The sequence below is a fragment of the Theropithecus gelada genome, chromosome 11 (genome assembly GCF_003255815.1).
Source record: "Theropithecus gelada isolate Dixy chromosome 11, Tgel_1.0, whole genome shotgun sequence".
Lineage (NCBI taxonomy): Eukaryota > Metazoa > Chordata > Mammalia > Primates > Cercopithecidae > Theropithecus > Theropithecus gelada.
The window spans coordinates 94208521-94260338 of record NC_037679.1 but is presented as its reverse complement, the minus strand read 5'-3'; the positions used below and the strand labels follow the sequence as shown (position 1 = coordinate 94260338).

The following is a 51818-nucleotide window of genomic DNA, read 5'->3' as shown; positions in this document are numbered from 1 at the left end:
TAGACCAATAAGCAAAATATTTCAGTAAATGACTGGTCAAGCAACTGATTTTTAGTAAGTTTGGAACCTGTTTGTTTTTCCCACGATAATTAACCCACGCTGCAGGCCATGAAGTCTCCTCTTAAACTTCTTTTGTTATAAAAATAAAACATCTTAAATTATCATTTTTCACATAGGTTTGGATTTTTATAACCTAATATCTCCATCATAACTGATACATGTTTTAAGTCTCAACCAACATTTCATTATGTATTATCCTATCTCTATTATGTACTGATATTTTATGTTAGCACTATTATAAAGTATGTATGATTTATTGCATTATTTAAATTTAACGGCCACTTAGAAATTCTATATCCCAGGAAAAGGGAAAAGAAAGTTTGCAGTAAGCTCCCTTTTTATTATTATTATTATTTTTGAATTATACCTTAAGTTCTGAGATACATGTGCAGAACGTGCAGGTTTCTTACATAGGTATACACGTGCCATGGTGGTTTGCTGCACCCATCAACCCATCATCTACATTAGGTATTTCTCCCAATGCTATCCCTCCCCCACCCTCTGTCGGGCCCTGATGTGTGATGTTCCCCTCCCTGTGTCCGTGTGTTCTCATTGTTCAACTCCCACTTATGAGTGAGAACATGAGGTGTTTGGTTTTCTGTTCCTGTGTTAGTTTGCTGAGAGTGATGGTTTCCAGCTTCATCCATGTCCCTGCAAAGGACATGAACTCATCCTTCTTTATGGCTACATAGTATTTCATGGTGTATATGTACCACATTTTCTTTATCCAGTCTATTATTGATAGACATATGGGTTGGTTTCTGCTATCGTGAACCGTGCTGCCATAAACATACATGTGCATGTGCCTTTATAGTAGAATGATTTATAATCCTTTGGGTATATACCCAATAATGGGATTGCTAAGTCCAGTGGTATTTCTGGTTCTAGATCCTTGAGGAATCGCCACACTGTCTTCCAGAATGGTTGAACTAATTTACACTCCCACCAACAGTGTCAAAGCGTTCCTACTTCTCCACATCCTCTCCAGCATGTTTCCTGACTTTTTAATGATCGTCACTCTAACTGGTGTGCGATGGTATCTCACTGTGGTTTTGATTTGCATTTCTCTAATGACCAGTGATGATGAGCTTTTTCTCATATGTCTGTTGGCCACATAAACGTGTTCTTTTGAGGAGTCTCTGTTCATATCCTTCCCCCACTTTTTGATGAGGTTTTTTTTTCTTATAAATTTGTTTAAGTTCCTTGTAGATTCTGGATATTAGCCATTTGTCAAATGGATAGATTGCAAAAATTTTCTCCCATTTTGTAGGTTGCCTGTTCACTGTGATGATAGTTTTGGGTTTTTTGTTTGTTTGTTTGTTTGTTTGTTTTTTGTGCTGTGCAGAAGCTCTTTTGTTTGATTGGATCCAATTTGTCAATTTTGGCTTTTATTGCCATTGCTTTTGGTGTTTTAGTCACGAAGTCTTTGCCCATGTCTATGTCCTGAATGGTATTACCTAGGTTTTCTTCTAGGGTTTTTATGGTTTTTGGTCTTTAATCTATATTTAAGTCTTTAATCCATCTTGAGTTAATTTTTGTATAAGGTATAAGGGGGTGTCCAGTTTCAGTTTTCTGCATTTGGCTAGCCAGTTTCCCCAACACCGTTTTTTAAATAGGGAATCCTTTCCCCATTGCTTGTTTTTGTCGGGTTTGTCAAAGATCAGATGGTTGCAGATGTGTGGCATTGTTTCTGAGGCCTCTGTTCTGTTCCATTGGTCTATGTACCTGTTTTGGTACCAGTACTGTGCTATTTTGGTTACTGCAGCCTTATAGTATAGTTCGAAGTGAGGTAGCGTGATGCCTCTAGCTTTTTTCTTTTTGCTTAGGATTGTCTTGGTTATATAGGCTCCTTTTGGTTCCATATGAAATTTAAACTTTTTTTTTTCCTCCAATTCTGTAAAGAAAGAGAATGGTAGATTGATGGGGATAGCATTGAATCTATAAATTACTTTGGGCAGTATGGCCATTTTCAGGATATTGATTCTTCCTATCCATGAGCATGGAATGGTTTTCCATTTGTTTGTGTCCTCTCTTATTTCCTTGAGCAGTGGTTTGTTTTCTCCTTGAAGAGGTCCTTCAAGTCCCTTGGAAGCTGTATTCCTAGGTATTCAATTTTCTTTGTAGCAACTGTGAATGGGGGTTCACTCAGGATTTGGCTGTTTGTCTATTACTGGTGTATAGGAATCTTGTGATTTTTGCACATTGATTTTGTATCCTGACACTTTGCTGAAGTTGCTTATCAGCTTAAGGAGATTTTGGGCTGAGACGATGGGGTTTTCTAAACATGCAATCATGTCATCTGCAAAGAGAGACAATTTGACTTCCTCTCTTCCTATTTGAATATCCTTTATTTCTTTCTCTTGCCTGATTGCTCAGGCCAGAACTTCCAATACTATGTTGAATAGGAGTGGTGAGAGAGGCATCCTTGTCTCGTGCCAGTTTTCAAAGGGAATGTTTCCAGCTTTTGCCCATTCAGTATGATATTGGCTGTGGGTTTGTCATAAACAGCTCTTACTACTTTGAGATACGTTCCATCAATGCAGAAAAGGCCTTTGATAAAATTCGACACCCCTCCATGCTAAAAACTCTCAATAAAGTAAGCTCCCTTTTTAAGACATTTGGCTAAGTCATCAATTTATAACAAAATATTCAACTCCCCTTTCTCTCTCCTTTCTTATTGTACATGATCATCCTGTGTCTAGTTCTGCTTTTTCTAGACTGCTTGACTCACAATTCCCAATATTTTTTATCCTTTACTTATACAGTTTTTTAAAATGCTCCTGTATAAACACATATATTTAAAAGAGGAAATAGAATGATTTAGATATATTAACATACAACTTACTAAAATTTTTATTACTTTATTGAAATACAGTTTTAAAATATAATCTATTATATTCCTTCTCTTAGATTACAACTACCAATAGTAAAACACAATATCTTTTTAGTATCACTGGCAGCTAGCACAGCACTTGGACAGGTGACCTGCAAGTAAACAATTCATGATTATATTGCAGCAAGAACATATTGGCATGATAAATCAGATGAAAGAAATTAACATATAAATTAAAAGTATTATTGCAACAGTGTTTGAAACAAAATAAATATTAATTATCCAGATCAAAACAAAATTACAGAAGCATAAAATTATTGAGGAGGTAACAGCATAATGTGGAACACTGCCCAATAAAAGACATCAAAAAAGATGAATGTAAGAAAATCTTTTCGGCCAGGCGCGGTGGCTCATGCCTGTAATCCCAGCACTTTGGGAGGCTGAGAAGGGCGAGGTCAGGAGATGGAGACAATCCTGGCTAACATGGTGAAACCCCGTCTCTACTAAAAATACAAAAAATTAGCTGGGCGTGGTAGTGGGCGCCTGTAGTCCCAGCTACTCAGGAGCCTGAGGCAGGAGAATGGCGTGAACCCTGGAGGCGGCGCTTGCAGGGAGTCGAGATTGTGCCACTGCACTCCAGCCTCAGCGACAGAGCAAGACTGTCTCAATCAATCAATCAATCAATCAATAAAACATTTTCATCAAAACATGCTATGCACATGCTGCAGTCTCTGCCTCAAGTTGATTAATGGGTGTGTCTATGTGTATGCAAACACACATTTACACATACAAATAATGACTTTCTACATTGAGAATAAAAGGTTAATGTGTAGAATTTTAACATTTAATAAATTACTAGAGTGGATTGATAGGACTCACATTTGTCCTAAACCCACCTTCCTAAGGTCACTCACAACAAATTATAGCATGTGCTTTTATTTTCTTTGATTTTTTTTTACAACTGCTATAACTACAAGAGCAAGGATAATTGCAAATCAGACTTTTATATGCCAGGCATGTTCTGAAGGTTTCTAAAGCCATTAAAGACGTGATAGTTTCCTTCAGTTCTTCCGCTGGCATGACTATCTGTGGATGGAGAAAACAAGGCCCAGCATTAAATATTCACTTGGATTACTGAGAAGGATCGTCAAAAAAGAACTAATAGAGAATTAGAAGAATGGTGATAAGGGCCTAAACTTTACTGTATAATGCATCGTACACATTTGCCTGGCATTCATGTTATTTCCTTAAATAACAAGAGAGTCTTACATTGCAAACATACATTGACTGTATTAGAAATAAAACCAAACAACGTCTCCTGCATTTTCTGCACTGTAATTAATGCACAGATCCTGGAAGAGATGATGAAGTATTGCTCTGAGCTCTTGGGCTCATCCTCAGAAGCCATTAGGGATGTTATTTCAAAGAGATTACTTTTTCTTTGCTATTAAAAGGCTTATAAACAGGTCGTTTATTATTTATATACAAGTTTATAAATAAAAGGCTTATAAACTTGTGTATATCAAATGCAGAAAGAAATATTTTGATTTAGAATAAAGAAAAATAGTCTAGGAGCAGGTAAAGTCTAGGAGCAGGTAAAGTCTAGGAGCAGGTAAAGTCCATGACTGCTACCTTGGGAAGAAATGAGTTACATTTCCCTGGAGGTATTCAACCAGAAAGACAAGTACTTGGCAGGGAAATTGTAAAAAGAAATTCACAAACTCATTGAATCGTTGGATATAAGATCCTACTCAAAATTTAAGATTATGTGAGAATAGGTGTTTACCATAACTATATTGACTGCCAGTAGTTCTGGATAGTACTTTTTCTTTTGTCATGAGATTTCACCTCTGTGTAAATATTCTCCTCAGTCATTTCTGAAGAGTAGAGAAACATAACGAGATAAAATATGGGGAAAAAAGAACTTTCTCCATAATCATTCAAGATGTAAACCAAAAACAAAATTCTAAGCCCCCCAACCATCTGAATGGACTCTGCCTCTCAGTCAAGAGCATTTAAAAGTCAACCTGAGGCCGGGCACGGTGGCTCACGCCTGTAATCCCAGCACTTTGGGAGGCCGAGGCGGGCGGATCACAAGGTCAGGAGATCGAGACCATGGTGAAACCCCGTCTCTACTAAAAATAGAAAAAATTAGCCGGGCGCAGTGGCGGACGCCTGTAGTCCCAGCTACTCGGGAGGCTGAGGCAGGAGAATGGCGTGAACCCGGGAGGCGGAGCTTGCAGTGAGCCGAGATTGCGCCAGTGCACTCCAGCCTGGGCGACAGAGCAAGACTCCGTCTCAAAAAAAAAAAAAAAAAAAAAAAAAGTCAACCTGAAAAACGAGTTGAGGCCATGATGGGAAGGAGGAGTCAGACATGCCTCATTATACCCTCCTCCCTTTTGGAATTACTGATGGAACAGACGCTTTCAGTTCCCTAAGAGACATTTACAGCCTATTCTCTCTGAGGCCTGCTATCTGGATACTTCATCTGCATGATAAAACCTTGGTCTCCACAGCCCCTTATCATAACCCAAACATTTCTTTTTATTGACTCCAGGTCTTTAGACAATAACTCTTTCAACCAATTGCCAATCAGAAAATCTCTGAATCAGCCTATAACCTGGAAGCCCCTGCTTCCATTTGTCCCACCTTTCTGGACCAAACTAATGTACATCTTTCATGTATTGATTGATGTCTTATGTCTCCCTGAAATGTATAAAACCAAATTGTACCCAACCAGCTTGGGCACATGTTCTCAGGTTCTCTTGAGGGCTGTGTCATGGGCCATCAGTCATTCAAATTTGGCTCAGAATAAATATCTTCAAATATTTTACAGAGTTTGACTCTTCTTCAACAAAGAAAACAATCATTATAATTCATACATCTCATGCAACATATTGGAAGTAGTTGCTAATAAAAATTATAATTGAGTAGGTTTTCTTCATTTACAAGAATTTCTTTACAGGCCTTCCTGAGTAAAGTGTATATTGGAGTTCTCCACCATTTATGGTCTTCCATAGGGTTGAGGATGCTGTTGCATCAGTGATGGGAGAAAAAGAGTTGATTAGAAAGAGACAAAACTGTAAGATGTTATCATTTCAAAGAGGCTCTCCTCCTACTATAATCAGAAGAAAAAATAACAAGTCAGAATACATAAACGCAGAGCTGTCAGGAAAAGGGCAAGCTGAGAAGCTGCAGCTTTGGTTTCCTGAGAGATTTAAGACCCTGTTAATTTTTAAACAACAAACCATAAGGGTTTCCTGTTTTGTTTGGTCTTGTTTTGTTTGTGTTTCATCTGAAACCAACTTGTTTTGTAGTATGGCACCAATTGTACACTGTAATGCCAAATTGTAAGAACATAATTTATAGCTACAGCAATAATAAATCCAGAATTCTGGTTTATTCATTCTGCTTATCCTACAAGTCCATTTCTACTTGTCAGATAATCTGCATCTGCATGGACTTCTAATTCAGTGTGAGACCTCTTTTTTGTGTGACAAGGAGCCCGTTGAAATCTATAACAGTCGCACGTAGGTAGATCTTATAAATTTGGACATGTGTAATAAAAAGTCTAGAGGTCAAGAGACAGAGGGCTGTTAGCAGCTCAACAGCATCATCAATGCCATTTGCTTTCTAAATCCTTCTAATCTTCTGCGCTTGGACATGTGGACAACTTTGTGACCACACATAGCTGCCATAGCCCCAGATTAGTATTCATGGCAAGAAGAGAATAGAGGCAAAGCAGGACACTCCAGAAGTCCTCTAGCCAGATTTGTCTTTAGTTTGATGGCCAGAGGTGGGTCATAAATGGACACTCTATAGCTGCAAGTGTGCTGGGAAAGTGAGTAACTAGTGAGAATGGCAGGAGATTGGGAATGATTCATGGGTTGGCCAACAGTCTCTGCTACTTGATTCTAGCACTTACACAAGATTTAACCTTTAACCAGATATCAACAAAAATTTTAGGGCCTATTATTCATACTCCAAAATAAATACAAAAGTTAGGGATCCAAGAAGGCTCTTTCAGTTCCCAGAAAGGGGATAACATATATGCTCTATTCCATAGTACATAGTAGATCAAGAAAACAATATACTATGTTTTTGGTGGTATTTTGATCCTCTGCTCGGTTACCTGCAGCAATTATCAGTAAAAATAAAAATAAAAATAAAAAAATACTTTTAAGAAAAGGAACTTGAGCAAATGCCTTTGAGGAAATAAAAACAGTAGAGTTAGAAACAGTTCACCTGAGGTGTGTGTCAGGGTTAATGGTGATTCCAAAGATGCCATAGGCAGTAATGACTTTAAATGGAAAAGGAAAGAGGGGTGAGTTTCTGGAATCTACACCAAAGAAGAAAGGAATAGTTCGGCCCTGAGCAGAAATAGTTGGATATTTTTTAAATTCCTATACAGTATTCATTCTTACATCTATTATGGAAACCTTTTTTTTTTTTTTTTTTTTTTTTTTTTTTGCCTACTCCAGCTAAACACTGTGCTGGTTATCTCCATCCATAACTCCTCCCAAAGGGCCCAATAGCCTACCTTCCAGCAGAACTAATAGTCCATGGTTTAAGTTATGCATTCGGACTACAATAAATCTGAATAAAACGTCATTCTCCCTTTTATCCAACTGGCAAAATACATACTCTTCCTCTAAACTCAATTGAATGGAGTTCTTTGAGAAGACTTCCCTGATAACGTGCTGTGAGTTCTTTGAACACCTTAATTATGGCCCAATGACTTATGTCTTGACATTGCATTTCAATTACCTGTATTTCTGTTCTCTGAAGTTTGAGCTTCCTGAGGGAAAGATCTAATTTATTTACCTTTACAATTTCAGTACTAAGTATATCTTGCGCATAGAATTGAATAAGCAACTGTTGGACAAATGAGAAAAGGAACAAATAAATGTTCTGTTAAGGGAAACAATTATAAGCAAAGGAGTCTTAAAAAAGGAGCAATTAATTCTGTATCAAGGCATCTAAAAAGATCAATTTGATTTACTTGAATGGCTTTGTTTCTAAACTAAAATACAAAGTTTATGTTTTGAAAGTTTTCAACTTATAAAGAAAAAAGTCATATAATTATATAACTCCAAATACTAAAAAATCCCTGTCTAGATGATTATAGTTTATAAGCTAAGAATAAAGGCTAACTAAAAAGGCTGATACAAAGTGTTCAACAAAAAATATTATCATTTCTAAAGAAAGGGAAAGATAAACTTACCTCTTCTCTACCTTCTTAGTCTGTTTAATTCACATTATTCAGTTCCAAAAGAAAGAAGTTTTGGAAGACCCAGAATTATTCCACTATCAGAACAGAAATTCTTTTACTCAATTACCTGCTTTTTTTTTTTTTTTTTCCTTTGAGACAGAGTCTTGCTCTGTCACCCAGGCTGGAGTGCAGTGGCATAATCTTGGCTCACTGCAATCTCTGCCTTCCAGGTTCAAGCAATTCTCCTGCCTCAGCTTCCTGAGTAGCTAGGATTACAGGCTCATGCCGCCACGCCTGGCTAATTTTTGTATTTTTAGTAGAGACATGGTTCACCACATGTTGTCCAGGCTGGTCTTGAACTTCTAACTTCAGGTGATCCATCTGCCTGGGCCTTCCAAAGTGCTGGGATGACAGATGTGAGCCATCAATTAACTGCTTTTAACTCACTTCAACTTGGCAATATTCTAATCCAGGGAATTCATTCCCCTTTCCTAATGTTTTAATATTCTGAATTCACTGTCTCTGAATTTCAAATATCAGTCACCATCAGATAGAATTAAAGGTATTAACAAAATCTTTAGAAACAATAGCTGATGACACTCTTGTCCTTTACCTAAAAGCTCCACAAACAATTTGATCAGAAATAGAGTTGAGAGTCTCTCATTTTCCCTGATAAATGCTGAACAGGAAGAAAATATCACATGTCCAGAACAACTACAAATATTGTCAGCAGCACAATAGGAGATGCTGACATTTCAGTGGCATTCTGACAGTTTCTGTTCTGGTCAGAATTCTCATAGATGTTTACATTGACACTTTTCACTTAGGGAATAGAGCTAAAAACAAGTGCCTATGAAATAAATATCTTTAACTGGTAAATGGAGAGAAAAAAATACCACAGATAACTAGACAAGGAAGGATGGAAACAACAAAGGAGAGAAGAAAAAAGGGAAACGAGGAAAGAGAAAGGGAGTGAAATGAGAAATAATCTAGTCAAAACTGTAAATGAATTAGATAATCTCTGTAATCACTTTACATGTGGTTTCCATATTGAGATCTTGTCTTTCCTTGATTTTTGTATGATGGCAGAGGAAATCCAAGCCAAAAGCTCCAAAAAGCTCCTTTTGGGGACAAGAATGTTCTGACAGCACCTCCTACGATATGACAGAGTCAAAGACGAAAATATACAAGAGAACTCTGCTATAGAAAATTACAAATTCAAACCATGGGAAAATGGGATATAGAAAAATTCTCTCTTAATTTAGACAGAGAAAGGATTATAAATACTGAAAATTATCATTTCTACAAATGTCACTGCTCTTATGTTTCACATTGTGTAAATATTTGGAAGAAAATGGCACAATTTTCTTTCGAAAAAGGGAAAACATTCAAAATATTTAAATTATATATATTATATATGCAACATGATCCGCAAGTCTGGAAATATAACGAAGTTTTATAGTCGTGATTTATTCCTATCACTCTGAGATACGGTGACATTACATGGTATGTTCAACATGTTGTTCCTCATTAGCAATGTGTTATGCATAATGGGGACCAACATGGGACATTAATGCAACATTTCTATCAATGCCTGCACATGTTTCTGTGATATGTTGCCTCCAATGATTTTTGTCTCTAATTTTCAGAATATAAACCTGCTCCATTAGCATTTTCTGGAAGAAGCAATCAAATGGGTTAATCTGTGAAAGTAAATGTTACCTATATTTCCCAACATTATGGCCATCCTATATTAATGTATATTATGTATATTCTGAACTGCTCCATAATTGGAATAGTCATTCCTTATCAATAATTTACTTGCTATCATGGATATGTGTCTTTTAGTTAATGATCCCTTTGCCAACTAGCCCGGGTTATAGGCCGTGACTATATCATACTCATTTTGAATTCCCAGTGCTTACCACAGCTTCCTATACATGGTAGTTGTTTAGTAAATAATTCTCGAAAAAAATAAACTTTAAATATTTCCTTTTTATTTAGCTTTGGAGTACATCTTGGATATATGACACTTAAGCACATACCACCCAGATCCTTATTTCCTCTGATGGTTTTATCATAATAATTGCTCTGAGAGACTTTTCCAATGAAGTCTTAGAGTTACCACATCTCCGCTTTTACTTTTCACCACTGAAAGATAGCTTTCTCCATATTCAATTTTAAAAACTCTTCTTTTTTTTAAATGCTCACTTCGCTTCTAAGAGATCTGGACCTAATGGCTTTCATTTTGTATTGCTTTAATGACAAAAGCCAAACTTCTAAGTGAGGAAATAAACTGTTTAAAGTTTATACAAATTGTGAACAAGTGTATGAAAAAAAATTTTCAGTGGAATTCGAATGACAGACATTTACTAAATGCAATCCAAAGTGACATGATAAAAGACAAAGAGTTTCATAGAGCAGGAAAATGGGCAGTTAATTCTGGCTGGGATGAAACGTGAGAAATTAACATGCCACTTCAGCTGATTCTTGATAGAAAAATTTTAGCTGTCGAAATGGGAGGGATACAGCACTTCAGGTCAAATGAAACACAACTAGAACACATAACAGGTGAAACAAGCAGCGTCTAGCATAGAGACTTCAAAGCACGTAACAATCACTTCTAACATAGAATTATGGAATTTTGTGTAAAAAAACTGGATTCTACTTTGAGACTTTGACAAAGATAGGCAGATAAAAGCAAAGAAAAAAAACTGAAAACAACCCTATTCCACATTATTGATTCCCAATATTCTTCTCTTTGCATCATGAGTCAGAATCTACCATTAAGGATAAACTCATTTTCAGGCTCAACCTTTTTTCTTTTATTTAGTTTAATTTGTATCACCATTTGGTCTTCTTACTGCTGTAACAGACCAAAAGACCTCTTTTACATAACTGCCATAATAACTTGCATGAAAATATGGCACCTGCCATTTTCAAATGCCTATGATAACATATATATCTGCCTTCATACCTGGGAAAATGTCCATTATTCTCAGCCTAGTAAGATAATGGAAGATATCATAAAAAAGCCTCAGATGGATTTGAATATTCCCAACATCGTGGCAGAAAAATACTATGTGAAATTTAATATGATTTTAATGTCCAAATAAGGAAAATCCCACTTTGTATACATTAGGTAAATTATAAGAAATTTTATTTGCCAAGTAGATTATGGCAAAAATGCTAAATAAATTAACAGAATGTAAAAGACAAGCCACTGATTGGGAGAAAATATTTGCAAAACCGTATTTTTAATCAGCAAAAGATTACCTATTGAGGAATATTTTGGTTGTTTCTGGATTTTTTTTTCTCTTATAAAGCTAGTATAAACAGGTATAGAGAGACACCTCACAGATAGCAAATAAGCATATGAAAAGATATTAAGCATCATATACCATTAGGATATTGCAAATTGAAAGAATGAGATACCACTACACACCCATTAGCATAGTAAACACTTAAAATACTGACAACCCAAATTCTGACAAAGACGTAGAGCAACAGCTCCATTCTCATTCGTGACTGGTGGGAATGCAAAATAGTACAACCTCTGAAAGATAGTCTGGCAGATGCTAAAAAAAAAAAAAACTAAACATACACTATGAGCCAGCAATCATACTCTTTGGTATTTATTTAAATGAGCTGATAGCTTAAGTCCACAAAACAACCTGCACATGAATGTTTATAGAAGCTTCATTCGTAATTGCCAAAACTTGGAAGCAACCAAGAGTCCTTGTCCAGGTGCGATCACCTGTGGTGGTACTTCCTGACAATGAAATATTATTCAGTAAAAAAACGAATGAGGTATCAAGTTATAGAGTCATGGAAGAAACTTAAGTGCATGCTGCTAAGTAAAAGAAGCCAATCTGAAAATTCTGTATAAGGTATGAGTCCAACTATATGACATTCTGGAAAAGGCAAAACTATGGAGATGGTAGAAAAAAAAAAAAAGTGTTTGCCAGGGCCTCAGAGAGAGGAAGGAGGTGAGGAATAGATGGAGCATAGGATTTTTAGAGCAATGAACCTATTCTTTATAACACTGTAATGGTAGATATATGTCATGCATTTGTCAAAACCCATAGAATGTAAAATACAAAGAGAGAAACTAATATAAACCATGAACTTTACTTAGTAATATATCAATATTAGCTCATCAATTATAACAAATATACCACACTAATGCTAGATATTAATAGGAGAAACTGGGAGGAGGGTGAGTGAGTATATGGAAACTCTCTGTACTTTCCACTCAATTTTTCTGTAAAACTAAAACTCAAAATTGTAGTCTACTATTTAAAAAAATTCTGACATCACTATATACATATCAGGAGGGATAAAATTTAAAAATAATGACATCACCAAATAATGGCCAGTATGCAAAGAAAAATGAATCACTCATGGGTATATAAAATGTTACAGCCTCTTTGGAAAACAGTTTGGCAGTGTTCTATAAATCTAAACATGAACTACCATAGGACTCAGTAATTGCATTCTTGGGCATTTATCTCAGAGAAATTAAACATGTTATGTTCACACAAAAATGTCTATCCCTGTTCATAGCAGCTTTATTTGCAATAGCGAAAAACAAAAACAAAAAACCCTATTTCCTCAAATATTCCTCAATAGGTAAATGGTTAATCAAATTGTGATACATCCATACCTACTTGGCAATAAAAGGAACAAACTATTGATACCTACAAAAACTTGTATAAATTTTCAGGAAATTACGTTTAGGTCACAGACTATATGATTTCATTTACTTAACAGTCTTGAAATGATAAAATTACAGAAACAGAAGGAGTCAGGAACAAGGAATGGAGAAAAGGAAGCAGGTGTGGCTATAAAAGGGCAATAATAGGGAGCCTTGTAATAGAATCACTCTGTATCTGTATCAATGTCAATAACTAAGTTGTGATATTATACTATGATTTTACAAGATGTTACCGTTAGAGGTGCTTTGGTTTGAATGTTCCTTCCAAAACTCAGTGTTGAAATGTAATAGTCACTGTGACAGTATTGGGAGGTAAGACCTTGAAGAGCTGATTAAAGTCATAAGGACCCCACTCTTAAGAATAGATTAATCTCCTCATGAGAGTAAGATCATTATCCCAGGAGTGGCTCTGTTGTAAAAACAGGCTCTCTCTCTCTCTCTCTCTCTCTCTCTCTGTCTCTTGCTGTCTCTCCATGTAATGCCTTCACCATGGGATGACCCTTGCCAGATGCCAGCGCCATGCTCTTGTACTGTCTTGGTTTGTAGATGCATACCTATCCTTTCCTCTGTCTTCACATGGCATTCTCCTCTGTGTCTCTGTGTCTTTTCTTATCTCTTCAAAGAACATCCATCATTAGATTTAAGGCCACCTTAAGGCCCACCATAATCTAGCATGATCTCAAGATCTTTACCTTAATTACATATGCAAATATGCTTTTCCCAAATAAGGTCATAAATAAGGTCATGTTCACATTCTTCAAGGGAGGACTGGAGCCTACCTTTTGGGGGACACAATTTAACATGCTGTACTACTGAATTAGAAACTCTGGAAGTGAGACTCATCAGGCTGTGTTTTCCAGGTGAATCAAATATCAGATTTTGATTTTGAGAAACTAGAAACTAGTAGTAAGATCCACTGACACTGACCAGTACATACCCTTCAACTCTTCACTGGCTTGCCTGATTACACACCAGAACCAGCTTTGGCCACAGGCCAGCATCCCAACAGCATTTCACACTACTGTATAAGTTTTTTCAGTTTTATTTTATTTTTTATGGACACATAATAATTGTACATATTTATGGGATACAGTGTGATGTTTCAATACATGTATACATTGTGTAATTATCAAATCAGGAATCAGGGTAATCAGCTTATCGATATCCTCAAACATTTATCATTGCTTTGTGGCGAGGACATTCAAAATTCTCTCTTCTACTTATTTTAAAATAGACTCTACAATATCATCAACGATAGTCATCCTACTTTGCAATAGAACACCAGAACTTATTCCTTCTATCTGTGATTTTGTACCTGTTGACAAATCTCTCTCCATTCCTTCCTCCTTCTGCCCTCCCCAGACTCTGATAACCACTATTATACTCTCTACTCCCATGATACCAGCTTTTAAAAATTCCACAAAACAGTGAAACCATGTAGTATTTGTTTCTGTGCCTGGTTCATTTCACTTAACATAATATTCTCCAGGTTCATCCAAATTAATGCAAATGACAGGATTTTATTTTTTTTTAATGAATGAATGCTATTTCATTGTCTATATAGACTAAGTTTTCTTTTTCTTTTTTTTAAAGGCGGAGTTTCACTCTGTCACCCAGGCTAGAGTGCAGTGATGCAATCTCAGCTCACTGCAACCTCTGCCTCCCAGGTTCAAGTGATTCTCCAGCCTCAGTCTCCTAAGTAGCTGGGATTACAGGCATGCACCACCGTGTCCAGCTAATTTTTGTATTTTTAGTAGAGATGGGGTTTTGCTATATTGGTCAGGTTGGTCTTGAACTCCTGACCTCAAATTATCTGCCTACCTCAGCATCCCAAAGTGCTGGGATTCCAGGCGTGAGCCACCGCACCAGGCCTATATACCACATTTTTTAATCCATTAATTCATTGATGAGCACTTAGGTTAATCCCATATTTTGGCTATTGTTAATAGTGCTGCAGGTATCTCTTCGACATACTGATTTTATTTCCTTTGGATAAATACCCAGTAGTGGGATTGTTGGATCATTTTTAATTTTTTGAGGCACCTCCATATTGTTTTTCATAGTGACTGAACTAATTTACATCTCCACCAACAGTGTTTAAGTGTTTCCACTTTCCTACATCCATGCCAAGGCAGCATTTTTTTTCTCTTTTTCATAATAATCATTCTAATAGGCATGAAGTGATAACTCATTGTGGTTTTGATTTGCACTTCCCTGATGATTAGTGATGTTGAGCATTTATGCATATACCTATTCCCATTTGTATGTCTTCTTTTGAGAGATGCCTATTCAGATCTTTTGTCCATTTTTTAATTGAGTTGAGTTTCTTATGTATTTTGGATATTAACCCCTTCTCAGTTGCATAGTTTGTAAGTATTTTCTCCCATTCTGCATGTTGTCTCTTCACTCTTGATTATTTGATTTGCTGTGCAAAAGCTTTTCTGATGTATTCCCATTTGTCTACTTTTGCTTTCGTTGCCTGTGCTTTCAAAGTCTTAACCAAAAAATCATTGCCCAGACCAATATTATGATGCATTTCCACTATGTTTTCTTCTAATAGTTTTGGTCTTCCTTTTAGACTTTAATCCTTTTAGAGATGATTTAAGTATATGGTGAAAGATGAGGATCTAGTTTCATTGTGCATGTGGATATCAAATTTTCCCAGCACCATTTATTGAGGAGACAGTCCCTTTTCCAATGTGTGTTCTCAGTGCCTTTGTTGAATATCAGTTGGCTGTAAGTTTGTGGATTTATTTCTGTGTTCTTCATTCTGTTCCATTGGTCTGTGTGTCTGTTTTTATGCTACCATGCTGTTTTGGTTACTATAACTTTGTGGTATACTTTGAAGTTAGGTAATGTCTTTTTGCTTAAGATGTCTACTATGAGCAGGTGGCCAATGGGCACATAGAGGGAGGCTCAGCATCACTGATAATTAGGGAGACGGGAATCAGAGTCACCACAGAAAACTGTCTAATCACAAGGTAAACAAGAGACAAAGAAAGGACCAAATAATCTATAAAACAACCAGAAAGGAATAATAGAATGCCAATGCATGGTGGGCTTAATATCTAGGTCATGAGTAGATAGGTGCAGCAAACCACCATGGCACACGTTTACCTATGTAACAAAGCTGCACATCTTGCACATGTACCCCAGAACTTAGAAAATAAAATAAAATAAAAAGAATAATAGAATGTCAGGACTAAATCCTCATCTATCAATAATAACCCTGAATGTAAATATATTAAGTTCTCCAATTAAAAGATGTAGAGTGCTAAATTGATTTTTTAAAGAATGATCTAACTTTATGCTTCCTGCAAGAGAAGTACTTCACCTGTAAGAGAAGCACTTCACCTGTAGGGACATAATAGGCTGAAAGTAAAAGGATGAAAATGATATCCCAAATGGAGACCAAATGAAGACAGGAGCAGCTATATTTATATCCGTTAACTAGGCTATAATTGAAAAACTATAAAAAGAGACAAAAATGGTCGTTATGTAATTATAAAGAGGTCAATTCAGCAAGAAGATATAACAATTATATAAATACAGCTGGCCCTCTGTATTCATGAGTTCTACATCCATAGACTCAACCAACTACAGAATGAAAATATTTTTTTAAAAAATCCAATCTGTACTATATATAATTTTTATTATTGTCATTATTCCCTAAACAATAAAGTAAACCAAATATTTTACATTGTATTATGTTTATAAGTAATCTAGAGATTATTTAATGCATACAGAAGGATGTACAAAAGTTTATACAAATTCTATGTCATTTTATATCAGGTACTTGAGCATCAATGAATTTTGGTAGATGCAAGTGAGAAGTGAAGCCAGCTGGACTTCCTGGGTCTAGTGGGGACTTGGAGAACTTTTCTGTGTAGCTAAAGGTTTGTAAACACACCAATCAGTGCTCTGTGTCTAGCTAAAGGTTTGTAAATGCACCAATCAGCACTCTAAAAACGCACCAATCAGCGCTCTGTGTGTAGCTAAAGGTTTGTAAATGCACCAATCAGCACTCTGTAAAAACTGACCAATCAGCACTCTGTAGAATGGACCAATCGGCACTCTGTAAAATAGACCAGTCAGCAGGAGGTGGGCAGGGCCAAATAAGGGAATAAAAGCTGGCCACCTAAGCCAGCAGTGGCAACCCTTTAGGGTCCCCTACCATGCTGTGGGAACTTTGTTCTTTCACTCTTCACAATAAATCTTGCTGCTGCTCACTCTTTGGGTCTGCACTACCTTTATGAGCTGTTAACACTCACTGTGAAGGTCTGCAGCTTCACTGCTGAAGTCAGTGAGACCACAAACCCACAGGGAGGAACAAACAACTCCAGATGGGCCACCTTTAAAGGCTGCAACACTCACTGCGAAGGTCTGAGGCTTCACTCCTGAAGTCAAGTGAGACTGGAAGGAAGAAACTCCAGACACATCTGAACATCTGAAGGAACAAACTCCAGACACACTATCTTTAAGAACTGTTACACGCATCGTGAGGGTCTGTGGCTTCATTCTTGAAGTCAGCCAGACCAAGAACCCACTGGAAAGAACCAATTCTGGACACACAAGGATTTCTGGAAACAATTCCCCAGGGATACTGAGAAACTACTATGCATATGCACTCAACAATGGAACACCTAAATATACAAAGCAAATATTATGAGATCTAAAAGGACAGACTGCAATACAATAATAGTACCAGACTTCAACATCCCAGTTCCTAAAACAGACAGATTATCCATGTGGAAAATCAACCAAAAAAACCCCATCAGGTTTAAACTGTACTCTAGATCAAATGGACCTAACTGATATTTACAAAACAGTCCAACCAACAGCTGCAGAATACACATTCTTCTCATTGGCACTTGGAACTTTCTCCAGGATGTATTATATGTTAGAACACAAAACAGGTCTCAACAATTTCTTTTAAATATCAAAATCATATCGAATGTCTTTTCTGACCACAATGGAATAAAAGTAGAAATTAATAACAGGAGGAACTTGAAGAATAAATAGGTCAATAAATATATTTAAAAGGAATTAAAAATATCTTGGGACAAACAAAAATGGAAACACAATATATCAAAACCTATGGGATACAACAAAAGGAGTTCTAAGAAGGAAATTTGTAGCCTACATCAAAAAATTAGATCTCAAATAAACAACCAAACATTGCACTTCAAGGAATCAGAAAAAACAAGAACTAAATCCGAAATTAAAAGGAAAGACATATAAAGATTTTTAAAAAGTGGCAAATACACACCATGGAATACTATACAGTTGTAAAATAGAATGAGTTCATGTCCTTCACGGGCTCATGATGAAGCTGGAAACCATCATTCTCAGCAAACTAACATAGAAACAGAAAACCAAACATTCCATGTTCTCACTTATAAGTGGGAGTTGAACAATGAGAATACATGGACACAGGGAGGGGAACATCACACACTGGGGCCTGTCAGGGGGTGGAGGGTAAGGGGAGGGAGAGCATTAGGACAAATACCTAATGCACACAGGGCTTAAAACCTAGATGATGGGTTGATGGGTGCAGCAAACCACCACGGCACATGTATACCTACATAACAAACCTGCACGTTCTGTACATGTATCCCAGAACTTAATAATTTTTTTTTAAAAAAAGAAATAAAAACATTAAAGCAGAAATGAAAAAACAGAGACTAAGACAATACAAAAGATCAACAAAACAAAGTGTTAGTTTTCTGAAAAGATAAAATGAACAAACCTTTTGCTAGACTAAGAAAAAAGAGAAGATTGAAATGAATAAAATCAGAAAGATGAAAATGAAACATTACCACTGTGTATTTTTTAATCATTTTTGATGCTTCAACCTTTCCTGTTTCATGCTGAGATGAGATCATCACCACATCCTACTCACTCTATTCAAATAAGAAAATCTAATCTTGAGTTATAAATTTATTAAAATTCTTTAATGATAGAATTTCATTTCTATGGACACTGAAAAACTCTCCTCTACTGCTATATACCGAATATTTATGCCCCCCAAAAATTCATTTGTTGAAACTTTATCCACAGTGTGATGCTATTTGGAGATAGAGACTTTGGGAGGTGATTAGGTCATGAGGGTCGTGCCCTCATGAATGGGATTAATGTCCTTATAAAAGATATCCTAGAGAGCTTCCTTGCCTCTTCCTCCACCAGAAAACACAGCAAAGATGGCCATATGTGAAGCACGAAGCAGGCCTTCACCAAGTACTGAATTTGTTAGCACTTTGGTCTTGGAATTCCCAGTCTCCAGAACTGTAAGAAATAAATTTCTGTTGTTCATAAGCTATCCAGTTTATGGTATTTTGTTATAGCATCCCAAACAGACTAAAACAACGAGGTACCAAGAAATGGATATTTTAGTTCCCAGGACCTGCCATGGGTATAATTCATTAATTCATCACATATTTATTTAGTAACTACTGAAGAGAAGAACCTTTAATGCACTGTGGATACAACTATAAAAAACAAAGATTAATTTTAAGGTAGAACATATAGACTAGTGGATGAGACAGAACAAAACTTTAAAATATGTGAAGCAAAACATAACAGATAAGTAGACAAGTAAAAATCATATTTAAACATTTAAAAACCATTCTTTCAATAATTGATAATTAGACCAAAAAATCATTAGGACAATGGAAGATCTGAACAAAGCTACCAATCACCTTCACCCAATTGATATTTATAGAACACTCCATTTCAATAGAGCAAAATGCACATTGTTTCCAAGTATACATGGAACATTTATCATGATGGACCATATACTAGGACATATAACAAGTATTGACATATTTTAAAGTATTAAAATCATATAGTATATTTTCTGGACACACAGAAATTAAATTAGAAATCGGTAACAAAATTGTATCTGGAAAATCCTGAAATATTTGGAAATTAAACAACTTTTTTTCTTTTTTTTTGAGACAGAGTCTCACTCTGTTGTCCAGCTATGTTTTTGTACTTTAGTAGAGATGGGGTTTCACCATGTTGGTCAGGCTGGTCTCCAACTCCTGGCCTCAAGTGATCCACCCACCTCAGCCTCTCAAAGTGCTGGGATTACAAGTGTAAGCCACTGCACCCCGCCTAAACAACATACTTTTAAGACATGAGCTAAAAACAACGACCTAACAAAATTTGTGGTATGCAGGAAAATAGCACTTGAAGGGAAATTTATAGCTTCAAGTAGTTATATGTGAAAAGAGACTTTCACTTATGAAGTCAAGATTATAAAAGCAGTTAAACTCAAAATAAGTAGAAGAAAGGAAATAATAAAAGACATATAAGAAACTGAACCAAAAACAAGAAATAAAAAGAATGTTCATTGAAAAGATTAATAAAGTGGATATAAATCTCTAGACTGATCAAGGAAGACAAATAAATACAATATCAGAAAAGAAAGAATATAACTACAGGCCTTACAGACAGTAAATACATAGATTATAAAGGAGTATTATTGCTATGGGTTGAACTATGTCCTCCAAAAGTATATGTTAAATCATAACCCCCATACTTGTGAACATGACCTTACTTGGTAACAGGGTTGTTTCGCAGATGTAATCATGTTAACATGAGATCATTAGGGTGGGCCCTAATCCAGTATGACTAGTGTCCTTAGAAAAAGAGAAAACCACATGTGAAGGCAGACATACACCGGGAGAAATTTATGTGATGACAGAGTCAGAAATTGAGGAATAAGCTGAAAGTGCAGTAACACCAGGTACTGACAGCCACCACCGGATACTAGGAAGAGGCAAGGAAAATTCCATCCAGAGTCTCAGAGAGAGTGTGGTCCCGTTAACACTTTAATTTTGGACTCCTGGCCTCCATAACAGTGAGAGAATAAATCTTTGTTGTTTTAAGCCACCAAATATCTGGTACTTTGTTACAGTAGCCCTAGGAAACTAACAGGACTATGAAAAGCAATATGCCAATAAATTTGACAATTTAGACAAATGAAACAATTTTCTTAAAAGACAAAGATTAACAAAATTGACAGAAGAGACAGAATGTCTAAATGGCCCTGTCTATTAAAGAAATGGTATTCCTAATTAAATACATTCTCCCAGAGAAAATCTCAGGCCTAGATTATTTCACTGGTAAATTAGATCAAACATGAAAGAAAAATACAAATTCTGAAAAAAAACTTTCAAAAATAGAAGCATATTTAAAAATATCCCAAATGAATATATAAGACCAGTGTCTTCCCTATACTGTAAACATTAAAAATTTTTTAAATAGATCAATATCTCTTATGAATATAAACACAAAAGTCCTTTAAAAATTACCCAGTTAAGTCCAGCAACATATAAGGAATATAATATATTGCAACCACATGAGATTTATTCGAGAAGTACAAGTTTTGTTTAACATGCAGAAATCAATCAATGCAATTCACCATATTAAGTGATGAAATGAGAAAGGCTATGTAATTATCTCAATAGACACAGAAAAATGTATAAAAAATCAACTCCCATTAATGATAAAAACTCTTAACACACTAAGAATAGAAGAAAACTGCCTCAAAATGATCTAGAGAATCTATGAAAAGCCAACAGCTGACTTCATATATCATAGTGAGAAACTAAATACTTTTCTCTGTAAGATTGGGAACGAGGAACAAATGCCTATTAGAATCACTTCTCTTTAACATGGTCCTGGAGGTCCTAGCCAGTACAATAAGACAAGAGAAAGAAAAGGAAAGGAAAAGTAAAACTTTCCATATTCTCATAGGACATGATTGTGAACATAGAAAACTCTTAAGGAATCTACAAAAAAAATTGCTAGAAACAAGAAGTACACTTAGCAAAGTGATAGGATATGAGGCTAATTTACAAACTCAATTTTATTTCTATAAACGAACAACAAATACTTTGAAAACTATTTTAAATTCCATTTAAAATACGATCAAAAAATAAATTTCACAAAATATGTGTAATGTATTCTAGCCAGGTGTGGTAGCTAACGCCTGTAATCCCAGCACTTTGAGAGGCCAAGGCAGGTGGATCACAGGAGGTCAGGAGTTCAAGACCAGCCTGGCCAACATGGTGAAACCCTGTCTCTACTGAAAATATATACACACACAAAATTAGCTGGGCATGGTGGTGCATGCCTGTAATCTCAACTACTCAGGAGGCTGAGGCAGGAGAATTGCTTGAACCTGAGAGGTGGAGGTTGCAGTGAGATGAGATGGTGCCACTCTACTCCAGCCTGGGTGACAGAGTAAGACTCCGTCTCAAAAAGAAAAAAAAAAAGTGTAATATATTCCAAAAGGTATCACATTGCTCGGAGAAATTTAAAAGACCTAACTAAATGAGAGATAAATCATGTTCATTAATTCTAAGAATATTATTAAGATGTCAGTTCTCTCAGATTAATCTAAAGAGTCAAAGCAATCCTGACCAAAATCCCATTAGGCATTTTTGAAGATATTTTGAGAAAATGCAAGAACCTGGAATAGCCAGTATACTTTTGAAAGAGAATGGATTTGGAGAATTGGCACATTTGATTTCAAGGGCTACTATAAAGCTACAGTAATTGAGACATTATGGTACCATTACAAGAATAGGCATATAAAATGCTGTCAGAATAGAGAATCCAGAAATTGACTGACACAGGTAGGTCAATTAATTTTGTACAAAGGCACCAAAGTACCTCAATGAAGAAAAGGAAAGTCTTTTTAACAGCTAGTGCAAAAACACCTGGATATCCATGTGGAATAATAGTGAACCTCAACTTTTTTCTCACTTATATAGGAAAATTAACTTGAAATGGATATAAGCTAAACATAAAACTATCAAGCTTCTAGAAGCAATTATGTGAGAAAATCTCTGTGCTCTTAACATAGGCAAAGATTTCTTAGCTAGAACATCAAAAAGTATGAATAAGGAAAAAATGATGTTAGGCTTCAGTAAATTTTTATTTATTTATTTATTTTTCCATAGGTTATTGGTGAACAGGTGGTGTTTGGTTACATGAGTAAGTTCTTTAGTGATGATTTGTGAGGTTCTGGTGCACCCATCTCCTGGCTAAAATTTTAACACTTTTGCTTCTTGAAAGACACCATTAAGAAAATGGAAAGGCAAGACACAGCCTGGGAGAAAATATTCATATTATCTATATCTAACGAAGGATTTGTATCCAAATTATATAAGGAACTCTTACAACTCCATTATCAGAAAACAGATGAACTCAATTTTTTCAGTGGGCATATGAATGTTTTACAAATATACACATGGCTAATACACCCATCAAAAGAGGTTCAGTATCATTAGTCCTCAAGGAAATGCAAATTAAAAATGACAATGAGATACCACTATACAGCTCCTATAATGGCTACAATTAAGAAGACACAATATCAAGTGTTGAAAACGATGAGGAGTAAATGTAATTTTCATATGTTGCAACTGGGAAAGTAAAATTATGCCACTGCATTGGAAAATAGTTTAGAAGTTTTTTATAAAAGTAGGTCAGGTACGGTGGCTCATGCCTGTAATGACAACACTTTGGGAGGCCAAGGCTAGAGTATTGCTTGAGGCCAGGAGTTTGAGACCAGCCTGGGCAACATAGAGAGACCCCATTTATTAAAAAGTAGATAAATAAAAGTAAACATACACTTACCAGAGGGCCCAGCAATCGGACTCCCAGGTATTTACTAAAAAGAAATTAAAATATGTCCACACAGATACTTGCACACAAATGTTCATGGCACCTTTATTCACAATAGCCAATAAATGGAAACACATCACATGTCCACAGGTGGATGAAGAAACAAATTGTGGTATATCTGTACAATAGAATACTACCTAGTAAGAAAAAGAATGAAATACTGATACACAAAAGCATAGATAAAACTCAAAAACATGCTGAGTAAAAATAACCAGATACAGAAGAGTACATGATGCATTAAATTCTAGACTAAGGTAAACTAATTTGTAGTGATAGAAAGCATATCACTAGTTGCCTGGGGCAAAGTGGGTGGGGAAGTACAGAAAGGAACTTTTAGAGATGATGAAAATATTATATATCTTGATTTCATACTGTGTAAGATATATATAGAGAGAGAGATGTTAAAAGTCATATTCTTCATGACTTAAAGTGAGTGCATTTTATTGCATGAAAAGTAAAACTCAATAAAGTTAATTTTTAAAATGTCAAGGTCAAGAGAAAGAAAGCCTAAAGAACTGTTTCAGATTAAAGGAGACTAAAGAGACATTACAATCAAATGCACTGCATTATCCTGAACATGGAGTTTTTAAAAATACATATAAATGACATTATTGGGACAATTGACAAAATTTGAACATGGATTACAGATTAGATCATCGTACTGTAATAATGCTAAATTTTCTGAGTTTGATAATTGCACTGTGATTATATAAAACAAAGTCCTTGATCTTGGAAAATATTTAGACAAAGGGGCATGAAGGCCTCAACTTATTATTAAGTGGAGGATAGAAAGAGAGACAAATATAAAGCAGAGAAAAATATAAACAACTAGTAAGTATGAGTAAAGATTATATAGAAGTTCCTTGTACTATTCTTGCAACTTTCAGTAAGTTTCAAGTTATATTTTATAGCAAAACAAACATTTTAAAAGATGAGGTAACTTCTAGATGGGAAGAAAAAAATAACTATATTGTAGCTCACAACTGCTTATGAAAACCAGAAGATGCTGAAATAATTTATCCTATTGATAAGAAAAAGACCCAGGATATAATATCAGAGTTCTCTAACTGGTTCTATAGGTAGTTCCAAGAATTTAGAAAGAATGAATAATTCCTCAGGGACATTAAAGGAAGGAATAACCACTCTCAAAAGAGAAAATCTCCTCTTTTCCAGGAAGAAAGACGGCATCTGATCGTTAAAGTCATAGTCCAAAAGAATTTTCTTTTTCTTCCTGTTCATCTTTATTTTTTCAAGAATTAACTAAGTCCTGTAGTTAAAAGCAATGATTTATAATCACAAATTATTATAGGAAACAAAAAAAGAAAACATTCCATTTTCACCTTTTCTTCTTAGCGCACACTGAATCAGAGAAAATAGAGTCAGTTCTCTTCTCACAGATACAATTGTACTTTTGAATGCAATCAATAGTTGCCATTCTTGTTGAGGTCAAAAATGCACATTCTCCTCTCCCAGAAGAAGAACGCATTATTGTAGAATTACTGTAGAACAGAAAACATATGTAGCCAGCTGTTTAATTCCAAAGCTTACAGTTACATAAATCATGATTTTTTTAAATTCTGTTGCCTAAATGTCTAGAATATGGAAATGTTTATCATAACTTCATCACTAAAATATTTTCTTTTGTTCTTAGTCCATTAAATAGAATCATGACCTCTTAATCACACCCACAATCTCCCATTTTATTCCACACTGACAATTTTTGGTCAGAAGGCAAAAGTACCTTGCAGTATTGCAATGAAATTATGATATATTGCTTTCCTGTGCTAATTTTTTTTCAATAAAAGTGAGAGATTAAAAAGAAGGTGGCCAGGCCGGGCGCGGTGGCTCAAGCCTGTAATCCCAGCACTTTGGGAGGCCGAGACGGGCGGATCACGAGGTCAGGAGATCGAGACCATCCTGGCTAACACGGTGAAACCCTGTCTCTACTAAAAAATACAAAAAACTAGCCGGGCGAGGTGGCGGGCGCCTGTAGTCCCAGCTACTCGGGAGGCTGAGGCAGGAGAATGGCGGGAACCCGGGAGGCGGAGCTTGCAGTGAGCTGAGACCCGGCCACAGCACTCCAGCCTGGGTGACAGAGCAAGACTCCGTCTCAAAAAAAAAAAAAAAAAAAAAAAAAAAAGAAGGTGGCCAGGTACAGTGGCTCACACCTGTAGCCCCAGCACTTTGGAAGGGCGAAGTGGGCTCATCACTGGAGCCCAGGAGTTCAAGACCAGCCTGGACAACATAGTGAGATCCCATCTCTACAAAAAATACAGAAATTACCAGATTATCAGGGTGTGGTGGCACATGCCTGCAGTCCTAGCTACTCAGGAGACTGAGCGGGAGGTCGGGGCTACAGTGAGCTGAGATCATGCCACTGCACTCCAGCCTGGTGACAAAGTGAAATCCTGCCTCTAAAAACAATAAAAAAGAGAGAGAGAGAGAGGAATTGAATATGTGTAACATAGATAACCAGGGCTCATGTATATATATTGTAAGAAGAAAAGGGAAGAATTGGAATATAGTCAGAGACGAGATTGATTGTTTGTGTTCGGTCTCCTTTCTTCCCCCACCCTATAGCTAGGAGTTATTAGCTAATGACAATTCTTTGAAAAATATCTAAAGCATGACTTCTATTTTAGTAAAATGGTTGATTAAGTGAGTTCTTTAAAAACAATTTAAAATACTGAATAAAAAATGTTAAGCCTTCTTGAATAACTTCATAAACTGATAAGAAGCAGATTCAGACTCAGGCTGAATATGAAGTAAAGTAAACCCACTGCAGAGAACAAGTGAAGCACTGAAGATAGTTTTTCCCTTAATGGATGTAGTAGGCTGAAATGAATTCCACTCAAGATGGAGATTCTAAGTAGAAGATAAGCTACATAGGACTGAGAACCCAAAGGGATATACGTTCAGTATAAACCACCTAGAATTATCCTGAACCTTGGATCTAAGCAGAAAAGAAAACTGATAATCCAACTTAAGAACTCAAAATCAAAAAGCATCCCTCATATGTTTGCATTTGCTGTATTACTTAAGAAAGTTCAAATCTGCTACAGGAAAATAAAGAAACAGGTAAGGAAGATAAATGAAGCCAAGTAGCTTGTAAGGCACAGGTAGAACTCACAAGATGTGTTAGGTGTGAACAGGTAAAATTAGTAACATATGAGGTGTTAGATATAGATACCGTAAATAAAGTATGTGTGCATTAAACATAGACAAAAAAAGAAGGGATCAAATAGACACTAAACATACACAAAATATACATGAGGCTCATACGCACTCAACATTCATGAGGTCTTAAATTCACCACCCATTGGTGATTCCCATTCTGGTCTCTGCCCAAGAAACACAGATTGAATCCACAGCTGCTCATCAGGTTAACTGGAAACGTACAGCTGTGGCCAGGCTTACACATTCCTGTAAGACAGAATCTTCCCTGCAGAAAAACATGTGTGCTGGCCACAAAAACTTTGTCTGTTGGGTCCCCTTACTCACACCACAAGATGGCCCCATATCATCATCAGGGGAGGATGATGTCGTATGAAGACTGCATAACCCAAGATTCAGGTGATCCTTTCACCCTGCACCTTATCTCGAGTGCAACAACTTATCCTCTCTTTCCCTTTGCACTGTGCTATGGGTTTTACACTGGTTTAACCAACTGTGATTTGATGATCTTAATTGGGCCTGTAAGCCCTTCTGTTCTGTGACCTCTGGAATAGTGTGCCTGGGAGTGTGCTTGAAGAATATGATTACATCAAGGTAATTCCCTCTGCATGACATCTTTTGCAGGTTTGCAGTCCAGAATTACAATACTTGCAGAACCCACACTTAAAATTATAATAATTAAGATTTTTTAAAAGTCAGTGAATAGTTTAACCAGATTAGAACTAAATGTAAACCCAAGAGTTTACTAATAATGTCCTTCAAAATAGAAGGTCTATAGTGAAGGTGTATATACATATATATTACATGTTTTATATGCTATGTGTGTATAAACTAATCATATAAAGTAACTCGAAATAAATTTTTTGGATACTCAGGATACTCATTTGTGGTTGTGGGAGGGATCATTATGGCTGACTTACAGGATGGCCCAATCAGTTCGTACCACCCACCTTCCTTTATGATTTTGTTTCATTTTATGTACCTCATAATACATATTTTGGGCATGTGTTTAGCATGATACTTTTAAAATTATTATTAATAACTCTTTATGGCCTTCTCTTCCTTTTCTACCTATACTTCCTAAAACACTCTTACTCATTGTTCTAATTGTTACTAAAGACTGCTGCTTAAAAATGAGTTAAACTGTGTGAAATGAGAAGAGATTCTCTTTAGACACAATCCTTTCACCCCCCCACACCAGTGTTATAGTTTGACTGCATTCCAGACACTTACATTCCAGGAGATGTGCCATTATCAATCCACTTCCACTTACTTTCCCTTTTATCATACGATAATCCAATCCAGTAATTATTTTCATAAATCTGAGATTGAATGAAGGCCTATAATAGAAACAAAACACATTAAGTGACTAAATTCCCATCTGTGTGATGAGTGAGAACAAGCACAGGTCAAGGGGCTGGCTGTTTCTATGGTCAGTACTCTGCTACTCTCCACATCATCCTTCATCCGTTCTCGCTAGAAAAACCTCTCTTCCCTAGATCCCTGCCTTTCCATTTCCCAAAGTCATTTCCCCCTCATATTAATATATTATTCATTTATGTTAAAAAAAAATGGCTGTCAGTATCACAGATTATTTAAAACATGGAAAGTTTCAAATCCAAATATCTACCAACAGGAAAGTTGTTAAATATTTTTATAATGCTTTATGAAACTATCCAAAATCACACTCCAGGAGAATACTTAGGATGTAGAAAATTGATCATCACTTAATCTTAAGTGAAAAAAGGAGTCCTCAGAACAAATCTAGTAAAATAAAAAGGTGTGTGTATGATAGGGGTGCAGTAAAATCTTAAGCCCCATAAGAGGAAGCCTTGCTATAGTTCCACAGCTGGAATGGGTGAAGTATTTGAAAGTATTTACTATGTCTAAAATGTAATATATCCAAGTGACATATTACATAATGTCTGACTAAATGACCAAATATATTTTAAAATATAAGTTTAAATGTAACTGTTTTACATTTGATATGAAATTATTATATGAAATTATTTCATAAATTGATATCATGAATTCTTTTATGCTATGATTTTAAACATTCATTAGATTTGCATATATATTTTCTGTTGTTTTCCTAAACAATAAATAAAGGTTTCAGGTTAATCTTTGCAAACATATCTCTATAAAAACATATTCTGAGTATTTGGATAACTTTTATTAGTAACACTTTTTTAAAATTTTAAACACAATTTTTTAAAAATTCAATATTGTTATATTCAATATTGTTATCACTATCATTCAGTATTGTTACAATATGTCACTATATTTTCTCTTTTTACAATTCTGTTTTAAAGATACACATCTTGAGATAATATATAACAATGTTAAGTGAGTGTTACCTACGAATGCAATGAAAATCACTATTGAGGCAAATTGGTAAAGCTGTTATCACTTTTATGTTCCTCATTATTATCTCCATTTTGAAGATAGGCTCAGAGAGGTTAAATAAATACTAGAGGTCATCCATCTCCCTTTCTAAGGAGTCTGCAGTATAACCACTCATAGGGAGATGATTTGCAAAGACGCAAACAGCATCCTTAATAATAATGGTCATCACGATAGATAACATGTATTGAATATTTAGTAAGTAGCAGAATTATATGACCACTAGCAGGGAGTGTTTCCTGGGAGCCTCTTAACTATACCATTTTGCTCACACAACAGACACACAAAGACTAGCTAAGGTCTCTCATTCTGGACTCCAGTCTGTCTTCAATATCTTAAGTCCAACATTGAGAGACAGAGTCCAAGAGAATAAAAGTGAATGTAAAATACCAGTTCATCTTTGTTATCTATCTTCAAAAGAGATGATCTACAATGTTGACAAGTTTGTTTACATCCCTTCCAGTCTTTCTTCTGCATGGTAAAATAATAACAGTTTACTCCACAACAGGACCAGTGGTCTTCAGAGAATTTGCCTACAATATATTAGGTGAATCATCAAACTTCTTGTCATCTGGTATTCTGCTAACCAGAGCAATATGTTTCTCAGCCCTCCATAACTAAATAAAATCCCAATAGCAATCAATAATGATAATACGAGGTTCATCAAGATTCTGGAATACAAGAGATACCTTCACTCCCATGTCCAATGCAGCATTATTCACAATAGCCAAGCTATGGAAACAACCTAAATGTCCATTGATGGACGAATGGCTAAGGAAAATGTGTTATATACAAAAAATAGAATATTATTCAGCTTTTAAAAGAAGTAAGTCCTTCTGTATATGACAACATGGATGAACCTTGAGGACATAATGCTAAGTGAAATAAGCCAGTCACAGAAGAACTAATACTTTATTATTCCAATTATACGAGGGATCTAAAATAGTTAAACTCACAGAAGCATATAATGGTGGTTGCCCAGGGTTGGAGGGAAGTGGAAATGAAGAGTTGTTCAATGGTATAAAGTTTCAGTCATGCAAGATGCCTAGGTTCTAGAGATCTGCTGTACAGCGTAGTGCCAATAGTTAATGATACTGTATCGTACACTTAAAAACTTATTAAGAGGGTAAATCTCATGTTGTGACCGTAAATACATAAATAAATAAAAAGATATGAGGAAACTTTTGGAGATGATGGATATATCTATTACTCTGATTGTGGTGATGGTTTCATTTCTGTCCAAATTCATCAAATTGAAAACATTAAAAATATGCATTTTTGTATATCAATAATAATAAAATTGTCTAAAAATAATAAAACTGAATTAAGTTTTAAAAAAGATTTTAGAATGTTTTCTAAATAAAAGAAAAAAATTTTCAAACTTTTTCTTTTCCTCATATATTTTATACCATACTAAATTTTTAAAATATTACTCAACCATTAAAAATAGAGATACTAATTACCATGCCTAAATGAAATTAAATATACAAAAGTTTCTTTGTAAACTCTAAATCCTAAACAAATATTTAGTAATTGTTGATTAACCAGGTCAATTAATTCCATCATTATGCAAGATAATAGAGTTTACTGTATGAGATTTAATAGTTTTATACCTTAGGTGCTTTTAATGGTATCATCGCACAGAGTCGCACAAACATTAACACTATGGCAAATCTTGTAGATGTGCAGGAGGGAGTACATATTGATCACAAATAGACCAAATATGTGAAATCAAGGCAGAATGGAAACACACATACGTGCATGACACACACAATTATCTTTATAACAGCATCCAAATAAAAGTCCTTGTGCCCATTTTAGTGCAAATATATTTTAACTGAAAACCTCCATATTCTATGTCAGCAAAAAGTGGAAGTCTTTAATTTTCTCACAGGACCGAAATGATCAGAATTTTCAGGGGAGTTTACATACTAGTTCACCTCTTGGGAGCAGTAATAATGTAAGACGTGCCAATGAGTTTTGGGAACTATAGGTTTTTACTAATCCAAACATGGATCCTGGAGTCCCAATCCCGTATTCGAAACAAGCAAACCTCCAAGATACCCACACTACATCTATAAGGCACAGACTAAAAGTTGCCCAGTGGACCTCAGAGATCACTAATACATATCATAAGCCTGTTTGTTAGGCTTCAAGGATTATGGAGGGGAAGAAATAATGTAAAATTATGCAATCTTTCTTTCAAGATTTCCTTCGTACCTGTATTTTGCAAAAATTTTAAAACGATCTCATTTTCTCTATGACATCTGTTCTTTAGCATGAGGAGTGAATCCAGTTCCTTTTTCTGCAGAAAGCTGTCTTTTTTGAGAATGTCATATTTTAAAGTCTTATTTGTCAAAAGCTGCTCTTTTAAGTAGTTATCATTTTGCATGATGTACTTTTCACTACAGTTTCTTAGAATTTCCTGCTGTTCATGTTTTTCTTGAACACACTGAAAGACTAAAATTAATAGCATACATATAATACAAATAAGTACTCATAATAGTTAAATATTGAAATTTAAGACAAAGGAAAAAATTTTACTCTGACAACCATTAATCATTACTTTAATTAGTTATTACTTTAATTACTCATTTGACATTTAGAAAGTAATACCTCAACAAACTGACCATAAAAAGGGAAACATAAATTTCTCACCATTAGCAACTTAAGTGTAGGATAAATAAAATAAAATATCTGAATAAAATTATGAAGGTGACACCTTATTTCTCAGTTTAGTTCATTTTTAATAACACATCATTTATAAATAAGCACGAAAGTAAAAGTCAATTTGCCAACATTTAACCACATATCTTCTGCATATGAAAATCTGAACTAAGAAACATGAAGGGATAGCACGATTATTATTGGAGCAGATAGAATATCTGCAGCAGAAAAGAGAGTAAGATCCAGACATGTAATTTTATCTGAATATAAAATATCAGTGATTTTTCTCTAAAGATATGAGGAATTCAAACAAAAGATAAAGTTTAAATTTAATATTATATAACAGCATGTGCAGATTGTTTTACTAAACCATTTCGTCATTACATACTTTGAGAAATGTCAAGAGAAAGCCATAATTTCTTTTGAACAGTTGTCCCTCAAAGAATGTTTATCTCAGATTCACAATAATCAAACCCAAATGGCAGAATACATGTATTACTAAATCTTCTATGAGAAGGAATATTACCATGTATTATACACAGTGAGACAGCTCATCACAGATTCAGGGTCAAGGTTAAGTACATTAAAAATGACACTGTGATATGCCCAGAAAAAAATCACCAACAAAGGCCAAAGCCACCTGGGACACTCTCTGATTACAGACGGGGAACAATGGATGGAGCATGGTTAATATCTGCACAATCAGGGGTTACTGCTGCTACTCAGACAAGAAAGCTGTATTTTACTACTCACTCTTTGTCACCAACACTGTGACTATCATCAGAAGAAATAAACAGAGGATCCCAAGAGTCACTGCAATGAGATGCCAGGGCACTGAAAACTCTTTAAATACAAAAATAAGGAAAATAATCACCAGGGGAAGAGTTCGGCTCACTACTAACCTTGACCTGAGAAACCATTTGAAACAAAGAGACAATCTTCTCTAAAACTTTGACAAAAATATATCACATAAGTATATTTAAATGTGTAATCTGGAAGTTACATGCATGCATTGTAGAAATCCCACACACAGGAATAGTTCTATAGGATTTAAAAAGTCCATCCCGCATAAAAGCACCAATAGCAGTAGACACAAAACATGTAGTAAAATCTAAGCTAACATGCATGCTCCTTCCTGTGATCACAACTAATCATGAAGAGAAAGGAAAAAGCAGTCAATAATGCTAAGAAATTAGTAGTCAAATAGTGGATATTCTGAAGCTGCAAATACGGATGGCTCCATCTTTGAGGGAGTTTCTAGAAATCAACTTTTCTTTCTTTTTCATCAATTCTGTTTTTCTCTAAACAATACTATAGCCTTTTGCTTTTGATATCCTCAGTGTCTGAAAGTTCTATCTCTGATTATATTAAAGCAGTAAAAGTTATTCTCATTGTAGAGTTTAACAATGATCATATTTGAAGGGAGAGAGAGAGCAATAGAAAAATTAGAATGCCCTTTTGATTCAAACATTGTTTCTGCATCATTGCCATTAAGATTTGGTAAATACTTAAGGCATATAAAATATCTTCTATCTGCATAAAAATGTTGTTTTAACATTGATTTTTCATTTCTTACACACTCTTTTATACTTTTACGTCTCTAAGAAAACGTAAGGTTTTCTTCAGACTCTAGTCTGTCCTTTATTATCAAGGCCTCACAAATTCTTCTTGACTAGATTTAAATAAAAACATTCTAATAGCTTCTCAAATTTAAAAGAATTCACTCATTTCTCCATCCTCATAACTTAAAAAAAATACTTCTACTACTCTACCCCATTATAGTTTCTTATTACCAGCCAAAAACCAGAAGTACAGATAGGAATCTTTTTTCAAATGTCAAAAGTTTGACAATCCATAAGAAACAGGTGAATGTAGATGCTTAAAATGCATACCTTTGTCATCAGTTTTCCCAGGCCTTTGAGTATCATCATGCCTTAATCTATTCTGTGACTCTGAAGGAGACTGCAAAAATCTCAGGGTTGAATAAACCTCTCCCTGATCATTCATCTTTAGAGTAAGAAGATAAGTTTTGCATTCAAATCCTGCAACAGGATGGCTTCTGTTGAAAGAAAAATTAAAATGTCAGCCAATAGGAACACACCAGGATTTGATGCTGAGAGATGTGTGTGTGTCTGTCTGTGTCTGTTGGTGTGTGTTTATTAACTAAGTGCCTAAAGCATGTAGAGTGAGCCTCATTTATAGAAGAAATGAAAAATCTTTCAACATTTTTGTTAAAGTCATTTATACTTCTAGTGATCACAGTCATAATAATTAGAAAATAGAGAAATGATGAGAAAAAAAATCTACCAATAGATTATTGTTCTATTCATCCAGCCAATTTTGCTCAAAATATTCAAAATACATATACAGATGTTGGGCAAAATTGATACCACCGTAAATCACTGAAACACTTTAAAACTATCAGTTCAACAAGAAATCTAAATTCTGAAAAAATAAAAATAGCTTGGCTTTTTAAAACTTACATGTATTCTAAGATACATATAAATATAACAAAGTTCTTGCATTCTTTTCAACCATACTTGACTCTACCAGAGTGTTTCCCAAAATGTATCACATATACCCTCTACAAAAGAATTATTTGAGGGTTAATATTGCAAATTGGTTAACATTCCAGATTCAGTGCCTTTTGCAAGATGTACTAAATAAAAATCACTTCGGTTGGAGCCCAGACAAATGTATTTTTAATCTCAAATGATTCCATGTACATTAAAATTTTAGAAATAATCTTCCAGTATATTATATTGCCAGAGAAGCCTAAATGAAAATAAAAGTTGTCAACAGGCAGTCATTAATGTCCATAAAAGATTCAATTTATTAATAAATGTCAATACAGAAAAGAATAATTAAATAGCAAATACCTAAAATTTACTTCTTATGTTAGTCAATATAAAAAGATGATACCCAAGAAACGAGAAATATGAAAAAACAAATTGCACATGTAACCATATTCTTTTCTAAATTTTTTTAATTTACAAAATTTTCTAACCCAGTCACATTTTTGCTAATTTCCTAAGAAAAATAAGTATTTTCCACTATCGAGTCATTCAAGATGGATAAAATATATAAATCGTTAGACTTAAGTAAAAAGTAATTAACCCCTCAAATCTCTATTCTTTATTTTGATAACACAAAGCAAAAGTCATAGCATATTGAGAAAGAGAAAATAACTTTTTGTTAATACTGAACTACAATTTCCTTCAGAGTAATGCAGCTCTAATAGAATCAGTAGCGAATGCTTTCCTGTCATTCCTGTTATAATGCTAAGTCATTTGTAATTAAATGCCATATTTCTAGAATTAGTAAGACTAAGGATAATCTGGTAGAAAGATCTGAGAAAATAAAAGCGGATATTACCTGTATCTGTGCTATGCAGTGGTGCAGGTGGAGAAAGCTGATTTCAAAATGAGGGAGAAGCTGGCCTTTCCGGTCCTGGATCCCTAAGGGGTTATAACATGAAAGGCAGAAATAAATTGTCTTCGAATGTTATTCTAACTCAAAATTTTCTGCCCCACCTCTTGACCAAAGTGGTAAGAGGAAATTGTATGATGAAAGCTGATACTGATGGGAAAGGAAAGATGGTCAAGAGCTGTAGATTCTCTATCTCAACTAACAACCACTTAGTACTCTTTGCAAAATAAAGTTCAAAATCAGTATTTGAGGGCTGAAAAGATAAAATTTTGTACACATCTTTGGAGAAAATAAAACTAATATCATTAACAAAAAACTAACATAGAGAAACTGCTGGTAAAAGAGATGACTAAAATGTCTACGTATAAAAATATAGACATATATAAAAGAAGTGTAATGATTAAAATATTTAGCTCTTAGTGTAAATAATAGTCTCTCTGTTAGAAATGTTCTCCTATATGTCACTATTTTTTTAAAAGTTCCTTTTTCTATCTATGTTTATTTCAGGTAAATGTATTTTTTAAAGTTACTTTAAAACATCCATAATTCCACTATAAAATTGTGGCATATATTCTTCCAGTTTTTTCTCTGTATGTTACATTTACTATCAAGGTTGGTATCATTCCTTACACAGTATTTTTGATTTATTATTTTCTAATAAATAATATGTATTCCATTATTTTAAAGAAATTAATCTGAAATGTTATTTTTAAAATATTACTCACAGGGACAAACCACCATTTATTTAGGCAATCCACTACTGTTGGATACTTAAATTGTTTTCAATTTTTTGCTATTGTAAAATCTATTTGGTCTGTACTTTTGAATATTTTGTTAGGGAAACTTTTTAAGCATAAAATTAGATGTCAAAGGGTATATGTATTTAAAGAACTTTAATATATGTCACCAAATGCCCTCCAGAAAAGATGTTCCCATTGATATTCCATCAGTTGTGTGTGAAAATGTTCACATTTGATTTTTTCAGAAAAAGATACTGGCAAATTATTTCTCTACTTGAAGTCTACGAAATCTCACTTCATAAATCTGTCCCTAAAACCTTCCCGCAAGGCCTCACATTTTCACCTATATTGAAAACTTTAAAAAATTCATTTTTATCACTCTACCATGAGGTGGACCCTGTCAGAATGTACTGAGATCTCTCATTGACTTTCACTTTTACTGGATTCAGTTTTTTTCAATCTTCTGATTACAGTTCTAGGAAACCAATTGAAATTGTTCTTCAAATCAGGTGATAGTGGTTAATAAGGAGCGTGGGATGGAGAGGCACAGAGCAGCAGGGGAAATTGCTGATACAGGGACATGTAGCCCCTGAAGTCGGCCACATCATCATGTGCAGGCCGTCAGATGAAACATCTCCCAGAGGCTAATTTTACTCGATAATGAAGGTAAAGTTTCATGTGTGGAGTTTGGGCGCTTCAGGAATACTTGCTGCTGGGCATTTTCTTCTTTCCCTCCATCCTGGATTGGTTTTGTCAATCCCAAATCAGAGTAAAGATGGTCCGTATTCCTTTATCTCAATGCCAAAATAATAAATAAAAAAGTTAGTTCTGTGAGAAAAGATAGGAAGTGGGTGACGGGGGCAGGGGCTGGGGTGTAGTAATAGCGGATGTTGAAAAGGTGACAGAGATACTGTCATGTATTGGAGTACCTCTTGTAAATATAACCATATTAAAACCTCCCAACATTTACAAGTATTTATTATTGTCCCCATTTCACAAATGAAGAAACTAAAGTGAAGAAGTTCATTGCCTTGCATAAGGAAACGTTATTGCTAATTCTTCATTCCTGTTTAAAATCAGGCCTGACTGAAGACAGAGCACAATGGACCATGAATTCAGAAGGACCTAGGCTTCCAACAAGGTCTTGCCACAAAGTATGAATCCTGGAACCAGGAAAATCTGGCTTGAAATGCTGGCCCCTAGCTCCCACATGTGACTTCAGGGAAGGTACTTCATTTCTCTAAGTCCTGTATTCACCATAGTAAAATAGTGAATTTTTTGGCCATCCAAGGTTGCTGTGAGGGTTAAATGAGATAAGATCCATCTCAAAGTGTCTAACTACAACCTGGCATGTATACGGTAGGCTCTCATAAAAGTTAAAAATTGTTACTTGAAGTCCAAGATTCAAGTCGTTCTTATCTATAAAATTTGAATAAGTCAACCAAATTCTCAAGCCTCACTTTTCTCATAGGTTCAATAAAAGTATCACATGCTTCATAGGCTAGGACTAATAAACGTTAGCACTACAGACAGGATTTCTTACACTTCAAAATAAGTAACTGTTTTCTTGTTTTTCTTCCCCTAAGGTTGTAATAGGGGAAACACCAGGACTGCAGTCGAGAAATCCTGACATATCATACTGAGCCAGGTTCTCCATCCTGCCATGAGGCTTGGAGTACCAGTGCCACCATTGCTCTAGAGAAACCATTCTGTGGCTGCATATCTTACTGCCCCATGCAGATAGATACTGGTGATGTTGAGGCATTTTTCTGTTTTGATTTACATCCATATAGCCGGAGAGAAGGTGAATAGTTCTCAGGATGGAGACTAGACAAGTGCAGAGCACCCTTTTTTATACTTTTTACGTATTGTCTCTCTAACATAATATAAAGTCCATAAGTCTGTCTTTTTCATTATTGAAACTGCAGCACATGTAAGAGGTATGATGCCTACAAGTGCACTTCATGAACAAAGTGGATCAAGTTAAAAGGAATTGACTATAAAATCTAGATTTGTTCATAGTTTTGAAAAGAGGCAGAATGAAACTGATGATGGGAAAGTCAAATTTGCTAGCTGCTCCTTCTGTATTCTCTTCATTACCAAGCTCCGAATTGCTGGAAAAGGCAAATTTCTCCTTTAAAGGAAAACACAATCAGCACCAGAAGATAACAGTAACTTCAAATGGGATTGGAACTCCATACTTGGCCTTTTGATTAAAGAGGCACAAAATTGGAAGTATTAAACCTTATCACAACCAGTTAATAAAAGAGAAAGAAGAGAAATGTGAGAGTTTTGAATGTTCTGGTACTTTGTCTTCCAAATTCACTTTTGTGCAAAACATGCACGTAACACACAAATATGAATATATGAAGCATTAATTTGCTTATTTTCTGGCTCCTTTCCTGCAAAAGCCTTTTTTATTTGGGAAACCACACATTTTACTCACTCCTTTCTGACCATACTGTTAGCTAGAAGCTTAGCACACAGCTTCTAGTCACACCTTCAAACCTTCAGGTCACACTGTCAAACCTCAGTGGTTTATCATTTCACAGCAGCACCCTGTTCTTCCTGCCCCAGACTAAAATGAAGGATGTCTGGAAAAACCCCTAGCATGCAGGGAAGATGGTCTGAATCACTTCATTGGGAGGACTAACCTCACCCAGACAAGTTCTCATCTCCTTTTTTTATTTGTTCTAATGCCTAACTTTTATCCCACTGCATGACACTGAATTTCCTGGCTCTTACAGTAAAGAAAAAGATAAAAAGAGGCCGAAGCAGGTGGATCATGAGGTCAGGAGATTGAGACCATCCTGGCTAACATGGTGAAACTCCATCTCTACTAAAAAAAATACAAAAAATTAGCCAAGCGTGGTGGCAGGCGCCTGTAGTCCTAGCTACTCGGGAGGCTGAGGCAGGAGAATGGCATGAACCCAGGAGGTGGAGCTTGCAGTGAGCTGAGATCACGCCACTGCACTCCAGCCTGGGCGACAGAGCGAGACTCCGTCTCAAAAAAAAAAAAAAAAAAATCTCTAGCTTGAGATTTTCTGTTTCCCTAATCACCCTTTTTGTCCTTCTTGTCTTTACAGTAAAATATATTCAAATGCTCTAAGTTTAAAATACATTGTCCCAACAGGACCTCTAGTAACCGATCAAACAGTAACCATCCTTCCTCTTATTTCTGAGAAACCAAACAAGAGGACCACCTCAGGAACTAAGTTAACCATGATGACATAAGGGCAAAAAAAGGATTCCCAATGGCAATTTAAGGGAAAATAGTTAAGCTGATCTGTAATTAAGACTTCTGATTCTTAAATCAGTATTCTCTCCACCACATCACACAGTTCAAATTAGGACAATGTAGATACCAGAGATTTTGAGTGGTAGTTATCCAGCTTTACTGTTCATCATATGGAAGTCAGCCAAGGCAGATTCTGAACTCACCCTCAAATCCTTCATTTATCTTTGTTATCTTTATTAAATTTTTAAAATTTTCTATTCTACTTCATTATCCATTCATGCTAGGAATCCAGTTATTAATTAAAGGATTCAGTGGTTAAACTTGCAGCACAGTCCATGCTCACAGGTTCACACATTTCGAATCAAAACAAAGTAGTCTAACAACAGAATATATAAATCATTTCAGTTACATTTATGTTTACATTAAAAATATCCATACAAATAGACTCAGCCTGATACCAATTCCTGATACCAATATCTATACCCAAGATAAATAATCTAAAGACAAATAATCTAAAGACAGAGCAAGACAGCAACCAATTCAACAAACCTAAAAACACCTACTATATGGAAAAGACTGTGCTAGGGTTCTGCACCATCTCATGAATGGGGAAGAGGTGGGATGAGGTGCAGAAACAGTACTTGCATTATTTCAAGTGGTCTCTTTATTAAGGAAGGAGGTAAAAGGAACATAATCTGAGTGCAATAAAAATCTAGTTTCATATAAAACTAGTACTACACAAAATTCAGTTTATACTGATCACTGTCCATCAGCAGCTTACGATCAAATAAAAGATCAAAGTATAAGAAAATTGTAGACAATAATATTTTCCTAATGACCTAGTCTCCCATCTTGGTTTAAATATGAGAAATTCTAGTAGATAGTAGGGATAGAGCTAAATAACCAAAACATAAGAAAGTTAGAGAATGGGGACAAAGACTTAAAGATTTTTTAATATAAGCACGATTTCTCCTCAACCTTGCTCAGTTTTGAATGGATCAGCTTATTCAACAGGAGCCAGAGAATGAAGGTTATTTTGAGGAACAACCAAACACTGCGGGCCCACTGGAAGTTCAAAAGGCGATTGTTCCTCTTTCTTCTTGAGGTTGACATCTAAATGCAAGAAAATTATAATACGATTTCATACTGCACAATCATCATGGTCTACAACTGGAACAGAAATATTTCACTTACAAAAGACCTGAAGATGATGGTGTACTTGCATAATGAAGTGGAAATCATTTGACTTCCCACGGCAAACCTGAAGACAATGGGCATGCATTTTGAGGAGTGAAAAGGACCATCGAGTGCTCCATGGCAAACAGGTTACCAAGCCATGCTCTAGAGTTATACTGTCCAAAGGGTAGCCACTAGACACATGTGGCTATCTAAATTTAATCAAAATTAAGTAGCACTACAAAAAAAATAAAATAAAATAGCTTACTGGCACCAATTACACCAGTTAAGTGAAAAACTAAGATTTATTATAAGAGATATTACAGTAAAAAAGATGTTAAGTATAGAATCTAGGTTGGCATATAGGTGTTCACTTTACAATTGTCAAGAGTTTTGTTTTATCCTTTTCACGTTAGAAAAAAAAAATTGTTTAAATAACACGGTAAGTTCAGTTATACGAGGCACACCTCAAGTAATCAGTAGCCTCGTTTGGCCAGTGGCTACCCTACCGGACTGCACATAGAACATTTCCATTATTGCAAAAAAGTTATTAGACAGCCCAACTCTAGAGCCTAGCTGCTCAGGAGTCCTGGCAAGCCTTCAGAAACTAATTATTCCACCCAAAAGTCAGTGCTAACTTGTTCCTAGGGCAAGTGGATTATAACTACTGAAACAGTATAACTTTTAAAGAGTGGAGGTTCAGATGGAAGAATAAAAGGAAACAAGGGACATGGTTACTAAAAGTAACGAAAGAGGAAATCTATTAGAAAGAGGTTGAAAGGAACTGGGAAACTTAAGTGAGACCCCTGGTCAATAGGAGTTAAAATATTTCTGTCCATTCATACGCACATGTACGTTTGTCTAAATGTTTAACAATTTATAAAGCTGAAAACTCATTTAGTTCCTCTCCTCCCCTACACACCAAATACATTGTGAAATAAGGAACAAGGACATAATCGAAGATATGCCTAACATGGGGTAGACTTTACTTTTGTAACACCTTAGGACATCACTGCTTATAATTGAAAATATTTAAATGTGAATAATTCCTGAGGGGTTTGTGATAACTGTAAAAAAAAAAAAAAAACAAAAAAAAACCACAAAAAAACAGACCTTCTGTAAGCCCCCCAAAATTAAAACCAATCATATGTGAAGGAAATAAGGGAAGATCTACAATTGCCTTTCATGGATGGGAATATGGCTACATATTTCCACCTAAAGTATCTTCTGTCACAGGATATACCTACCAGAACAATTTCTTATTATCTCTAAAGTGAATTAGAGACATAGCCTCCTAGAGAAAACAAAAAACTACTCTGCAACCAGGATTTGGTATGTTTTATTAGAGCAAATTTTTAACAAAAGGTGGCTTTTATTTACAGAATTTAATATGTGTGGGGACTGTCCAACCCATGTGGACTCAAGTAAAGATAACCATTAAGCTGGCTAATGTATTTTCTTATTTTCAGTTTACATACAAATTTTTTTTTGTTTGCTTCACATTCATAAAAACCCCAATATTGTAAATGACAAATAACCCCTCCCATCCCTTAATTAAATATACAAACAGCTTGAAAACATACAATTTAAATTGGTTTAATCTTGAAGTGTAATCCAATAAGACTGAAAACTAAACATTTCAAGTCTTGTACCAAATAGTAAAATACTCGAAGACCTTCAGGATCCCTAAAATTTAAAAAGGTAAAAGTTACTTTTTCTTCCTAGGATAAAACAATTCTTTAAATTCCTAAAACAAAACAAAATTAAAATCTTTTAACAATTAAGTTAACAATATTTAGGAGAAGGGAAGGATTTTGCCAACAACTAGAGCATAAAATGAATATCTTTTCTATAAGAAAAAAATAGTTTCTTCACCAGTATTCATTTTAGTATTTAAAGATTCATCTCCTTATGAATGTCATAACCGCATCAAAAAAATGTCTAATAAAGCAGAAAAAATAATACCGTAATGCCACCATTTCATAGAATAACTGTGAACATTTTGATGTTTCTCTATTTTATAATAACTAAAATCATTCCCTGTGCCCCTTTTTACATTGCTTTCCCCACAGCATTAAAAAAAAAATTCCCTAGTAATTTTTAATTAATTTAATAATTCTCTCCCTGTTAGACAATGGGGTTAATTTCCTATTATTAATAATACTTCAATAAGCAACTTCATGCATAATAAAGCTTTTCCAATATTTAGGAGTAGTTCCATAGAAGAGATGCTCAGAAATGAAATTACTAGGCCACAGGTGAATGAAAAATGTCAACGGTTTTTGATGCATATTACCAAACTGCTTTCCAAAAACCACTACCAATTTATAATCCCAGTAGGGTATCAATGCCACATCCTCACCAAATGTAGGAAAAGAAATTTCATAGTTTCAAAGCATCCAGTTGGTCTCTGTGAACACAGACTTTTGTGTCCAATAGTCATTATGCATTCATTCCTTTCTCCTTTCCTCTAATAAATATTTATTGAAAGCATCTATTATGTGCAGGGCACTATGCTAACTTTGTGGATACAGCAAGGTTCTCATGGAGCTTACTTAAAGCAGACAAATAGGTTATTACAATTTAGAGTGACAGAAAAAGGGAAGAGCACTATGGGACACTTTGAGGGGAATGGGCACAAATAAGTGGCTTGGATCAGACCAAGAAAATGGGATGTACTACAAAACCCTGGGGCGGAGGAGAGATCGATCTTGGGAAGACATTGGTAGTAAAGGATACTTAGGCTAGACTGCATTTTTTCCATCTTTTTCCCAAGTATTGAGCCCAAGGAGGAAAGTGAGATGACATGGACCTAATGAGGCTGATATAATCCAATAAGGACTTCTTTTCTTCGGATTTTCTGATACTATATCCACATTTTTATACAAAATAGCTAATACAATTTGAGCATTATTATATACAGCTGTTGGATTAAAATTTTTTGGACAATCGATGAAATACTCTGCTAACTTCTACTGAGAGACAAGATAGTAAACCTTTAATGACATAAAAATCAGAATTACATCTGCATAATAAACTGATAGGAGGCCACTGAAATTATCTTGGCTAACAAACTGACTATACTATAGTTCTAAAATGAGCCTCTCTAATAATGACAACTTGGCCAAAATGCTTTAACATACTTACTTTGACTGATTTACGTCAATAAGAGAACCTATTTTTGATGTGGTAAATGATATGTGCTCATCTCCAATTACAATTTCAAGCTCCTAAAAAAAAAAAGCAGAAAAATGTAGTTAATATAAAAATCTATCCCAGAGATATCTGTATTCTTGCTACAAACGGATCCCAATTTTAGTTGTAAGTTTTCTAGCAGTCAACAGGGGGCGGGGTGGTGGGGGGAAAGAAACTTGGTGTATTAGATATAAACTATATCCTTAAAATAAAAACTGCTCACAAGTACTACCCCCAAGTTTAGGACCAACAAAGAATTGCTTTCCAGAGACATAAAGAAGACACTATGAAACAAAATGACAAAGAAATATTTCTTACAATGTCAGTAAAAACTGAAGACGTCACTTTGAAGCACGTTAGAAAAATGATAGGAGTATAAGACCATTTTTAATATGTCAAATACATATTTTTTCTTTCTGGAAGATTCTACAAATAAAATGTATAATATTAATAACCACCACCACCAGTTTAGCACCTACTGTATGTCAGGCTCTAGTGCTAGGGACTTTATACTCTCTCTAATCTTGAAAATACCCTTATTAACCTATTTTACAAATGTGTAATTCAAAACTCATAAAGCAGAGGAAAACACTTGTTGATATTTATAACCACTAATGAGGATGGTACTTATATTTGATCCCAAGACTGTAAGACTTCAAAACTAATACTCCACAAAATAACTAAAATTAAGAACTAGTTTAAAAAAAAAAAAACCATACTGTAGATGTTCCTAGTGTGCTGTCATTACTGTATAGATTTTTCCCTATATTGTTTATCTGCAGGCCTAAAACCAGTAATTAAGAAGCTGTATCTGTAATGAATTTTCAAGTTAACAGACACTATTGAAGACAATCCTAGCTATTTAACCAGAGGCCTAATTATGCAGTTTATGACACACACCAAATGGAGAATTAGCTAAGATGCTCTAACAGCCATAAAACATTTGACTTGATACAAAAGGCAATTTCTGAAGCATGCCTACTCCTCCCCACTAACCAAAACCCATGAACACATCCTTAAGCGAGTAGATAAAATACTAGGCTATCCCTGAGTCTAAATGATATAAAAGGTTACCTGCCGTGGTTTGCTTTTGTTTTTGCTTTTTTTTTTTTGGGAGGGGGACGGAGTCTCGCTCTGTCACCCAGACTGGAGTGCAGTGGCGCAATCTCAGCTCACTGCAAGCTCCGCCTCCTGGGTTCACGCCATTCTCTTGCCACAGTCTCCCGAGTAGCTGGGACTACAGGCGCCCGCCAGCACACCTGGCTAATTTTTTGTATTTTTAGTAGAGACGGGGTTTCACCGTGTTAGCCAGGGTGGTCTCGATCTCCTGACCTCGTGATCCTCCCGCCTCGGCCTCCCAAAGTGCTGGGATTACAGGCGTGAGCCACTGCGCCCGGCCGGTTTGCTTTTTAGTACATCTGTATATCTGCATAAAACGTTTTGCTTTTTAGTACATCTGTATATCTGCATAAAACAAACTGAGGCCTAAATTTGCTTTTTAAAAGTGATACCATGCTTAAAATAAACACTGTTAACTATTACCTTTGCTCTTCTAAACAATGTTTCTTTAAACAGAAGAGTTAAGTTACTCCTACAGAGTGTCAGCATGTGTTAGATCTCTCCACATTTTCTTCTACTCAGAGAAGGTGAGATAAAGTACAATCCTCAGGGATACACAACAGTGAAATTACATGTTTCTTCCTTCCAGGGGTTGTATCTCATTTCTCCAAGAGCTGAAAAGACCCAATTCAGAAACCAAACTTTCTTTTTACAGAGTGAAATGAGGCCTTCAGAGTTCTTCAGAAGCCTTTTGAGAAACATCAAGTATTCTGAAGGAATATGAGAGGCAAATGCAATCATAAGTTTTAACAAAGAAACCACCAATCAAGTCTCTCTCTGGGGTATAGGGATGCAAATAAGAATTTTAAAAGTTATGATTTGGCAAAAGTAAATTTTACATAGTCATATTCTTAATAAAAGTGATTAACACACAACAGAAATTATTCATAACACTGCACTGTGAAAGCATCCTAATGTTGGCTAGGGTGACTACAGAGAAAGACTAAATTTAGAGCTATGCACTGACTCCTTCACTACTAGGAGGTAGCACAGAAAAACGGAACTAAAAGACAAAATTAAAGACAATTTACCAGGTGTCTATTAAATGGAAAGCCAAAGAATCAACTTAGACGCATTCAAAATAAATAAGGGGAATCATAATATTATCAATTTTTAATATTTATGCACTTAAAGAATCACTAAATACAAACCTGTCGGCCAACCCTATCAGGGGGAGGCCACAAAGCATCATCTTCTTTTGTAATTTCACTGTCATCAATAATTCTCTTCAGTTCTTCCATTACACTCTTGTGCACATAAGCCTAAAAATTAATCATAATAAAATTGGATAATGTCCACCTATGTCACCCCTCAACTCAGAAAGAAATAAGAGTTACAAACTCTGAATATTCAAATAGAGGAATATAGAAAAATTTAATTGATTCCAAAAGTAGAGAATGAGAGAGAATCATTTATCCTTGTTATATTACTTTTCTTCATCTCTTGCCCTTTCCTCTCAATTTTTCCCTCTTCTCATCATTACCGGTCTTTGAAACACTGTATTCTGCCTTTGTAACATTAAGATCCAAATACCCCCAAGTGGTTAGATCACAAGATCTATAAGGTGAACAGTAATAAATGCAAGTACACTGAAGCAGGAGAATCGCTTGAGCCTGGGAGGCAGAGGATGCAGTGAGCTGAGATCACGCCACTGCACTGCAGCTTGGGCAACAGAGCGAGACTCTGTCTCAAAAAATAAAAATAAAAATAAATAAATAAATGCAAGTGTAGTTCACAACAAGGTTAGTTCTCTGAACCTTCTCATTCCTATGGATGCAACCATTGTATCTAATTTAAATGGCAACTCTTTCAATCTGTAAATTGCCTTCTTCTTTACAATATAGCCTTAGATGTACTTTTGTAAATTCAACATAGACTTGAAGAAAATGGGCTAAATGCAAAAAAAAAAAAAAAGACATTCGAATAGAACTTACCTCTTTTCTGATCATGACATCATTTTTGTAATTGCTGTTGTTGGCATATCTAAGCTTTCCTGTGGGAAATGGAAAAAAATCAATTTACAATAGCAAAAACTGCTAAAAAAAAATTAATGACATCATATACAATTTTAAAGGTAAAGACCATTTTATACTACTACTTTTATTAATATTTCCTCCCTCCTTGTGTAAAATCATTGTTAGACATGTAGACAATAAATATTTGCTGGTTAAGTTTGCTGAAGTTGAAGCTAGCCAAATATTTAAATAGCCTGTGCCTACAACATATAGCTATAGCGTCATTTTTACGGCCTATTTTCTTAAGCTACATCATGAACTAGAAAGAGAATCTGCAAAAGGCACTAACATTCAAGTTTGTTATATGTATGTATTGGTGTTAAGTGTGTTACACAGAGAATTTAATCTAATCTGTAAAACAATCCTAAAAATCAGGTTTTATTCTCTCACCTATTCATAAGAGAGAAAACAAAGTTAAGTAACTTAAACATGGGAGATTCAGACCTAGACCTACTTTCTTTTAATACTCAGGCTTTCTCCACTACAAAAAAAAGTTCCTTTTTTTCCTTCAAATGTATGCATACAATTATATTGTAGACATTTTAGAATTATGACTAAGAAGGATACAAATGATGCTTCTGGATCGAAGTTGATGAGTTTGTTAGCTAGTTTATATTTAATTTTAATCCATCATGATTTGTGTATTATCTGACGTATGCTTCCCCTTATGGCTAGTCAGTTGCCCAGACACAGCTATAATGTGCAGCAGCTACTCTAAAATGATAGAAATGCCAGTCTTTGATGGCTTGGCGCCAGGCACAGTGGCTCACACCCGTAATCCCAGCACTTCGGGAGGCCGAGACAGGTGGACTACCTGAGGTTAGCAGTTCGAGACCAGTCTGGCCAACATGGAGAAACCCATCTCTAAAAATACGAAAAAGTAGCCGGGCGTGGTGGCACATGCCTGCAATCCCAGCTACTCGGGAGGCTGAGGCAGGAGAATCGCTTCAATCCAGGAGGCAGAGGTTGCGGTGAGCTGAGATCACACCACTGCACTGCAGCCTGGGTGACAGAGCAACACTCCGTCTCAAAAAAAAGAAAGAAAAGAAAGAAAAAAAGAAAGAGAGAAAGAGAGAAGGAAAGGAAGGAAGGAAGGAAGGAAGGAAGGAAGGAAGGAAGGAAGGAAGGAAGGAAGGAAGGAAGGAAGGAAGGAGAAAGGCAGGCAGGCAAGTCTTCGGGAGACTCAATATTACCAATAGAAGAAGTATGTGTAACAGTGCAGTGGCAGATACATTGATTAGAACCACTGTTCTAGCATAAAACGTCCCTGATAATATTCAGGTGCTTAATTTACGTGACCTGCTAAAAGTGAGAGACAAGCTTGACGGTGTTCACAGGCAGAGGAACTGAAAATAATACTACATAAAGAATAGATGAATTCAGGTAAATTTAGCTGAATTTATGGGGAGAGTAAGGTCGAATACAGTGATTAAGGTTTCTAAATAATTGCAGGGCTGCCACGGTGGCTCATGCGTGTAATCCTAGGACTTCGGGCGGCTGAAGCTGGTGAATCTCTTGACCTTAGGGGTTTGAGGACAGCCTGGGCAACATGCGGAAACCCATCTCTACAACAACAACAAAGGAGATGGGCGAGGTGGCACTGGCCTGTATTTCCAGCACCTCGGGAGGCTGAGGTGAGGGATCACTTGAGCTTGGGAGACGGAAGTTGCAGTGAGCTGAGATCCTGCCACTGCACTCAGATCTGGGTGACAGAGTGAGACTCTGTTTCAAAGTAATAATTGCAGGACTGTAGTTCACGTGAGTTCTGCCTGAAATGCTTGATACTCTTCTCCTTTCCTAATATACGTTTCTCCTCTAATTTTTTATTCTTGCTCTCACAGAACATTGTCCAAAGCCTGCTTATAGGACTTAATATATCTACTGCTTTATAGTTAAATGTCTGTGTCCCCACCAAGACAAATCTCTTTGAGTTAAATTTGTCTTACTCATTAGTGTACCTTCAAATTTTGTATTTGCTTGTTGCCCAGCAAAAAAACGTGCATTTAAAAAAACCCAAAACATATATATCCAAATGAACTTTCTTGTTGCAGGTAGGCAGGACCAATGTAACATTCTCTAATAGCGCTGTCAGAAAACAAATTGTTGCACGCTACTGGGGTAGCAGTTTCACCTCGTCCTCTGCTCTCACTGCTCTGGAAGTCTGTTTTTTTCTCTCAAAGGCCAAGTCTCTCATTTCGAGACTCATTTCAAGAGTGTCTTCCTCTAGGAAGATTTTCCTGACTCCCTCCTGTGGAACTTTACATCTCCCCTCTTTTTTGGTACTCTTCATGCGTCCTGTGGTGAACAATTATACGTAGACACCTAAAACATATTATTATTCTCATTTGTTAACACGTCGGGCTCCTCCCCTTCAAAGAACACACACAGCCTGAATGAAGAAAAGGTACTGGTCACCACAAGATTTTATTCATCCATTGGACCACCCGCTGATGGGGGTGTTTTCAAAAAAGTGCTAGCATTTTTAATCAGGTCAACAATCTACAGAGTCCCTTCTGGTGCACTGTTACAGAATTCTGATTACTGTAAGTTCGACTTTTCAGTTTGCGACAGGATTAGCTTTAATTTATTGCAATTAGTTCTTTTTCATTTATAAAACCAACTTAGGCCTCCTCTATTCTTAAGCTCCTATTTCCTTCGAGGGAAGCAGTGGCCTCCGCCCGCTGTACCCTCCACACCACCCGGCCTCCCCTCGCCTCCTCCACGGCCTCTCGGTCTCGCTCCCCTTTCCCAGCACCGCGTGCCGTGGGCCTCTTCTCACCGTCCGGCCGAAATTCGAACTCCAGAAACTCGTGCCCAAACTTGCCCTTGTGCCCTACGTAGTAGCGCAGGTAGAAATCGCTAGCCATAGCCATTTTTGTCCCCGGGAAGCCCGCCGAAAACCCAGCCAACGTGTCGCCCGGCGCCTTGTAGTCACGTCATCGCGCGGAATAAGTGCGTCACCACAGGCGCTTCTCTTCCGCCTGCCGTGCAGCCCTGGACTAAAGCGTGAAAGCCTAGTCTCGCGTGAGAGGCCAGTTGGTGCTGAAGGGAGAGTCGCATCCCGTGACTTTCTCTTTACTAGGATTGGAGGCACATTATTTTCAAAATAAAGATTACATTATATTAGCAAATATTAGAAATGTGAGCATATGATAGTATTTTTTATCGACTTAGAGCTAAAGGTTTGCAAGTGGCTTTTACTTTTCTGGTCTCCCAGTCCTCGGGGCGTTTGTGAGGTGGGTGTGGCTCTATTCCCCCTTTAACTGTGAGCTAAATAAAGATAAAGCTTAGAATAGAGATGGCAGACCGGGAATATAAACCATTTTTCTTACTTGATTTCGAACAGGGTGCTTTCCCCTTTGAATAACGATTGGTAGTTGCCCCGGACCTATAAGCCTATAATAATAGAGACAAAGTCAAAGGAATCCATCACAGCAAAGAACTTAAGAGATCTCATTTGATCTCTCAAGAATTCTGTGAGCTTGGCAATGTAGATTGCTGTATATGCCTTAGGCTGAAGAACAAACAGGCTTAGAGATAGTCACTTGCCCGAGGTTAGGTAGCTGTTAAGTGTTGGGATTGAGTCTTCTCACCACCACTTTCTACTAAAAATCACTGACGGTGATTTCAGTGGGACAAAACTGGCTTAAAGTCTTAAAACACACACCCCCTACGCCTGAAAAACCCTGACTGTCACCGTGCTTTTTTTAACAGCAGAACTTCTATGGTTCTTAATTCATTCAGTAAGGGTTAACTTTTAGTAGCCTGTGGAGTTTTGGCAATTTGACTTAAGATACAACAATGGTTTAGCCCATTACTGTTTCTCGCCAGATATAATTAAATTGGAGGAATGAAAGAATGCTTCATTGTGGCATAGTTTTTAAGGTAAGGGAAAGACTTTTACACAAAGTCTGCTTTTTAAATATTATTGATCACCCTTTTGTTATCAACACACAGTAATCCTCTCTGTCAGTTAACAACCTTCAGTGATTTTTGTAGAAAGTGGTGGTGAGAAGACCTGGGATTCAATCCCAACACTTACAGCTACCTAACCTCGGGCAAGTGACTATCTCTAAGCCTGTTTATTCATCAGCCTAATGCATATACAGCAATCTACATTGCCAAGCTCACAGAATTCTTGAGAGATCAAATGAGATATGTAAAATAAGCTTTAAATTTTATAAAACGTTAGTTTTAACAAACATTTCCTATGTGACAGTTTGAAACTAGAAATAAAAAGACATTTGCACTGGTAGTCTAGAAAAGAAAGCAAACTTGTAAGGCAAATATCGGCACAATGGAGCAATTGCTATAATTAAGAATATATGTGCCATTCTGGCCAACATGGTGAAACCCCGTCTCTACTATAAATACCAAAAAATTAGCTGGGCGTGGTGGCATGTGCCTGTAGTCCCAGTTGCACGGGAGGCTGAGGCAGGAGAATCGCTTGAACCCGGGAGGCAGAAGTTGCAGTGAGCTGAGATGATCCCACCGCACTCCAGCCTGGGCAACAAGAGCGAAACTTCGTCTCAAAAAAAAAAAAAAAAAAAAAAGGAAAGGAAAAGGAAAAGAAAAAGGAGGAGGAGGGAGGGGGAAGGGGAGGAGGAAGAAGATGATACGTGGCCGGGCACAGTGGCTCATGCCTGTAATCCCAGCACTTTGGGAGGCCAAAGGGGGCAAATCACCCGAGGTCAGGAGTTCAAGACCAGCCTAGCCAACATAGCAAAACCCTGTCTTTACTAAAAATACAAAAATTAGCCAGGTCTGGTGGCACGCGCCTGTATTCCCAGCTACTCATGAGGCTGAGGCAGGAGAATCGCTTGAACCCGGGAGGCGGAGATCGCGCCATTGCACTCCAGCCTGGGTGAGGAAAGCGAAACTTCGTCTAAATATATATATACACACACACACATTTATATATAAATATAATATATAAATATATATAATATATAAATATAATATATTTATATATAAATTGTGTGTGTGTGTGTGTGTGTGTAAAACATGCTGGTAGTACAGCAGAGGAAGCAAGAGCATTCTATTGCAGAGTAGGTAAATTTGTAAAAAGAGTATTGGAGAAGGACTATCAACGGAAGTATTTGAATTGGACCTTGAAAAGTAAGTTCTGTGTATGTTCAGTGG

General features: G+C 36.0%; 2 protein-coding genes across 3 annotated transcripts; both read right to left on the bottom strand.

Moving 5' to 3' along the window:
• Positions 1-23950: 23950 nt before the first annotated feature.
• On the bottom strand, positions 23951-35674 carry LOC112635107 (killer cell lectin-like receptor 2). The gene is made up of 7 exons (XM_025403008.1): positions 35140-35674; positions 33657-33823; positions 32518-32607; positions 31318-31557; positions 29488-29630; positions 27928-28034; positions 23951-25019 (listed from the first exon to the last, which is right to left on the bottom strand). The coding sequence occupies exons 2-7, from the start codon at positions 33769-33771 to the stop codon at positions 24857-24859; spliced, it is 858 nt and encodes a 285-aa protein (XP_025258793.1). The 5' UTR covers positions 33772-33823; positions 35140-35674; the 3' UTR covers positions 23951-24856.
• A 5996-nt stretch (positions 35675-41670) lies between these two features.
• On the bottom strand, positions 41671-49628 carry MAGOHB (mago homolog B, exon junction complex subunit). 2 transcript variants are annotated; one of them, XM_025402187.1, is made up of 5 exons: positions 49456-49628; positions 46596-46654; positions 45813-45923; positions 43495-43577; positions 41671-42033 (listed from the first exon to the last, which is right to left on the bottom strand). In XM_025402187.1, the coding sequence occupies exons 1-5, from the start codon at positions 49547-49549 to the stop codon at positions 41934-41936; spliced, it is 447 nt and encodes a 148-aa protein (XP_025257972.1). In that variant the 5' UTR covers positions 49550-49628; the 3' UTR covers positions 41671-41933. The 2 variants fall into 2 exon arrangements, with proteins under 2 accessions (XP_025257972.1, XP_025257973.1); XM_025402188.1 differs by having other exon boundaries at positions 49501-49598.
• Positions 49629-51818: the final 2190 nt, after the last annotated feature.

What these genes read in the sequence shown, in the direction of transcription:
- LOC112635107 (XM_025403008.1), bottom strand. Translation starts at nt 33,771, where the DNA reads ATGAATGATCAGGGAGAGGTTTATTCAACCCTGAGATTTTTGCAGTCT. An exon ending in CACAGTGTTGGTGACAAAGA is followed by an intron (nt 31,558 to 32,517) that starts GTGAGTAGTAAA and finishes TATTAATTTTAG; the next exon opens with TCTTTCAGTGTGTTCAAGAA. An exon ending in TAGATAACAAAGATGAACTG is followed by an intron (nt 28,035 to 29,487) that starts GTATTTTACATT and finishes TTTCTATTATAG; the next exon opens with GCCTTCATTCAATCTCAGAT.
- MAGOHB (XM_025402187.1), bottom strand. Translation starts at nt 49,549, where the DNA reads ATGGCTATGGCTAGCGATTTCTACCTGCGCTACTACGTAGGGCACAAG. An exon ending in ATGTCATGATCAGAAAAGAG is followed by an intron (nt 45,924 to 46,595) that starts GTAAGTTCTATT and finishes ATTAATTTTTAG; the next exon opens with GCTTATGTGCACAAGAGTGT. An exon ending in ATTGACGTAAATCAGTCAAA is followed by an intron (nt 42,034 to 43,494) that starts GTAAGTATGTTA and finishes TTTAAATTTTAG; the next exon opens with GGATCCTGAAGGTCTTCGAG.